At 33.9% G+C, this 70,268-nt stretch overlaps 8 protein-coding genes across 11 annotated transcripts; 4 read left to right on the forward strand and 4 right to left on the reverse strand.

The window, feature by feature from the left end:
• Positions 1–20,053: 20,053 nt before the first annotated feature.
• LOC125867936 (alcohol dehydrogenase-like 1) lies at positions 20,054–23,900 on the forward strand. Its single transcript, XM_049548527.1, has 10 exons — positions 20,054–20,151; positions 20,247–20,386; positions 20,477–20,523; positions 21,246–21,571; positions 22,117–22,199; positions 22,322–22,397; positions 22,527–22,591; positions 22,683–22,778; positions 23,240–23,404; positions 23,678–23,900. The coding sequence occupies exons 1-10, from the start codon at positions 20,100–20,102 to the stop codon at positions 23,792–23,794; spliced, it is 1,167 nt and encodes a 388-aa protein (XP_049404484.1). The 5' UTR covers positions 20,054–20,099; the 3' UTR covers positions 23,795–23,900.
• Positions 23,901–24,576: 676 nt separating this feature from the next.
• Positions 24,577–28,914, forward strand: LOC125868024 (cytochrome c oxidase subunit 6b-1-like). Its single transcript, XM_049548616.1, has 5 exons — positions 24,577–24,794; positions 25,993–26,289; positions 26,387–26,469; positions 26,579–26,660; positions 28,589–28,914. The coding sequence occupies exons 1-5, from the start codon at positions 24,753–24,755 to the stop codon at positions 28,640–28,642; spliced, it is 558 nt and encodes a 185-aa protein (XP_049404573.1). The 5' UTR covers positions 24,577–24,752; the 3' UTR covers positions 28,643–28,914.
• A 2,490-nt stretch (positions 28,915–31,404) lies between these two features.
• On the reverse strand, positions 31,405–32,825 carry LOC125867925 (GLABROUS1 enhancer-binding protein-like). The gene has a single exon (XM_049548515.1). The coding sequence runs from the start codon at positions 32,757–32,759 to the stop codon at positions 31,569–31,571; it is 1,191 nt and encodes a 396-aa protein (XP_049404472.1). The 5' UTR covers positions 32,760–32,825; the 3' UTR covers positions 31,405–31,568.
• A 4,137-nt stretch (positions 32,826–36,962) lies between these two features.
• Positions 36,963–38,013, reverse strand: LOC125868038 (histone H3.3). The gene is made up of 2 exons (XM_049548636.1): positions 37,882–38,013; positions 36,963–37,537 (listed from the first exon to the last, which is right to left on the reverse strand). Exon 2 carries the CDS (start codon positions 37,527–37,529, stop codon positions 37,119–37,121), a length of 411 nt encoding a protein of 136 aa, XP_049404593.1. The 5' UTR covers positions 37,530–37,537; positions 37,882–38,013; the 3' UTR covers positions 36,963–37,118.
• Positions 38,014–42,319: 4,306 nt separating this feature from the next.
• Positions 42,320–44,014, forward strand: LOC125867975 (alternaria stem canker resistance protein 1). 2 transcript variants are annotated; one of them, XM_049548579.1, is made up of 6 exons: positions 42,320–42,518; positions 42,673–42,899; positions 42,988–43,143; positions 43,228–43,413; positions 43,504–43,688; positions 43,777–44,014. In XM_049548579.1, the coding sequence occupies exons 1-6, from the start codon at positions 42,387–42,389 to the stop codon at positions 43,806–43,808; spliced, it is 918 nt and encodes a 305-aa protein (XP_049404536.1). In that variant the 5' UTR covers positions 42,320–42,386; the 3' UTR covers positions 43,809–44,014. The 2 variants fall into 2 exon arrangements, with proteins under 2 accessions (XP_049404536.1, XP_049404528.1); XM_049548571.1 differs by having other exon boundaries at positions 42,374–42,518; positions 43,504–44,014.
• Positions 44,015–44,119: 105 nt separating this feature from the next.
• Positions 44,120–47,680, reverse strand: LOC125867966 (uncharacterized). Its single transcript, XM_049548559.1, has 6 exons — positions 47,287–47,680; positions 46,481–46,623; positions 45,661–45,804; positions 45,354–45,539; positions 45,102–45,226; positions 44,120–44,571 (listed from the first exon to the last, which is right to left on the reverse strand). The coding sequence occupies exons 1-6, from the start codon at positions 47,489–47,491 to the stop codon at positions 44,346–44,348; spliced, it is 1,029 nt and encodes a 342-aa protein (XP_049404516.1). The 5' UTR covers positions 47,492–47,680; the 3' UTR covers positions 44,120–44,345.
• A 4,035-nt stretch (positions 47,681–51,715) lies between these two features.
• On the forward strand, positions 51,716–62,455 carry LOC125867879 (inorganic pyrophosphatase TTM1-like). 3 transcript variants are annotated; one of them, XM_049548481.1, is made up of 12 exons: positions 51,716–51,954; positions 53,811–54,158; positions 55,594–55,708; positions 56,503–56,698; positions 56,795–56,908; positions 57,005–57,178; positions 57,853–58,047; positions 58,771–58,893; positions 58,962–59,074; positions 59,224–59,347; positions 61,115–61,387; positions 62,005–62,455. In XM_049548481.1, the coding sequence occupies exons 2-12, from the start codon at positions 53,819–53,821 to the stop codon at positions 62,215–62,217; spliced, it is 1,980 nt and encodes a 659-aa protein (XP_049404438.1). In that variant the 5' UTR covers positions 51,716–51,954; positions 53,811–53,818; the 3' UTR covers positions 62,218–62,455. The 3 variants fall into 3 exon arrangements, with proteins under 3 accessions (XP_049404438.1, XP_049404431.1, XP_049404445.1); XM_049548474.1 differs by having other exon boundaries at positions 51,942–51,971; positions 53,801–54,158; XM_049548488.1 differs by lacking the exons at positions 61,115–61,387; positions 62,005–62,455 and having other exon boundaries at positions 51,942–51,971; positions 53,801–54,158; positions 59,178–59,307.
• Positions 62,456–62,603: 148 nt separating this feature from the next.
• LOC125868030 (H/ACA ribonucleoprotein complex subunit 2-like protein) lies at positions 62,604–64,657 on the reverse strand. Its single transcript, XM_049548629.1, has 4 exons — positions 64,444–64,657; positions 64,293–64,362; positions 62,996–63,101; positions 62,604–62,888 (listed from the first exon to the last, which is right to left on the reverse strand). The coding sequence occupies exons 1-4, from the start codon at positions 64,580–64,582 to the stop codon at positions 62,727–62,729; spliced, it is 477 nt and encodes a 158-aa protein (XP_049404586.1). The 5' UTR covers positions 64,583–64,657; the 3' UTR covers positions 62,604–62,726.
• Positions 64,658–70,268: the final 5,611 nt, after the last annotated feature.

Here is a 70,268-nt window from a genome sequence, read left to right on the forward strand (position 1 = left end):
GGTTTGGTCTCGGGTTGATTTTTTTTTATTTAAAACCAAACCAACCCAAATATAGTCGGGCTTTTTTTCCAATACCAAAGTCAAACCAAATCACTAGTCAGGTTTTTTTTCCGATTTGACTCGATTTGCAATTTGGTTCGATTTTCAGTTCGATTTTATACACCCCTACTCATGAGGTTGAGTTTCCATAATAGTAATACAAACGCAGCTCTTAGTCATTTTCAATTTAGCTATTAATTTAGTATAATTAACGATCATCACATTGTATAGACGAATTCTTCTACAAAATGATTTATCACGTTTTACTACTTTTGGTCCTTTTTTTTTTCTATGTCCCCTCTTTCCAAAATACTTTTTAGAAAGACAGATATTAACGCATTATATGTTTGTATGTTTTTTTTTCAAATAAGGAATGATTTATATTATATGAGATTACTCAATAAAATAAAGTGAATGTCATGGCCGAGCCTACACCCTGGGCGGGACTGGCACTCGAAGACCATTGTTGGCCTCAAGCGAACCCTTGGCCTGGCTTACTGACTCAGCGGAAGACTCTAAACATGCTTACTATGATCAAAGTGAACTTACTCAAATAATTTTAGTGAAATAACTCAAAATGTTTAATAGTCAACATTCAACTTGGCCAAAATGGCAACTCAAGTCTCAACATATGAAACGATAATGTAAAGACATCTGACTACTAACTGTCTATGAAGCCTCTAAAACAAAGAGGGATGTCGAGACAGGACCCCCGATCATCCTAACATCTGAAAGACTAGAAAGCAAATAAAAGAGTCCTCAGAAATGCAAGGAGGCTCACCAACAGGCTCTGAATGCTCAAGCTGGATCAATGAGGCGCTGGATGCTGATCCTGGTTACCTGCCTCTGCATCATAATACGATGCAGGCCAACTGGCATCAGTACATTGAATGTACAAGTATGCGAGTTGGAATGCTAAAACAAGATATAGGCTTGAAAGGAATTATGAAAGAAACACTTACCTTGGCTCTTCTCAACTCATGAATAAACTTAACTCAAAATAAAGCAATGAACACATGCAATAAATGAAAAGCTTTATAAAACAGTAAAAACAACTTAATTCATTAAAGAAAATGCAATAACAAACTCGACTTTACTCATATACAAAGTGATATAGTTTAGGTGAGAGTTTCTCTAACCGACATCCACCACTATGAGCCTAAGTGGTGATACAACGTCTTTACCATCATGCTGCCAGACTGTCCTATACTTTGCCGTCATATAGAACTATTTAACTTAGTGGATCCACTAGCTTAACTTATGTGATCATCTAAAAAACATAACCCATTAATATTCAAGATGACTACATAGTTTATGGAGACTTGAGCTAATATGAACTCGCATCACTATATCGGTGCTCAACACTACTCCCAAAAAAAAGTACTTAGCTCATATGTTTTAAAAACAAACTTCTTTCTTTGTTTTGAGATAATTACTCAAAACTTAACTTAAAAGCTCTTTTGGAATCTATGTTCCCTTTTCTTGCTCAAATGTGAGAAACATTTATAAACTTTTTGGAAATACTTAGTTCCCTTATAGCTTTTTGAGAAATGAACTCAACTATTTACTCTTTTCTTAACTTGAAACGTAAGTCTTAAACATTTGTTAAAGACTTTGGAAAACTTTTTAGACTTTGCTTTGACTTGCTTCTTAACTTCTAGACTTGACTCTTAACTTCTCTTAACTTTGATCTTAACTTTCCTTGAATTGGATTATGGATTCAAGGTTCATAATCTCATGTTTATGGATGATTTCATGATGTTTATATGTACCTTAGAGTGTTGGAATCAACTAGAAATCATAGGTACATTGTTAAGGAACAAGTACGGAAATGTGGGGAAGAAATTGAGAGAACTGGCGTCCTTGGCGCTCTGAAAGGCGCGGGGCGCCAGCCCTCAAAGTTCAAAGAGCTTGCTATGGCGCTCTGGCTGGCACGGTGCGCCAGAGACCAAAGTTCAGAGGAACTTTTGTGGCACTCTAGGAGGAGCGGCGCCCCAGCCCCCTCCCTAGAAAACTCCAAACTTTCTTCTTCGTTTTTCAACTCTAAACCCTCTAATTTCACTTGGTTCTTTCCCCGAACACTTAGAATCATTAATACCCTCAATATACAATAGATTCAACTCAAAATTACACTTGGAAACATGAATCAAATCATCAAGAAACTTTAATAACACAATCCACAAGAATTCAATGAAACTTTCAACAATGTTCATCAAGAACTCAATTTCTAAACTTTCAAATACTTAAATTCACTGAATTGAATCATGGTTGGCGCGTGGGCGAACTAACCCAATGTTATGTGATCTCACATACCTTTTAGGGATCACCCCCCACAAAATCCACAAGCTATCCTTGACGAAATCGACGAATCTTAAACGTTCTTCTCCTTTCTCCTCTTTTCTCCTCTTCTCCAAGCCCTAGCATAAAGTTCACTTTTCTAAACTGACTAAAATCTGACTTTACCCCTATTAAACTCCTAAAAACGAATTAGAATAATTAGGTAAGGAAACAAACTACCCTTCTAAAATTCGAATTAGACTTTCCTTAATCCAACAACCTAACTTCCAAAGGGCATAGCTTACTCATACGAACTTGGAATCGTGCAAACTCGGCGGCGTTGGAAAGACCATTCTAATAGAATTCCAACCATATTTGGAAGTACACCTAACTCATCCTGAGCTACGATTTATGGCCGTTTGAAGTTGACCAAAATCAACTTTTCCTAACTTAAACGAATTTCTAGATTTCAATTCTTTCCAAAAATCACTATTTCCAATTCTTAGCTTCTTCCTAGTTATTTCGAATTGTGAGATGTTACAATATCTCCCCCTTGGGAACATTCCTCCTTGAATGAGATTACTCTTACTAGGCTAAGGGTGTAACATGTAACATTCAGCTCAAACAGCCACAAGCAAATGCAAAACAACATGCCAACTTGTAAATACATACTAAGAAAGGGTTAGTACCTTAATCTGGAATTCCTCTAGGTTCGAAGAGATGTGGATATATTTTCTTCATACTACTCCACCAATAGACTTCTCTCAAGTCACGGTACATCTTGGTGGAACCCAGATGAATGAAATATCTGGAGCTATGAGCTTCCTCCATGATCCTCTCTTGGAGTCCATCCATCATTGGTACACACAACCTACCTTTATATCTCAATACACCACCTCTCCCTTGTTCAAAAACTAATACTTTTTGCTTATGAACATTTGCCTTCAACTCAAACAAAATAGGGTCTTGGTCTTGCTTGTCTTTTACTTCTGACACTAATGATGACTCATACCCATTCATCACCACTATTCATCCTTCTTGTGCTAACTCTTTCTTACCTTCCTCAAAATGGGCGGTACTACCCATAGACGACCTGCTCAAAGCATAAAAAACAACATTAGCCTTACCTGGGTGATAAAAAATACTCATGTTATAATCCTTCAGTAATTATAACCACCTCATTTACCTGAGATTAAGTTCTTTCTGAGTGAACACATATTGAAGCTTTTGTGATCGATGAACACAGCCACATGAACACCATACAAATAACGATGTCGTATCTTCAAAGAAAAAACTACAGCAGCCAACTTTAGATCATGGGTTGGGTAATTCTTCTCATGAACTTTCAACTGTCTAGAGGCATAAGCTATAACTTTGTCATTCTGTATTAATACATAACCCAAGCCAACTCTAGATGCATCACAATACACCACAAAACCTTGAGTACCTTCTGGTAAGGTTAAAATTGGGGCAATAGTCAACCTCTTCTTTAATTCCTGAAAGTTTTTCTCACGAGCTTCGAACTATTAAAACTTCACTGTATTCTGAGTCAACTTGGTCAAGGGAGATGAAATAGATAAAAATCCCTCGACAAACGTTCTATAATATCCAGCCAACCCAAGAAACTTTTAATATCAGTTGGAGATGTGGGTCTAGGCCAACTTTGCACGGTATCTATCTTCTGAGTATCAACTCTAATTCCATCACCGGAAACTATGTGGCCCAAAAATGCCACAGGCTCAAGCAAAAGCTCACATTTCAAGAACTTAGCATACAACTCCTTATCTTTCAAGGTCTGAAGAACTTATTTTGAGATGACTATCATGATCTTCTTCATTCATTGAATAGATTAGTATGTCATCAATGAAGACAATAACAAACATATCTAAATAAGGTTTGAAATCTCTATTCATAAGGTCCATGAACGCCGCAGGTGCATTAGTTAAACCGAACGACATGACCAGAAACTCATAATGACCATAACAGGTCCTGAATGATGTCTTGGGAATATCACATTCCCTTACTATCAACTGACGGTAGCTAGATCTGAGATCTATCTTAGAAAATCAAGAAGCACCATGAAGTTGATAGAATAAATCATCAATTTCTTGAAGAGGATACTTGTTCTTGATGGTAACCTTGTTCAACTGACGGTAATCTATACACATCCTAAGGGAACCATCTTTATTTCTCACAAACAAACCGGAGCGCCCCAATGTGAGATACTTGGTCGAATAAATCCCTTAACTAAGAGATCCTTCAACTGTTCTATCAACTCTTTCAACTCTGTTAGTGTCATTCTGTATGGCGGAATAGAGATAGGACGGGTATTTGGAATGATGTCTATGCCGAAATCTTTTTCTCTCTCAAGAGGGACTCCGGGTAGATCATTAGGAAAGACTTCTGGAAACTCTTTTATTATAGGAACTGACTGAATATGAGGTATCTCAACAATAGAGTCATTAACTCGGACTAAGTGATAGACACACCCCTTGGAAACTAACTTTCTTGCCTTAAGGTATGAAATGAAACGACCCTTAGGCACTGCTGAACTACAACTCCACTCTATGACTGTCTCATTAGGAATCTGAAACTTGACAACTCAAGTTCTATAATCTATTGACGCGTAACAGGCATGAAGCTAGTCCATACCTATAATGACATCAAACTACCATCACTAACTCAATTAAAATCAGCCATGGTACTCTTGTGATTGACGGAAATAGGACAATCACGATAAACCCTTTCTACTATAATAGAATCACCAACAAGTGTATAAACACTGAATGTGTAACATCTCGCAATTTGAAATAACTAGGCAGAAGATTATAAATTGGAAATAGTCATTTTTGGAAAGAATTAAAATCTGGAAATTTGGTTAAGTTAGGAAAAGTCGAGTTTTTGGTCAAATTCAAATGACTATAACTTCTAGATCAGGATGAGTTAGGTGTAAATCCAGTTATGGTTGGAAATATCTTGGAATGATCTTTCCAACGCCGCCGAGTTTGCACAAATCTAAGTTCGTATGAGTGAGTTATCCTCTTTGGAAGTTGGGCTGTTGGAATAAGGAACATCCAATCCGAATTTTTAAAGGGTAGTTTTGTCTTTTCGTTACCCTTTTTATTTTAGTTCATTTTTTTTTGTAATTAATTAGGGGCCTAAGCTGAATTAGATTAGTTTACACTTTTGGAAAAAGGGTTAGGGTTTTGAGAGAAGAGAAAAAAAAAAGGAGAAAGAAGAAGAACGTTCAAGATTCGTCGATTTCTTGGAGTTTTGCTTGTGGATTTCGTCGGGGGACGGGGGGATCCCTACAAAGTATGTGAGTTTGTCATAGCGTTGGGTTCATTCACCCACGCTCCAAACATGTTTAGTTCAGTGAAATTCGTCCTAAAAGAGTTTGAAAGTTGATGTTCTTGACATGAATTCTTGAATTTGAATGTTGTTCTTGAATTGGGTTTAATTGAGAAGTTTCTAAGTTCGTTACGTCGCATTATAGAGTCGTTTCGAATTAGGTTCTTAAGTACTTTTGATGGGTATCTGTATTTAAAAGTAATTTGAGAAAAATAACCGAGTTTGGGTGAATTGGGGCTGGAAAACGAAGAAGAAATTTCGTCGGATGAAATCAGAGGGTGACCGCGCGTCACACGCCTAGTGCCCAGATTTGAAGTTTTAGCTTCGCGTCGCGGAGCTGACACGAGGTTTTCTGCCTCAAAAGATGTTTTCGAAACCAAAATTTAATTATGCCTCCATGTCGCGGACCCATATTTAAATCTTGATTTTCGGTCTTTTCTCATGTTTAGCTATCTAAAATCACTCCTAAACAACATGAGATCTTTCCAATCACAAATTTTAATCCTTGAATCCATAATTCAATTCAAGAATCAGTTAAGAGTCAAGTTAAGAGCAGTTAAGATCAAAGTCAAGAGAAGTCAAGAGTTAAGTCAAGATAAGTTCTTATTGTTTTTCAAAAGTCTTTCACAAATGTTTTTAACATCATTTTAAGACTGAAAGTTTCAAGTTAAGCAAAGAGTAAAGAGTTGAGTTCATTTCTCAAAAGTTATTAGGAAACTAAGTATTCCCAAAGAAGTTTTTAAATGTTTTCACATTTAAATAAGAACATAAAACTGAGATTTTCAAAGAGCCTTCGGGCTAGTTTTCAGAAAAGAGAAATACCTTTCTAAATGAAGCAAGCAGGGAAACTGAGATTTCCAAGATAACATTTGAGCTAAGTTTTTTAGCACTAATCTCAAATCACAGAAGAAGTGTATTTTTAAACATAAGAGCTAATATTATATTTTTGGGAGTAGTATTGAGCACCGATATGGTGATGCGAGTTCACATTAACTCAATTCTCCATAAACCATATAGTCATCATAGGTAGAAAAGGGTCATACTTTTTAGATGAATCATTTTTGCATAAACTAGTGGATCCACTTAGTGAGTTAGCTTCCTATATCACGGCAAGGTAAAAGATAGGCCTCGGTAGAGAGGTGCGGGGCGTCTGCCCTCAAAGTTCAAAGAGCTTGCTATGGCGCTTTGGCTGGCACGGCGCACCAGAGACCAAAGTTCAGAGGAACTTTTGTGGCGCCTGGGAGGCGCGGCGCGGCGCCCCAGCTCCCTCCCCAGAAACTCCGAACTTTCTTCTTCGTTTTTCAACTGTAAACCCTCTAATTTCACTTGGTTCTTTCCCCGAACACTTAGAATCATTAATACCCTCAATATATAATAGATTCAACTCAAAATTACACCCGGAAACATGAATCAAATCATCAAAAAACTTCAACAACACAATCCACAAGAATTCAATGAAACTTTCAACAATGTTCATCAAGAACTCAATTTCTAAACTTTCAACAATGTTCATCAAGAACTCAATCTTAAACTTTCAAAGACTTAAATTCGCTTAATTGAATCATGGTTGGCGCGTGGGAGAACTAACGAAACGCTATGTGATCTCATATACCTTTTAGAGATCACCCCCGACGAAATCCACAAGCTATCCTTGACGAAATCGACGAATCTTGAACGTTCTTCTCCTTTCTCCTCTTCTCCAAGTGCCCTAGCGTAAAGATCACTTTTCTAAACTGACTAAAATCTGACTTTACCCCAATTAAACTCCTAAAATGAATTAGAATAATTAGGTAAGGAAAAGACTAAATTACCCTTATAAAATCTGAATTAGACTTTCTTTAATCCAACAACCCAACTTCCAAATGGCATAGCTTACTCATACGAACTCGGAATCACGCAAACTCGGCAGTATTGGAAAGATCATTCCAAGAGGATTCCAATTATATCTGGAAGTACACACAACTCATCTTGATCTAGGAATTATGGCCATTTGAGGTTGACCAAAACTCATTTTTTCCTAACTTAAACAAATTTCTATATTTCAATTCTTTCCAACAATCACTATTTCCAATTCTTAGCTTCTTCCTAGCTATTTCGAATTGCGAGTTGTTACAGTGAATCCTCTCCTTTTCAAATTTGAGGTCCCACCTAGATGATTTGAGTCAAGAAGGAATCAAACTGGGTCCATAAGGATAGAATCTTGTAAATTAGGTTAATTAATCGACTATCATCGCATATATTAAGTGATCCAATAAAATGACTTTATTTGTTCGATTTGATTTATATCCACTAAAAGAAATAAAAATGTAATAGCAATATTAGGCCCCCGAATAAACATGTAGCCTATGAAAGTTGTAATTTGATCACCTTACTATAACATTTTGAAGTTAATAAATTATTCTTGTACGTAATAAACAATTTAACAGGTCGAGATGAATATTTTTTTATTTATTAAAGATCCAATGGATCATTATATTGAAAATAAAGAGACAGATATATGCAAATTTCTACTAGTCATATTTTTTTCAGTAAGATTATTTCAAATTTCAAAGCTATACACATATAAATAAAATATTTTGTGGATTGTTTTGTGGGATACCACCAGATTCTAATGGATGAAGAAGATGCAGAAAAAACAGCATTCATCACACCTTGGGGAGTCTACAATTATCGAGTGATGCCGTTCGGCCTCAAGAATGCTGGAGCCACTTACATGAGAGCTATGACCACCATTTTCCATGATATGATCCACAAAGAAATTGAGGTATATGTGGACGATGTCATCATAAAATCCTGCGAGAGTTCGAATCACCTGACACACTTGGAAAAGTTCTTTAACAGGTTACGTAGGTATGATTTGAAGTTGAACCCAGCCAAATGTGCATTTGGAGTACCTGCAGGGAAGTTACTTGGATTCATAATTAGCAGAAGAGGTATCGAGCTTGATCCTTCCAAAATCAAGGCAATTCAAGACTTACCTCCTCCAAAGACTAAGAAGAAGTAATGAGTTTTCTGGGGAGACTAAATTACATTAGTCGATTCATAGCTCAATCAACGGTGATATGTGAGCCCATATTCAAGTTACTACGAAAAGATGCGCCAACCAAATGGACCGAAGAATGCCAGAAGGCTTTTGACACCATCAAGAGTTACCTTTCGAATCCACCAGTGTTGATGCCACCACGTGCAGACAGTCCTTTGCTATTGTATTTATCCGTCTCTGACAATGCATTCGGGAGTATGTTGGGATAGCATGATGAGACCGGAAGAAAGGAGAGAGCTATATACTATTTGAGCAAGAAGTTCACATCTTATGAGGCTCGTTACACCCTCTTAGAGAGAACTTGTTGTGCTTTGACTTGGGTTGCTCAGAAATTGAGACATTATCTGTCGGCTTATACAACACATCTCATTTCGAGGATGGACCCGCTTAAGTACATATTTAAGAAAGCAATGCCCACAGAAAAGCTAGCAAAGTGGCAAATGTTGTTGAGTGAGTTCGATAGTGTGTACATGACTCAGAAAGCAATCAAGGGGCAAGCCTTGGCCGATCACCTTGTTGAAAACCCAGTAGATGAAGGATATGAACCACTTAGAACATATTTCCCTGATGAAGAAGTATTGTTTGTAGGGGAAGACATATCAGAATCATATCCTGGGTGGAGAATGTTCTTTGATGGAGCAGTAAACTCTATAGGATCAGGAATTGGAGCAGTGTTGATATCTGAATCGGGGCAACATTATCCAGCAACAGCAAAGCTTAGATTTCGATGCATTAATAACATGGCTGAGTACGAAGCATGTATTCTTGGCATTAGAATGGCTCTTGACATGAATGTTCAAGAATTACTGATAATTGGTGATTCAGACTTGTTGATTCATCAAGTTCAAGGAGAATGGGCGGTGAAGAATCCTAAAATCTTACCATACGTACAATTGGTACAGAGATTATGCAAAAGATTTAGGAAGACCGAGTTCAGACACACACCGAGAATACAGAACGAGCTTGCTGACGCCCTTGCAACCATATCGTCCATGATACAACATCCAGAAAAGAGTTATATCGATCCAATTGAGATAGTTTTAAAAGAACAACCAGCACATTGTTCACATGTGGAAGCAGAATGGGATGGGAATCCATGGTATATCGATGTAAAAAAGTACTTAGAGGCTGGCGAATATCCGGAAAAGGCAACAAGTATTCAGAAGAAAACAATCCGAAGAATGGCAAACAACTTCTTCTTGAATGGAGAAGTTCTTTATAAGAGGACACCCGATCTGGGATTACTGAGATGTGTGGATGCTGCAGAAGCCACAAAATTGCTTGAAGAAGTGCACGCTGGAGTGTGTGGGACACACATGAATGGGCTTACATTAGCAAAGAAAATCTTAAGGGCGGGATACTTCTGGATGACTATGGAAAATGATTGTGGCCGGTTTGTCCAAAAATGTCATAAATGCCAGGTACACGGAGATCTGATCAAAGTACCACCCCACGAGCTCAATGCGATGAGTTCCCCTTGGCCATTTGCAGCCTGGGACATGGATGTTATTGGACCTATTGAGCCTGCCGCCTCCAATGGTCATAGGTTCATTTTGGTCGCCATTGATTACTTCACAAAGTGGGTTGAAGCTGCTTCCTACAAAGCTGTGACAAAGAAAGTTGTGGCCGATTTTGTTCGCAACAATTTGATATGTCGTTTTGGAGTTCCAGAGTCTATCATCACAGACAATGGAGCAAATCTGAATAGTCACTTGATGAAAGAGATATGTGAACAATTCAAAATTACCCATCGCAATTCAACTGCATATCGCCCTCAGATGAATGGAGCTGTGGAAGCTGCTAATAAGAACATCAAGAGAATACTGAGAAAGATGATTGACAACTACAAATGTTGGCATGAAAATTTGCCTTATGCTTTGCTAGGCTACCGCACCACAATCCGAACCTCAACTGGAGCAACTCCTTACCTATTGGTATACGGAACAGAAGCAGTGATACCAGCTGAAGTTGAGATACCATCTTTAAGGATTATTCAGGAAGCTGGATTGAGCGATGCCGAATGGATTCGTGACCGATATGAGCAATTGACATTGATTGATGAAAAAAGAATGAGTGCCGTTTGTCATGGCCAGCTGTATCAACAGAGAATGACTCGTGCTTTTAATAAGAAAGTAAGAGTTCGAACATTTGAAGTAGGCCAATTGGTTTTGAAACGCATTTTCCCTCATCAAGAGGAATATAAAGGGAAATTTGCACCTAACTGGAAAGGACCGTATGTCGTCCACAAAGTACTATCAAGAGGAGCTTTGGTTCTAGCAGAGATGGACGGTCAGGTGTGGCGCAAAGCTATCAATTCAGATGCCGTTAAGAGATACTATATTTGAAGGATAATACTTCTTTCCTTTATTTCCTTGTAATTGCAGTTTGCTTGTAATCATTGTCGTTTTATGTTTTGAAACATTCCCTTGTACTTGAACTACGTTCGACCTGAATTCTCAAGAATGAGATACGTAGGAGGTCTATGTCGGCCTCGGTCGTTTCCTTATCAATTTTCTATTTTTGTCACTTCTCGAGATGGGAACTACGTTTGACCTGATTCCTGCCTCAACGGGATACGTAGGCGCCACAAGGGTTCGGTCATATTCCCAATAAGATTTCCATTTCTCCTCATAATGGAAACTGGGACAGAATTTTTGAGAGGACCTCAAAAATTCTACAAAAAGTGTCATTTCCTACTAACAAGAGTCAAATATCATATTGAAATATGCAACTAGGGATAATTTTGAGGAGATCTCAAATGCAAGACTCCCGTGATCATCATCAGATTTGTTTTTGAAACATCTAACTGGACAAAATTTTTGAGAAGGACCTCAAAAATTCCATCAAGGATACTCGGACCTTCGAAGTCAACTTCAATTGCCTCAAATTGACGTGTTCTTAAAGGGTTTTAAGTTGCCAGAAAGCTACCTATCATATCAAAATCTGAGACAAAGGGTTTTGTTCGTGTCGTGCATGTCGTGACAGTTAATCGGCAAATATTTTCTTTAAAACTATTTTTCCAAAACTTCATACCTAGCAAATGTTTTAATCCAAATATAATCTTGTCTTTTGTCTACTGCGATTCATTGGACCTACCAGACAAAGTTCCAGAGATAACGAGACCAGGAGCAAGGCGACTTCAACACAGATCGGTGTTCCAAAACTAACATGTTTTTGTGGATGTAGGGTATAATAAGATCAGCAAATGAGCTATATTTATCAACCAACTAGTTCAGGAGAATATATCCAACGAATATCTATTAGTGAGTGTAACATCTTCACTTTATCAAAGAGGTATTTGACAGATTAAAGAAGAGTATCTACCACTTAAGGTTGCGAGATACCGATGAAAATGATGTTATGATAAAAAAAGTACCTATCGTCATATCAAATATTGATGAAAGACGACGTTCATAGTCATTACATATTTAAACCGCCAAGAGGGCCATTCATATTCAAATTGCCGAGAGGGCCATTTATATTCATATTGCCGAGAGGGCCATTCATATTCATATTGCCAAGAGGGCCATCCTATATAAAGGCCAAGAGGGCTATCGCATATTAAATTGCCAAAAGGGCCATCATATTCAAATTGCCAAGAAGGTCATTCATATTCAAATTGCCAAGAAGGCCATTGCATATTCAAATGCCGAGAGGGCCATCACATATTAAATTGCCGAGAGGGCCATTTATATTCATATTGCCGAGAGGGCCATCCAATATAAAGGCCAAGAGGGTCATTCATATTCAAATTGCCGAGAAGGCCATTCATATTCAAATTGCCAAGGGGGCCATTGCATATTCAAATGCCAAGAGGGCTATCGCATATTAAATTGCCAAGAGGGCCATCCTATATAAAGGCCAAGAGGGCTATCGCATATTAAATTGCCAAAAGGGCCATTCATATTCAAATTGCCAAGAAGGCCATTCATATTCAAATTGCCAAGAAGGCCATTCATATTCAAATTGCCAAGAGGGTCATTGCATATTCAAATGCCGAGAGGGCCATCACATATTAAATTGCCGAGAGGGCCATTTATATTCATATTGCCGAGAGGGCCATCCAATATAAAGGCCAAGAGGGCCATTCATATTCAAATTGCCGAGAAGGCCATTCATATTCAAATTGCCAGGAGGGCCATTGCAGATCAAAACGCCGAGAAGGCCGTTACATATCAAACCGCCGAGAGGGCCATTGCATATTCAGACCATCAAGAGAACAATCAACATATTACATCAGTCTATCTTACTGCTCTGATATCAAAAGAAGAGTACATTGAAAAATTATATTGAAAATATGAGATACGAGCTTTATTTACTTTACGTCAAACTGAAACAAGCTGTCGTTAAATATTCAAGGAGAGCAATTAAGGGTGAAAATGGTGAAAAGGCACTCTCTCTTCATTTGAATTATATTTTACACTAATGAGTTTTATCTCAGTTTTTGTCGAGAGCATCCGAGAGGATGAATACTCAAATCAAACCACAGGTGCGGACGACATAAAAAAGGATGCAGCACAACGTGGAACATTTTTTAGCAGCGAACTGGGACATAGTCTAAAGAGGAATACCAAACTCTTAAGACGCGAACTGAGGAGCGACTTCCACCACAATCAAACCACACCCCTATCAAAAGGCGCGTGGGCATTTCCTTGGGTTTATCAGTTCCAATTTTGCATCCGGAAAACTTTTTACTCTCACCGGAGGCGGCTTTCCAATCTAAGTGACAATGCACCAAGAGCTTTGGAAATTGTATCCGTATAAGTTCTTAATTATGAGTGTGAAGCGCGCCACATTCATGGCTAAGAGGTTGCAAGCCTCCTTTCCATACTTGACTTACTTGTCACTCTTCCAAAAACAAAGGTTATCTAACATAATAGATTTCCTTTTCAATCGATCGAGTCGAACTACAAACAGCCTGATTCCTAAGGTTTAAGGATATGTAGGCGGGCTCAATGTTGAAAACTAGGCTGTATTCCGACATCCTCTCTCAAATCTTATTCTCAAGCATTCCGGTCTCTTCATAATTCGATATCAAGATAGCTTTTGAATTCTTTCATAATCGTGCGTCAAATCAAGCGTATCGAACTACAAGTGGCCTGAATTCTCATATAGCCTGAGATATGTAGGAAACCTGATATCGAGGTTCGGCCATAATTCCTAAAGTCCGTACGAAAATCCCTTTTCTAAAGAAGAAGATGTGGTCGGTCAAAATTGAATTCGTCAATTTCATTTGCCTCGAATTTCTTTCATCAATCCAAGTCAAACGAGGGACAGCTGTTGACACCCAATTTTGGCCCTCCAATATATAAATTAATCATTGAGCTTCTTCAATTTCAAACGATTTTAAAATAACTAGTTTTATAAAAACTTCAAAAAATGTATAGTTTACAAGTTATTTTAAATAGTTTTGTCACTTTTATAATTTTTAAATAATATATATGTTTTATATAATTATGTATATGATAATGTATTTCATGAGTATTTAAAAATCATCTCAAAAAGACTTTATATTTTAAATACTTTATTAGTGATGGTTATAAATTTTGAATTAATGAGTTTTATGAAATTATTCAAAATACTTTCAAGTTATTTATAAAGAAATTTCGTCCAATAATGTTAAATAATAAATATGTATATTTTTACAATCACATTATTTTATAAATATCGAAAATTATCTCAAAAGATTTACATTTTAGTTAAGTATTTTATTAATTTACTTTAGTTTAAGTTACAGTTTCTAGCTAATTAGTTTGTAATTAAATTAATTGTTTTATAATCGATTAAATTAGGAAGCTCATTAATTAATTATGTTAATTTGTCATAAGTCGAATTTGCTAATTAAATTCAATTTGACTAAGTTCTTAATTTTAATTGGCTACAATTTGATCAAATTCTTAATTCAAAACTAGCTCCTTTTACCTCCCTTTAAAATCAATTGCAATACCATTTTGGGCCTTTTTCCTTAAACCATTTCAGCCCACTCCATTCTCTGTTCATTTTCCAGCAGCCCACTAACTCTTACAACAATAACCCAGGCCCAACACTCTTATTACAAGAAACCCAATTCAATTACAATACAATAACATCAGCAATACCAAAAGAACCAGACGACCCCTGTATCTTCTTCACGCGAGAAACGATACAACAACAACGCATACAAGACTCGACCACACCCCATACTTGCTTTCGTCTTCTTCACGCCTAAAATCACCGGAAATCGCGGAGAACCCAGAGATGTGATCATCTGCGAAAACCCATACCTTAGCAACCTAATCCATCACCATCGTTGTCCCATTTTTTCCCCATTTTTTAGGGATTCTCAAATCCTTCCACTGATTTCGAATTCAAATTTCAAATTTTTTCTATTAGTTTTCCCTCCCAAACTCCCTGATTTCCCCTATAAAAAGCCCCCTACGCTCAGCGATTCTAGGGGGTGGAGATTTTCTTAAACGATAAATTTTACACTTGGGAAATTTCAGACGTCTAAAGTTCCAAGAAGGTCTTTTGTTCGAAGTTGGTCTGAATTTCTTGGTTGGCTGCCCTAGACTAAAATCGTGTGAGAAGTCGTACTCTTCTAAGCTCATTCGTCTCAGCTCGCTGCTCCAAGAAAGGACCATAAAGGTCCAAGATTCTTTTATCGAGTCAGCCAACTTTGATAAATCGAAGAACGAATCTTTGGAGTTGATGTACAAGTCTCAGGAAGCTGAAAACAGGCTGATATGCAGCCTGTATACATTGATATACATCGGCATACACTCATATACAGGCCGAAAAGTGTGAAAATACGGAGATGAGGTGAAACACAGGTGTTTGGAAGCAAGATATACACGAAAAACACCTATGCACACGCTGATATACACTGATATACATTAGCCGTATACCAAAAAGGGGAATTGGGTTAAGCCCCAAAATTCCAACAAATTTGGCCCAAAAGGAGGCCCAAATTCAATTTCTCTCTTACTCTTTAATTATTTAATTGTGATTATTTATTGTTTGTTATTTAACTCTAACTTTATAATTTTTAACTAACTTAATTAGATTCCCCAAAAGATAAGTTATTTCCTTTGTGTTGGTTAACTTTTAATATTTATTTTATCTATTTTATTAATTAAATATGTTGGCCAAATTATACAGTTTTAAGTTAAATCTTTTGTTCTAAAAAATAAAAAATGAAAAAATAAAATAACAACATATTCTTTAATGTCTCCCACTCAATCACTTTTTACTCGTTTAAAATTGGTTTAAAGGGTCAAAGTATTTATTCCTCAAGTAAACTAAAAAAAAAAAAAAAAAAATATATATATATATATATATATTCTTTGCTTGGTCATTTTCTCAAAAAAGGGATTAGTCAAAACTTTGCTTTCATTCTTCAATTAATGATTTTCATGCTTAATTTTATTGGCTTAAATTATTTATTTTGAAAATGAGTCAAATAAATTCTAATTAACCTAGTTTTATTAAAATTCTAATCACTTGTATTTTGAGTCAAATGTATCATTTTGGATCCCTTCCTCTAAAAATAAAACGAAATAAAATGTGTCACTTATTTAATTATTTTCTCAAAGTTAATCAAATATTGTAAGTTATTATTTTTTTATGTTAAATCATTATTTTCCTTAAAATAGTCAAATATATTTTGTCAAGTCACAGGTCAACCGCATGTTAGCGGGCACTTCGAATGCTTAACCCCTTCTCGAAGTGTAAATTGAACCCCGAACCCTCTTTGGCATTTTCAAATGATTTTTTCTGTTTAAGTCTTTGAAAATTATAAGTTTTCTTAATTTCTTTAAAAAATTAAGTGGCGACTCTTTTCTAAGTATTTTTCTGAAATTGTTTTATACTTGGAACATTTCAAAAGTGATTTTTCTAAAGNTTATTTATTAAAGATCCAATGGATCATTATATTGAAAATAAAGAGACAGATATATGCAAATTTCTACTAGTCATATTTTTTTCAGTAAGATTATTTCAAATTTCAATGCTATACACGTATAAATAAAATATTTTGAACATGAACTTTTATACTCTCCGTCTCAAAATAAGTGTCACTTAGACAAACAAAAAATTATCTCAAAATAAGTGTCACTTTATGAATTCAAGACAAAAATTAGTTTGTTTTTTCAATTAAACCTTCTACTAATTTGTCATCTTAATAGTATGCATCGCAAGAGATATATATTATAGTTTAATAAACTACAATTAAATGTGATTTTTATTAAGATCACACTTATTTTGAGACGGAAGATCGAACTATATATATGTCCAAAACATGCATGTTGATATATAATGGTAGGGTACGGGAAAGACTGTAATACTTGGAATAGAGATGCATGGCACACCGTTAAGCATTAATCCTTATGAGTTGGAGTAACGACCTGATTCCATCGTTAGGAAAAAGCCAATGGAGAAAGAATTGGAGTCGGAAAATTTTTGGTAGTAACTTGGAATTTTCTAACCTAGTCCAGATTTAAACGAAATTGGAGTCAGTAAAGTCTAGAGAAATCTGGTAATAACTGGGCGATTTAATTATGATTTGGATTACATGAATAGATAGCTAAAACGTTAAGGAACCTGTACAACTTTACGAAATTGAATTCGGGCGAGTAGAACGCCCAAAAATGATCTTAGCGTGAACGGGCGGTTTTTGAATGTCAAGGGTTGAAAGTGTGTTGTGAAATAGGGGATTGGAATTCAAATTCCAGCATTCTGTCTCTGTGCATGCCACCGTAGCGAGATGGTTACCGTTGTACCAGGGTTGCTGTATGGGTCCCGCTGTAGCAGGACATACGCGACTTAAGTCAGAAATAAAACCCCAAAAATATTTTATTTTGCACTTTTCGACTTTGAGAGCTAAGAAACGATCCCAAGGATTTTCTTGACAGTTTTTCACCATTCTTGAGACCAAAGGTAAGGATTTCACTCCCCGAATCCATTTTTCGATCCGTAGAATATAAATTCGTAGGTAATTATTGTGGGGGAAGGGCTTTGATCTGAAACTAATGATGGAAAAAGCCTTAAATTGGATATTAAGATCTTGGGTTTAGTCTAGGGTTATTGGGTTTGTTATAATCCGGATAATTAGACCTTTGATTGTTAATTCTTGCGTTAATTGTATATTTTTAGACCACAAACAAGTGAGAAGAATCCGAAAATGATAATTCAAGTGCCTTAGGGGATTCAAGCTTGGATTCGAGGTAGGTGATGGTTGTGATTTCATGATTGTGTGATATATGTTTGTTCTTGCTTCATTATAATACGTGTATGTATGTAAATGTTGCACTATTGATCACACTACTTGTGGATGAGGATAGATGAATGATGAATGTCATGAATCATGACTTGATTGTATGATTTTGAGAATATACTTGTAATTGTGATTGTGGCTTGTTGAATGGATCGGGTGTTGCGGTCTGACACACTAACTTGGATCGATTGCCACGTTTCAACATAAATATTGGATCGGTTGCCACGTTCCGGCATAAACATGGGATTAGTTATAACGTTCCGGCATAAAAATTGGATCGGGTACCATGTTCTAGTATACTAACAATTTGGGTGTAGGTTCCATGAGAGGACCATTGATTTAACATAATTGTATATCTTGATAAATGTGAAACTATTCGTTGTTCGTAAATGATATCAATATTGTGTATATTCGGTGTATGCATGTTATTATATTGTTGTAATGACTTATGTATGTTGCACTTAATGGGTAACCGTGTGATCCTATTAGTACACTGTGGTTGTGTACTAATACTGCAGTTGCTCTTTCTTTGTTGAGTACAAGGTATCTTCAGGTGGCTATTGATAGACCTCAGCTAGGTGACTATTTAGCGTGACCGGATTCAAAGGTGAGCCAGTTCTTTCAGGCTGCCATGGACTTTCTTGTTTAAGTCCACTCTTTTCGGACTCCGATTTTTGTTTAAGGTGTTGTTTAGTTTTGGGGTTGTACCCCTTGTTCTTAGACCTGTCATTAGTAGAGTTTTGGTACAATGACTCTCAGGTTCTAGGGATTGTTCTTCCGCATTAGTTTGGTTAGTTGTTTATTAAAACCTTGCAGTTTATGGAGACTCAATTTTTATAGTCATTAAATCTGCTTCCGTATCTTTAAATGCATTAGTTTTCATAAAATTTATTTGTTCGGGTTGTAGTAATGGTTCTCCCACCAAAGGGTTTGTGTGGGTTCCAATCATGATGGTCTAGGTCGTGACAGTTGGCGGCCGGAAAAACTATTACAGGATCCATGTTTGGTGGTGTCAAAGCTAAAGTTGACATTCCCATATTTGCTAATCAATATTTGAATAATGTAAGTTTCCTTGTGCTTCTTGTTATTTTATTACACCTTTTCAATTCAATGATTCTAAATTTAGTTAATCATTGTGAATATTATATACTAAAAAGGTCTAACGAACCTAGCTATCACATATATAATTCCAAAAGGTTCATGGAACTTTTGGTCTCTCAATTATTGATAAACTCTGATTTAATCCTTGTCATTACATTTAATCGATTAAGAATATCTAACCTTTATGAATTAATTGAATGTGCATTTTATCTGCTTGCCGTTTGTGAATATTCACATAAGTTTATTTTAATTACCAATTGTTTCATCAATTAAGTTTCAATGTGTTATATATGTTACGATGGTATTGTAGTCGTCATGTATATAAGGATTAAATTTAGAATTTACTAACGAGGGGCCAAAAGTATTATTAATCCTATGCCAAATTAATTTATAAGTAGTTGATGCTTTGTTTTTTGGAATATTGGGCAGGATTTGAACTTGGAGGGATTCATAACACATGAAGTTAACTTTGAAGATATTAACAAAGCATTTGACTTACTTGAAGCTGGCAAAACGCATTAGTCTCGAATTATTTATTTCACTATTTATATCATAATATATAATGAGATAAATTATCTTATATATGATGAGGCATCGTAACTTATTAAATACCTTCATTTATTTCATAATCATACCAAACAACTTCCTAATTCGTATTTTATAAAGCTTTTCACTTTTTCTTTCTTTTAAAAATATGAAATTCACTTAACATATTAGGTGCATTTTATTTTATTATGGCCAGTCACATGAACGTCCCCTACGCCTCACACGCAGCTGTTGAATTTTCTACAAAGATTCTAAATCTTTTATAAAATATAAAATTCCCACGATCAAACCTCATACTTATTTCTTTTAGTTGCCTATAGTACTTTTGAATATGTAAATTTAAATTATAAAATATTGTGTTGAACTTATTCGATTGAACTTTAAAATTAGTTAAATGACTTCCGAGAAACGAAGTAACAATTGACTTAAAATATTTTATCAAATTGTCTTATTTATTGAAGAAGTTGGATTAGAGAAGATCACAAACAAGTCATGGGCTCAAATTTTGCATCACAAACAGCAGGAAAACCCATAAGATGCAAAGGTTTTCTCTTTCTCAACATTAATTACATCCAATTTGGTACCTAATTAATCTGTAATTAATATATTGTCTAATTGTATGTTTCTTTAATTAAACAGCTGCAGTATGCAGAAAAGCAGGGGAACCTCTGATCATTGAAGAAATTGAGGTTGCTCCTCCCAGTTCTTGGGAGGTTAGGATTAAGATTCTTTGCACATCCCTCTGTCAGTCTGATCTTAGTTTCTGGAAATTATCAACTGTAAGTCCACTTTGAAAAAAACAAATTATTTTTAATTAGACTAATTAATCTCTATGTTCTTCATAATTTATTGTTAATTAACTTCCTCAGGGGCCAGCTTCTGCTTTCCCTAGAATTCTTGGTCATGAAGCAGCTGGGTAATTTACTTTCTCTATCAACAAATGACTCCAAGCTTCCAATTATAGTCAAACTTGTCAATCACATCGTCGTTCGTTTGGATATTTTTTGTTTCCTATAATGAAATATTATTGTAAAGAATATATGATATAATCAACCTAAATCTACTTAAACAATCTAAAGGTTTGGCTGGTCTGAAAGTAATCCGGTAGAAAAGCAAATAGAAAAGATAGCCTATAAAAACTAATTAACCCCATATTGGATGAGTGTCAGTTGACTTTGATTAGACCAAACCGTCCCAAGAGAGGAACGTGTCTTGTGTTAAAGAATGACAAAAAGTCTCACATTGATGGTTAATGAGATGAGTGAACTTCTTATAAGGCTTGGACAATCTTCATTCCTTTGAGCTAGCTTTTAAGGTGTGAGTTAGACCCAAAATTTAATTTAACATGGTATCAGAGCAGGGCACATCTCACCTATGTTGGGGCCCCCAAAATCAAAATTGCCCACGCACCAGATGCTAAGCACTGGGTGTGAGGTGGGGTGTTAAAAAATGACAAAAAGTCTCATATTGATAGTTAATGAGATTGGTGGACTCCTTATAAGGCTTAGACAACCCTCCTCCCTTTGAGCTAGGTTTTGGGTGAGTTAGGCTCAAAACCTAATTTAGCACCTTGTTTAACGATTTTCTGATAGTTGATGCATATGAGATTAATTTATTTATTTATTTTCTATGGTTCAGTGTGGTGGAAAGTGTAGGGGAAAATGTAGAGGAAGTGAAAACAGGGGACATAGTGGTGCCAGTATTTAAAAGGAACTGTGGAGAATGCAGAGATTGCAAGTCTCAAAAAGGGAATGGTTGTTCTGAATTTTCAGTTGAATATCACTGTGGGATGCCAAGGGATGGAAGCAGCAGATTCAAAGATAAAAATGGAGAAAATTTGCATCATACACTCAGGGTATCCAGCTTCTCTGAGTATACTGTTGTGGATGTCACACATGTAGTGAAGATGAGCCCTGATCTTCCCATTGATAAAGCTTCTTTACTTTCTTGTGGAGTTTCTACAGGTTCGTTTTATTGTTTAGATATCTTAAAAATGTTTGACGTGTGTGTCGAATCCTTCTAAAATAGGTAACTTTGGAAGATTTGATACAAATACAATAACATTTTTAAAGAATCCAAATAACATAAGGTTCATTAAGGGGAAAACTCCTACTACTAGTAACATTTTTTTTAAAGTGCTCAAATCCAAGATTTTCATACATTTTGTCATATCCATGAGTTATTTTTTCTCAGTTGTATCTATATGTTATTGGTTTTTATCCAAAGATTCTGAGAAATCAACTTTCTACATGTCATGTTTAAAATCATAAGATAAAAGGATATTTCGGTACATTCTACACATCTTTAGGGTAAGATCACATGATTCAGAAGTCTTCTTTACTTTCTTAAACTGTGTGTCAAGTCAAAAAATAAACAAATTGAAACGATAGAGTACCTCTATTCACTAACGTGCTTAGGAGTTTCAAATGTATTATGTCGTCATAATTTTAAATTGAAAAAACCGCGATTTCATAAATAAAAATCATCCTTCATAATTTGTTATTAGCAGGACTGGGAGCGGCATGCAAGGTTGCAGAAGTTGAAGAAGGTTCAACTGTGGCAATATTTGGTCTTGGAGCTGTGGGACTAGCGGTAACTATATTGGAATAGTTTAATAGACATCTCTACTTGTGCGATTTCACACATCTCGAGCCATACAAAGTTTCAACCAGACACTTCATCTCAATTAATACACATGTTATAATGTGTAACAGGTTGCGGAAGGAGCAAGGTTACGTGGAGCTTCAAAAATTATAGGTGTTGATTTAAATCCAGAAAAATTTGAAATTGGTACATATTATATTACTTGCTTAATCATATATACTTCATATATCCCACATATAAAACTAAAATAAGAAAATAAAAGAAGAGATTATTAATTGTTATTGAAAGGGATTTCAAATGTTTTATAATGATCAGGGAAGAGGTTTGGAGTAACAGATTTTATTAACCCTACAAGTTGTGGTGAGAAATCCACTAGCCAGGTTTGTTTAATTATATATTTATATATTCAATAAGTAATTGATTTACGAATTAATTTGTATTATTCAATAATTAATTGATTAATTGTGACAGGTAATAAAAGAGATGACTGATGATGGAGCTGACTATTGCTTTGAGTGTATTGGATTGACCTCCTTAATGCAAGATGCTTTTACTAGTTCTCGCAAGGTTTAATTTTCTTCAAAACTTTTCGGCTTCACAAAAATTATTTGTCACTTCAAATTATCTCTAGTGTTTTCTAAAATAGTTATCTAAAACTATTTATCATTTTAAAAGTTTGAACAAAAGTCATCATTGATCTTTTTCTCATTTTACCCTTAGTAATAGTTTTTGAAGACTACAAACACATCAATTAAGAGAAGATGACACAGCTAGTGTAAACATTAAATGAAGAGAAATTGTATCTCAAGACATAAATAAGGATAATAAAGTCGAAACCCTTCTTAATTACGTAATATTTTATGTGATTTACTTACCTACATATAAATTGATACTTGAGAACACACGCAAAAGTTTTTTTCAAAATTTGAGCGAAAAGTGTTTAATAAGAAGACTTTGTCATGTATTCAGGTGAGAATATACCGTATTTCAAGCATTTAAATGAAATATGTACGTCTACAATATTGTAGGATACTGGAAAAACTATATTACTTGGAATTGAGATGCATGGTACACCATTAAGCATTAGCCCTCTTGAGCTGGTGGCGGCTGGAAAAACTATCACAGGATCCATGTTTGGTGGTGTTAAAGCTAAAGTTGACATTCCCATCTTTGCTAATCAATATTTGAATAATGTAAGTTTCCTTAATTATGATTGGGCTGGGAGGCCCAAAGTAGACAATCAACATTGGATGTCACTTATGGAACTTGTTTTTTATACTTTACCATGGAAGTTATTTTCTTGATTTTTAAGAAACTTATTTTCTTAGAAAAGATATTTTCTAAAATATTCTAACTAATAAAATTAACATGGAAAATTGAAAAATATTAGTATAAGGTAATATTTTATTCCATACTAGATACACCCTATGATATGTGATGCTTTTGTTTTTTGGTATATTGGGCAGGAATTGAACTTGGATGGATTCATAACGCATGAAGTAAGCTTTGAGGATATTAACAAAGCATTTGACTTACTTGAAGCAAGGAAATCACTGCGTTGTATAATTTGGATGGACAAATGATACATGTCATCCTCTATTTTATATATATATATATATAAACTCTTTATATACTGCAAGGGAAAATTAATAATGTATTCATGGGATATTTTACTGTCCAATTACTGAATATTTGAACAAAAACTCATTTTCTGATTTATGAAGATTCATTACTTATACACTAGTCATACATTCCTTAACAAATGTTACAAATCCTCGGACTAATTAGAAGTTTTTATTTTTCAACATTATAGAGAATTAAACTCTATAGGAATTGAGCTTCAATTAAATTGTTGATATGATTAAAGATTTGTCCCATGGAGTAAGCGATAGTCAAAGTTCAATGGGTAAATTTCCTAATTTCTTGAACGAGGGAACAATAGACCCAGATTTAAATAGAGTCGGATTGAATGATTTACAACAATGTCTCATGTTTAAGTCACCATTTGAATTGTATTTTTTTTATTTTAAAAAGTTGTGTAAATATAGTGTTTGAAAAATAATCTTTTTAGACAACATTAGACTAGAATATTCTATAATATTTGCTCATATATTATTCAGTTTTACAGTAACAATATCAAGAGACTATTGGTCAATGTTTGCAATAATTTACTTTTTACATAATTGTTTTTAATTTTCAAATAAATTCATCAAATCGTGATTTAAAAAATTCATAAGTTACTAGTGCGCGAGAGAAAAGGTCATTTACTAAACAGATTTCAGACGAGACAAATTAGGCTCATTTGCTGTGCCCACTCATTGGGTCATACAGCCCAATAACGACAGAGACTTCAAGGCCCATGGGCTTCACCTCGAGATGTGAGCCTTTTCAAACGGCAGATCAGAGGCTTCCCCATTTTCTCTCGCCATCGCTCCCACAGACTCAATACTGACGAACTGAACATTCTACCAGAAAACCTACCTTAGCTATTGTCTTGGTCTAAGTTTAGCCCATCGGCCGCCGTCGCAGCTGAGTTCAGCCATGGCCGCAGTCGAAACCTCAAATGTTGCATCCTTATCTGAGGTAAATAGCAACTACTACTCCAATTTTCATCTTTCGATTTGGTTTGCGTTTTCTTATTGTAATTGATTATCTTTGTTCGTAATTTGTTTTTTGAAATACTTGTGATGTATTTGCATTCATTATGATGTTTTGAATCTGGCAAAAAAGAGGATCGCACGAGCTCGATCTTCAATTTGGCTTTAGTTTTGTGAATGAGAATTTATTTATTTATTATTGAATAAAGGCGTCAGTTTTGGAGAAACAAAATAGGAGAAATATAAGGAAGATGTTATTCTCCAGTATTGTGATTTTACTAGGAGTAGTTCTGATTTATAAGAATTTCATTATGTTGAGAATTGCTTGAGTCGTTTCTTATCTGTTAATGAGATTTTGATTTACACGAGCAGTTGATGGAACTTGAAAGGTGTAAGGAGTTAGAGATCTGTGTGTAACCAATTTGTTTGAGCATATTGTAAGTTAAATTTCCATAATAAAGTTGTGTTTACTTTTGCTTTGAATTTCTTCACCAAAGGATAATTTTGATCAGAAGTGATTGAATTACTATTGAAGTCAAATCCTGAAGTAAAGCATTAGTGAATACATAGGATTGTGCTTAAACTAAGTAATGAACAACCTTATCAGCTCCTGCTTCCTGCTGCGGGGCGTCTAGCTTGCTCTGGTTGGGTTAAGAGGTACACATTGCTTGGTAATATGTATCCTCTACTGCCAGGATGTTGGACCTTAAAAAGGACAACAAGGAGAACTGAAGCATACTAGAGAAGAGTCCTACTAACAAAAAGCAAAAGGACCCATCTTTATCCACATGTTTTCTCTCTTTTCCATCTTTTAATTTAGATTCGTAAAATGTGATCCTTCTCGCATGGTTCCCTTAATGGCTCACCCTACAAAGTGCACACCTTTTTGAAATTGCTTGCTCCTCGCGTCATTGTTTTGTTGGAGCGGCTCTTTGCATTGATCATCAGGTAGAGAAATGTGTTCTAACATCTTTTTTTCACCTAGTTGGGAGCTTGTATTTCTTTAACTCTTCCATATTGACATGAGGATTTAATGCTATAATCACGTCATTGACTTTCTTATCTAAAAATTTCAGGGTGTTATACTAGTCTTTGTATTACTATTTTGCATTGAGTTTTTCTTTGCCTTTGATAGAGTTTTTTTCCTACAAATGACAAATGTTGCCCTATTCATGGATTTGCAGCAATACTTACTGAAAGACCACGAAGAGAAATCCCCCATGACTGCAAAACCGGTGGAAGAAACTGAGGTTAAGACCCCTTCAGCTGCTCCAGCTGAAGAAGTTATTTCCAAAACTGAGGAGACTCCAGTGGTTGAGAGCATCAAAATTGCCCCTGCACCTGAGGAAAGCAGTGAAGCTGTAACTGAATCAGCTGAAGCCTCTCCTCCTGTGGAGGCTTCCAGTGAGGAAAGCAGCGAAAGTACTGAAGATGAGACCTCAGGAGATCAGGAGTCTGCTGTTGAAACCCCTGAGATTAAGGTTAGATTAAGTTAACCATCAATCTGGACTCCATCTTACTAGCCAGTAGCATATGCATTGACTGTCTTCTGTTGTTTATATTATGATTGGCAATCAGCTTGAGACAGCACCTGCTGACTTCCGCTTTCCTACTACAAATCAGACGAGGCACTGCTTTACAAGATATGTTGAGTATCATCGGTCAGTATTCACAGCCATTTACAATCTATTCCTCTTTTCTGTTTCTTTCTGTGTATTATTTTAATCAAATAAGAAAATCTCACTTACGTATCACTGGTTTGTCTTTCAGGTGCACAGCTGCAAAGGGTGAAGGTGCACCTGAGTGTGACAAGTTTGCCAAGTACTACCGATCCCTTTGCCCTGGTGAATGGGTATGTTTGTTTTAAAGTTTTAGACCATATTTATATGCTTTTGCTAGTATGCTAAGTAATCTTGATTTCCATGTTTTACTAAGCTATTGGCAAACGTGGGATATATTACATTGTGGACATCCACTAATGAGACGGAATTCATGTTTAGTATTGGATGGATAGATTCAAGAATAATATGGGTTTGAGCCTATGAATTTGAAATTGATAGAAATTATTATCACTGGGGTCGTTTGGCTAATGAACAAGTAATATTGGAATTGTAATGCAGAGGATCATATGATTTTTTAGTGCAAAATACATTACTTTTAAATGCTCGCTTCATCGTATTAAAATTAGATAATATATGGTGTATAAGTAGAAAGTGTGTTTAGTTTTAAACTGAATAAAATTGTTTACAGTCATATCCTTGGCCTTCTTAATAGTTTGTGTAGCAAATGGATAATGTTACAAGATCCAGTCAGATATACTTACCTAACATGAGTACAAATTTAAATTTCAAAATTAAAGAGAAAATATTGAAAAGGATAACGTTTACAGAAGATTGAGCAGCAAACAACTACACTCTATCTCTCGTTGATGCAATAAATTTTAGGAAAAGGATTAACATCAGTGTAAGCTGAAGTTCTGTAAATTAACGGCAGAGCCACTACAAACATGCGAAAGCGAAGTAATACTCCTAGTTAATAGAAGGAGGGCATGGCAAAGTTGATTGATGCTAGGTTGGTAGCGAGGGAGGGAGTTGACAAAATAAGGAAAAACACGAGAGACAATTGACTTATGCTAAAATTGAGCAAAAGAGATGTCTATCGTGAATTAGAGACAACAAAACAAGTGAATCTGGGGAATAAAGGAGAGCATGATTGACAATTGTTACAGACTGTTGGCAAAATCCAAATTGGGAGGGGGTCGAGTGGAAGGAGGAAGCAGTTATAGACCTGTTCATATTATCTCTGTATAGAGGAAGATGGATACTCTTCTATCTTTGATATCAAAGGGAGCCAAGCAGTGTCAATAGCTGGGTGCATGATTGGAGATGACACTCTTGGAGATAATTTCATATAGCATGAAATGGGAACCTACATCCATTGGCATTTGAGTTTACTCTTACAATCTTTTTGTTTAAACTGTAGGAAAAGACTAGGACTTGTGGATTTGAAATCCCTATGGCCATCCAAAGAGGCCCAATATGTCATCTAGTTAAAAATGTTAGGAGGCAGTCAGGTAATATGCCAGCAAAATGACATCCTAACCACAGCCACACAATATTACTTGAAGAAGATGCTTTTGTCTCGATCAAATATACATTCTGGAAGCTAGTGGTGTGTTAGCAGTGGTTTCTGGTGTTTATTATGGCTGGGGCATTGTTGTCAGCAATTGATAGTCAAGAAATTACTAGTAGAACTTGATCTGTCTTGGTTGATAGTTCGTTTAATGGTTCAACTGCTCAGGGGTAGCAGAGTAGTGAAACAGTATATGATTGTTCCGATCTAGACACGCAATGAAGCAGTATTTGGTTGGTTGTTTCCACAACTTTTTCACAAAGGAATCATATAACTACATAATGATAATCCCCTCTTCTGTATACCATCTTGTGGTAAACAAGCACCTTTAGTTGCCACTTGTAAGTGAAGTTAGCAATTTGTGTATCCTCCGGGGTAGTGATTGTGGTGGGCATGGCTGAAATGTGCAGTATTGAAAAGCTTACAGCTACGATCTAAAGTACAAATCCAATCAGAGCCAGGATCAAATGTTTGAGTGTGGACTAGTAAGGACTAGCCAAAAGAAAAACCGTCAGTTCTTTATAGACTGTTTTAATGGTTAACATGTGATATCTTCGTAACTCATTAACTTTCTGGTGGTGATTCCTTTTTTATTACATGCCGTTAACACTTTCATGTGTTCTTCGTTGCTTTTGATTATGACTGCAGGTTGACAGATGGAATGAGCAGAGAGAGAATGGAACCTTCCCTGGACCATTATAAATTGCAGTACCCAAATTGTTCTCGTCCTTGCTGCACCTGAATTCTCAAATGAATGGGGGCTCCATTTTTGTTATTAATAAAATTTGGCGTGCTTATTGGATCTAGCTCAAGCCTTCAATGAGTTTGCCGTTACAACAAAGTTATTTTGGATCATCACTTGAGTTATCCTCCTCCTAAATACAATTTTATGCATTAAATCGTGTAGTTTATCAGTGATGAATCATCTAGTGGGGAACCTGTTGACATTTTTATAAATGATGTGAACTGATCATTACACAAATAATGCTTATTTTCCTCTATTTAGCTCCGTCCACGGGGCATCTGCAGCCACCTAGCTCATACCAAATATTTGCTCATCGGGTTTATAGTCATTGTCTTCCTGGTTATACGAATAAGTTTATTGTTTCAATGTTTAACCAACGAATGAAACCTGCATTTCTGAACGTGAAGTATGCTCGAATCAGTGTTGAGCATTTTTACAATTACTGCAGTTATCACCATTAGCACATGCACTCAGTGCTGCTCCCTCGTGATTTTAGAGAACTCATGAGAATCATTGCGTAAGTACCCTCGACATGATTAGACTTCGTGTATTTCCTTGACGTTTGAGTAGGAGTAGAGAGGATAACAGTACCTCACCAAACGATGTAAACTTACAATAGTTAATTGATTATTGGGTGAGAATGCATGTTAATGAGTCATGTTAAGTATTAAAAGTTTGTGCAAATACATATCATGCATATATCAACTTGGTATAAACACTGGGTATGAGTAAGTTTTACTTGGGATAATTCCCTTGGCAAATTACTGATTGCCCCTGAGCTTTGCCTCTATGGGCAGCAATCTTGGTTTATGCAGCACATTAGTCCGCCAAGTCTTCAAACATTTGGGAATTAGCAAGAACCAGAAAATTCTTAGTGGGTATCCAAAATGATCAAGAATTACCAGGATAGTATCACCAGAGGAACACGTAACTAGCAGAAAAACATGATGAAATTGGGGATACGGTGTGATGATACAGGTTTAAAGTAAATGTCATAATTAGACTGAACACACACAGAATAGACAACCAAATTGGAGTGCAAACAGAAGGAACTCAAGATACCAGAACAGCAGGACTTAATGAAGGCATTCCATTTCTGAATTCAAAACTAATTAGAATCAGGGACAGCAATTGAAGCAAGAAGGTGCAGGTAGAAGTTTCTCACAAAGATAGTTGCCACTCATTATTTTCAAATTTACTGACGAAGAGGGAGAGAGACGACCATCATCTCTATCCAGGTATGATCATAGCTTCATTCATTCGTTGAACCTTGAGAATCACCATTAGCATTGAGGTCTATGAATACAAGCTCAATGTCATTTGCAAACAGAGTTAAACCCTGCCACATCCTTAATTTTACATCAATCTTCCTAAAGGGCACCAAGTATTCTTGAATGGAGCCCTGAAGTGCTCTGTGAGTTCAATCTGTTGAACGTGGACCCTCCGTTATAGAACAGAAAGAGAGTGGTATAGAGATCCACTAAGTATGCTCATACTAGAGGACATTGTGGGTTAAATCTATAAAATCCAAGAGATCTTCTAAAAGCCAACTCAAACATAGTCTCCCATAACAGCCTGAATAAGATCTTGCTAAGTTCCACTCCAGAGGTAATTCCTTACCTCTGAGTCGAAGCTACTCAGAACTATTTTTTGCAGATAACATCAAATAACATAGTTAACTCAGGAGGAGCGGTTTGCGCGTCCGACCTAGTTGAAGAAGAGCTACTAAAGGAAAGGAAAATAATCAAGGAACCATAAACTATCTCACCCCTAAACTCAATTCCACCAAATCCTTCCTTTTAAGCTACAAGTCTCAGCAACAGTCCAATGAACTCATAGTAACATGACAGAGGAAGCAGTAAATGCTAGCCAATCTTATGGAGCAAGATATTGAAATAAAAAATCCAAAGATGATGATACAAAATAAATTTCCAGTACCTAACATTCATCAAGATCTACTTACCTATATCCTCGTCTCGGAAACAACCAAGATGAAAGAACTTCCTAGTTGCAGTTGCAGAATTCTTTCCATCAAGACTACAGAGTGACAAAGCAGGAACAACCCTATCCCCTCAACTAGCCAAATGTACATTGGAGTTGTGCTCGCAGAGCTAGAATCCTTGAAATTCTTAAAAACAAACCAGTAAAATACAGTAGCATTTATCAAAAATTGTTGTATGCATTACAATGGCATTTTAGACAACCTCCATTGCTCCAACACTTATTATTACTGTTAAGTGTCTTCACGAAAGTATTTTTTTCCGATTTCCTCCCTCAAGTAAAGAACACTATCTTCTAAGAAACTCTACTGTTCTAGAAGCAGATTAAAAATCTTCAAAGTCTAAGAAACTGATGTGAGGAGGAAAGAACTACATCCAACTAAAGTATTAGTTGAGAGGCTGAGAAAATAGCTACATCCAACTGCTACGGTGTTCTTTTCTGACATCCCTAGTCATACAAGGAAACCAATATGTTTGTGGCCATATTGCACAGAAAGATGCATGGAATTCAACCTTGATAAAACTTCTATACATAAGCTGATCCAAGAAGGAAGTTCACTCAAAGCTAATTCATATATCCTCACATACCAACATAAATGACAGCATCAAACTAGAAGCCCTTGAGTAACACCAACTATGATTCTGTTAACCCAAGAATCAGCAAACTTAACAGGCAAACATTCAAATGCTAAATAAGCAGCTGTAATTACTAGAGAGTGAGACAAATATGGTTTATATCCAAATAGCAAATCACACATAACAAGCTCCAAAATATGCTACTTGTAAAGACAATGAGCTGAAACTACACAAAATGAGAAATTAACAGAACTACAAGCAGAAACAAACCTAAAAAGGAAGTTTGCCTTAAAATAGTTTACTCTTTCTAGATATCAATCCCAGAAGCATTCATAGCTTTGCGCATCAGCTCCCCCTGCTCAGCAATTAGATTCACCCTCCTCAAGCACAAGCCAGCCTCAGCTACCTGCAAGGATGTCGACTTTTTCTTAATCTCATCCAACTTCTCAATGCTAAGCAACCCAGAATACTCTTCAAGCCACTTCTCCAGAGCAGCAACACTTCCCCCACACGATGTCAAATTCAAATTAGGTGTAACCTCCACAGTCTTCTCCACCTCCGCACTCAGTTTCTCCTCCTTCACTACATCCAAAACCCCATTATCTTCACCTCCACTGTTGCTTCGTCCCTTACTTGCAGTTACATTCTCCACTTTAACAACTTCAACTGGAACTTTGTCAGTTTTCTCTTTACCCCAAACCTTTTGAGACAATTCATAGGCTTTTTGCTCGTGGGGCTTGGAGAAAGTCCTTTCCTTTCCCTTCTTCTCTTTCCCAGCATTGTTTTCATACTTCTTCTTCAATCTCCTAATCTTGTCTTGCAACTGGGCCTTAGACACATCTACGTGCAAAGACTTTTTGATGAATTCATGAAATGCACTCAAATCCGCAACTGGGTCGGCTTTTTTCTTCGACCTGTAATCAGTCATGCCCTTCAGGATAGCAATTTCGTCATCTTCACTCCACAATCTCTGAAACAGCTGCCTTTTCACGTCATCAGTGGGTGTTTTCGACACTGGAGTTTCAATCTGTTTCTCTGGTTTCTTCTTAGACCTCTTCGATTCCTTAGCTTCACCGTCATCCACCGGGCGTTTAGCTCCAACGGCAGTGGACTTCTTCGGAGAAGTGAGTTTTGCAGTAGCATCTGCTTTGGATTTAGGTTTCTTCTCAACGATAGGCGCAGCTTTTTTCGGCTCATCCATGGGTTTGGAAGTTATGGGTTTAACAACCGGGTTTGGTTTCTGTGTTTCGGGATCCGGTTCGGACTCGGAATCAGATTCCTCTTCAGTAGAAGAAGAAGAATCATCCTGAGGTTGTGGCTTCTTTGGAGCGGCAACTGGTGGTTTTTTCGGGGGTTGCTCTTGTTCAGGTTCCGATTCCGATTCTGATTCTGATCCCGATCCCGATCCCGATTCAGTATCCGCGTTTCCCGGCGAAGAAACTTCCATCTCCTCGCCGGATTCTTCTTCTTCTTCTTTCTCGGGACGATTCTTAGCCATTGGAGAGTGTAAGCGATTAGGGCAAAAGAGTGTAACTGCCTCCCTCTTTTCTATTTTTTCTTTTAAATCAAGTTCAAGTATAAAGATGGTGATAAATTAAAAGTTAAATAATTAATAAGTGGGGAGACCATTGAGAATTAAACACTTAGGGCCTGTTTGGAAGGACACCAAGTAATTGGATTTAGTGTAATTACACTGTCTTGTCATGTTTGGAAGGATAGGTAATTACTTGGTAATTGATGTAATTGGCAGGTGTAATTACCACCTGATTACTTTTTTATTCTTTTTAATTTCTATTTTTATTTTTTTTACTTCTATTATTTTAAATTCTTTTTATTTTTATTATTCTAAAAATTTGTAAAAGTCTATTTTTTTTATTTTGTATTATTATATTTCATTTTATTCTTGTTCTCAACCTTACTTTACGTGATTCAATGTAATTTTTTCGTATTATCTATTTCTTTATGCCATTTTATTTTTTCATTAGCATAATTTTATTAGTATTCTAATTTTTAAATTAAAATATAATTTATTGTTAAGTAAGGTTATAGACTTACGTTTTCTTTATTATGAAGAAATAAAAATAAATCATATTTATTGTTATGTTGAAATTTGTTATAAGAGTATTATGTTAAGTTTTTTGTTTTAAATTTATTACTTATGTTATATTTTCAGTTTCATTTGTTTTAGTAATATTGAATTTACACTGCACGTCATTTTTTAATTAGACTTGATAGATTATATTTTTGTCAAATATTTAATAGTTTATGATATTTTATTTATATATTACTATTCTTTTTATCAAATGTGCATGTCACAATGTTCATAGAAACTTCATACTTTTAGTTGTTACGATCAATTCAATTGAAATATATTAATTTGAAAAAATATAAATCAATTATTTTTTCATAATATTAGTTACAGTAAATATGTTTATTGTAATTAATATATTTTCAAAAAAGAATATGTATCTTAAATATTTAATTTAATGTCATTTATAAAATTTCTTATTTGTCTAGTATAAATTTTAAATGACTAATTTTTATTTTTAAAATTTATTATAATTTTATGATTGCAATTGTGTATCCAAACAGAACATGTGTAATTACACTGTGACATCCAAACAGGACATATGTAATTACAATGTATTTACACTGTGGCAACCAAACAGGTCAGTGTAATTACTAGACTGTGTAATTACTAGGCTGGTAACTACTACCCTAGTAATTACACCAATTTCAATTACCTGGTGGCTTTCCAGACCCTTATATTTTCAAGGTTAGTCAAATTAAAATTAGTTCAAAATTTTAAAAAAATACTATTCCCTCCATCCAAACCTTTTTTTTATAAGAGATGTGTCCATTCCGTTCATTTTATTTGTCATATGTTTTCACAATCCTTGAAGATAGGGGAAACTAAGTCAATACCTCATAAAAGTAAAATAATTACAAACATATACTTATTTATATTCATATCCCACTAAATAATTATACTATATACCCCCTAACTGATTTCGCTTAACTGATACTGAATCAGTATCATATATTGTATTGGTATCATTAGGACTGATAATTTTGTTTAACTGGTACTAAATCAATATCATATAATGTATTGATATTATTAAGGATAATAATTTCACTTAATTGATACTAAAGCAGTATATATATATACTGTATTGAAATCATTAAGGGTTTTTTGTTCAGAAATTTCTCATTTATAGTATCATTGACTAATGAGCAATTTCTGAACAAGAAACCTTAATGATACCTAAAATGTATGTATATTCTTATAGTATCATTGATAAATGAGTAATTTATGAAGAAAAAACTTTAATGATACCACAACAATATATATATATATACATATAGTATATGCTATTGAGTATCAGTCAAGCGAAAATTATCAGTTTTAATGAATGAGGGGTATGGGTTGTAGTTATTTATGAGATAATAGGTATTTCATAAATTACTTTGGGTTTGGGTATGAACTTGTAACTATTTTAGACTTTATGACTCATTTATGTAGTTTTTCCTTGAAAATATGCTTCCTCTTTTTCATATTAGTTGATTATTATATTAACCATAAATATCTCATAATAAGTTGACCACCTTACTAAATCAAAGAATCGTTAGTTATTTTTTTGCCTATATTATCCTTATAATTAATTCTTTTTAAAGTGCATTTGTAAAATTTTCAAAAAGTTTTTTATTATTTGTGATTTCTTAAGTACCATGTCAAATGGAAAATGATCAACTAATATGGGACCAGAGGAAGTAGTTTCTTTTATTCAAATTTTATGTCATGTTTTCTTTTACATGTTTATCAAAAAAAATTAGCTATGAGATTATTTTATCGTTAATTATATTTAAAATATATTTTTTTTATCATTGAATACTTGTTTTATTTGAATAAGAGGTGTTTGTAGTACAAAAATAATTACTCCAGAGGATAAAATAAAAATAATAATTAACTTTATCTTAAATTTTGTAAGTGACAAATAATTTGAGATAATTATTACTTAAAGATCACAATAGACAATTTGAGCGAAAATAAAATTACTTAAAGGAATAATTTGACTAAATTATCCTTTGATCTCAAATTAATATTATTGCTATCTTTTCCACACTTATCGATTAAAAAGATAGGAAAAATAGTAATGTTGGTCCTCAAACAATTATCTTATTGTGATTTTGATCCTTCTATTATACAACTTAACAAATTTGACCTCCAACTAATAATTGCTAAAGTTTATAGATTTGATGATAACTGTCTAAAGCAACATATATATATGTTCATTCTCACCTATCCTTTTACTTCTACCACTACTCAATTGTTGTCTTTAAGGACTGAATATTTAATTTACTTTTACAATTGTTTTATTGATGATTGGCAATGTCGTAATGTACCTATTTTTACATCTTCTTTGTACACGTCTATTTAACTCTTCGTTTATGAATCTGTTAAATACTTTGTATTCCTGATCAAAAATTTTAACATTCATTAGCTTTAAAGACCAATTAACATATTTTAATTAATTAAAAGCTAAATGCGCTAAGTCATGTAATAAGAAGATTCAAATCACAATAATAAGCCAATATTTAAGGACTAAAATTGTTATTCCCCCCCAAGTATAATACTTAGGGCTCGTTTGGTGTGAGGTATAATAACAAATAGTCCCGGGATTAAATTATAGTACCGCTTATTTTGTTGTTTGGTTGGCAAGTTCGGGATAACTTATCCCGGGATTAATAATTAGTACCGGGATAAGTTATCCCTCTCCTTGGGTGGTATAGTAATCCCGGGATAACTTATCCCGGGATAAAATTGGTAAATGACAAAAATGTCTCTTTCAACCCTTTTGTTATATCACTTTTTACATTAATGAAGGGCATTTTTGTAAACAAATAAATTGTTCTTAAAATTTATTATTTTGAATACAACAAACCAAACACTCAATAAAAAATAATCCCAACACAACTTATCCCATCATAACTAATCCCAACATAACTCATTTTCAAACCAAACGACCCCTTAGTGAATACAAATAGTAATTATATTTAATTTTCCAAAATGACTATTTTAGACCACGTATCTTCAATAGGGCAGTTCTGTTGACTAGTTGAATTACTCCTATTTATTTAGGATTGATGGACGAACTAAAATAATTAACGACTGTACGAATCATAAAATTTCAAATAAGCTATCATTCAATTAAAGAACATGATTAAATTACATGTCTTTAGTATGACTAGCATAACTTTTTTGTTATTTATTCCAACCACAAAACAATTCAAATCCGTTTGGGTTTTCCCAAGAGTACAAATTTTTTATTTTTCAGACTCGTTAATCGATTAACGTTTGAACATTTCAAATTTTAACAAGTCTCGATTAGCTTTAGAAGTGCTCATCTCGCAACAACTTTTGGCTTTGTCAATTAAAAAAAAGTTATAATTAATAAAACAGTCAATTTAAGAAGCGTTCGATTGAACAGCGCTTGGAAAAAAAGTTATGGAGAAAATCAAGCACAATAAGCAAACCCTAGAGCATCAACCAAGCGGCGTAATTGAAAGGTTCTAATGACATCAAATTGATATCCCAAAACAGAAATCCACCGAGCATTGCTATTATAGCCGGTAGGGTTTCAAGCAACTTGCTGAAACCATAATCAGGAGGAACATTGAATGTATATTTTGACAAGAGAAATACGAATAAAAAGGACCATATATTGTCAAATAGCCAGTAATCCACAACCATCCATATCTATTAACCTATCAAATACGAATATCCTAAAGAACAAAGAAAAAAAACAGAATTGCAAAAGAGGCTTTAGCAATCTAAGCAACGACAAAGCAGGGCATTCTAAGCCCTTTCTCCCCTAATCCTTCTGGCAAGCTGGATGTCCTTGGGCATGATTGTAACACGCTTGGCGTGAATAGCACACAGATTTGTATCTTCAAAGAGCCCAACAAGGTAAGCCTCAGCTGCCTCTTGCAAGGCCAACACAGCATGGCTCTGGAAACGCAAATCGGTCTTGAAGTCTTGAGCAATTTCACGAACAAGCCTCTGGAATGGCAATTTCCTGATCAAAAGCTCAGTACTCTTCTGGTACTTGCGGATTTCACGAAGAGCAACGGTTCCAGGCCTGTATCTGTGAGGCTTCTTGACTCCTCCAGTGGTTGGGGCAGATTTCCTAGCGGCCTTGGTGGCAAGTTGCTTCCTTGGAGCCTTTCCTCCGGTAGATTTACGGGCAGTTTGCTTAGTACGAGCCATCTGACTTTCTGCAAATAATAATTATCTTCGGTTAATCCCAAGAAATTCATGAATTTGAGCATATGAAATTGAATCTCGAAACCTAGGGTTCCTGTACTCTAGATTTGGATCGACATACAAATTCAACACACAAAAAGAGAACAATTCATCGTAATTTCAGATCTTATAAGAACAAGAAAAAAGAAACCCAGTTATGCGAAGCTAATCCTAAGAAAATCCCCAAATCAAAACCCTAAGATTTCAAACTTGAAAAATAAAAAGATTTTCACAATCGAAATTTAGAAATCATGATTGAAATTAAAAATTAAACGAACTTTGATGAATAATAAAGAAGAGAAACAAGAACTCGAACCTTAAATTTGCTTGAAGTTGAAGGCTTCTAAAAAAGCTTGAAAATTCTGAAAGATGAAGAAGTACTTTTCGGTTTTGAGTAAACGTGGATTGAGAGAATTGTGTTGATGCTATTTATAGAACGTGTGAAAGCCGGGGTTGGTTAGGATTTCTTTTACCGTGTGTGTTTTTTAGAAGTACGGTTCAACGGTTGATAGTAGCTCTTTTTGTGTTTTCTGAGTATCAAATGAACGGTTGCGATCTGGAGTTACTTTTCTGACACGATCCGCGAGGACTTGTACTCGCTCTCTGATTGGTTCTTAATGTGTCACGAGGATTGAAGGTTCATTAAGTCGGTAAATTTCCTCATTGCGTTTTACAAACATCCGGATCCGGACCTTTTGGAGTATCGGGTCTACAGCATTATTTTTAGTAAAATTATGCAAACCATATAGTGTAAAACAGAAATTACCTCCTATTTCTATTCTTTCACAAATTATAAGAATCTCATCTTTTTAATAAGTATCGGATACATCATTACGCCGTGTGATACATTATATTTGATGTATGATTATCAGTTTGTTGCGTGAGGTAAGGGATTAGAAACTGAAAATTTAATTACATCCCCCCAAATACACTATCGTTATTAAGTCCCTCAAAATATGGTTAAATTTATTTGTTTCAAACATTCAGTTTCAGTCTATATGAAACACTAAAATAATTAGAAAATACAAGTTTTGAATTGTTTATCTCTGTTCGTCCAAAAAAAGCTTCAGAAACGTGGTGCATAATTTTTCAGTCACAAAATTTCATTAATGTAATTATTATCATACTTATCAGATAAAAAATGTCATTATCATCACACGTATCAGATACATAATTTCTGAAGTCCTAACTGAACTAAACATAAAATTAAAAGCGAAAATAAACATTTTTAAACCTCAAAACTCTTCCAAAATCAAAACTATATTATTATAAGGGCAATAAATACTCCAAAACACTAATTAATATATCTTAAAAAACAAAAAGCATTGCATATGTTTGTGAACAGTAGCATAGAAAACTAACTAGCCTACATTAACAAGTTCATTTTCTACTACTGGGTTTAAGACACTCTTCAGCCTTGGAGGGTCATCATTGTCGCTAACATATCCAACATTGGCCTTGTCGAGACCATACTTCATAACAACGTTGCATATTTTTTGCGAAGATAATCACTTCGAAAGCTATCATATGACATGTTGATTTCGTCACTCAAGAATTTAGCAAATGCAGCTACGAACATTCTGCAATCACTAAAAAAAGAAGATACATAATGATGTTGATACTTAATAGAAACAAGGGCGCCCTAGAAATAATAAGCTTACAGATGATACATAAGAATGTAAAAGTGTACTTGATACATAATTCTAACTACAGATTATAAATATGATGTTGATACTTAATAGAAACAATACGTTTTCAGATAATACATAAGAATGTAAAATTGTACTTGATACATAATACTAATTACAGATTATGAATTAGTCAACTTGATACTTAATAGAAGCAATAAGCTTTCAGATGATACATAAGAATGTAAAATTGTACTTGATACATAATACTAACTACAAATTATGAATTAGTCAACTTGATACTTAATAGAAACAATAAGCTTTCAGATAATACATAAAAATGTAAAATTATACTTGATACATAATACTAACTACAGATTATGAATTAGTTAACTTGATACTTAATAGAAACAATAAGCCAAATTATGAAACATTATGTTGTTCTGCAACATACATGTAATCCTCTAATTTGAACTTTAAACTTTCATACACTTTTGAAAACAAAAAAATGACCAATAATGCCTTTTCTGGTAAAATGAATAAATGACACACAAAATAACCATTTGATAAATTAATAATAACTATCAACAATTCTATCTCATTATTTGAATTTTAACTTTTTGATACATTAGTCGTAATAAATAAACAAATATATCAAAAATTAGGATTTTGTGTAACAAATGAAGAATTTAATCAATATACATAATAATTTTTAATTAACAATAATGTATCTACTATTACACAAAACTCATTACATGTTAATACAGAAAATTACAAAAAAAAAGAAAAAAAATTAAAATACGTACCGTTGGTAGTGCAGATCTGGATATGGCAGGGGCAACCTTTCTACCCCTTTTCTCGGGCGTTTTTGCATGTCCATCCTTTTTAGTTTTTGACTACTTGGGTAATCTCCAAACTAAAAGACGGATGATCCATGAATTATTAGAAAATTAAAAAAACAAAACGAAAGGAAAGAAAAAAGTTGAAGATGAAGAGACTACCTATTTCAAATTTTGAAATTAGTTGAATGGAGTGCGAAATAGTTTGAAATTCAAACTTGGAATATGAATCTGTTGAGAAGATGGAGGAGAGTTTTTTGGAAGGGAAGTAAAGTGGGAGAAATTAGAGGAGAGTAAATTTAGGGGTGGTAACTAATGGTTTGAAATTTTTAATAATAATGTATCTACTGTAGTTTAGTTTTTGAGAAAATAGGGATTTTTAAAATTTTTTAAAATAATAGGGAGTTATTGTGAATACATTAACTAAGGTTGTGTATTCTAGTTATTTTTCCTTTTTTTTGTTACACACTATTGGCATTAGATCATTAGTGATAAGCCTCATTTGGCCTTTTTTGGTTAGGATAGTCAAATATCACTAGTCTCAACTTAATGATCATGTAATATATTGGGATGCCAAAATTAAATTATAACTTTAAAAGTTAGAATTAATGAACTACAAACTGAATTTCTACATGCCTTGAAAATGCAGGCAAGTGTACTAGTTAATTTCTACTCATGAGTAAATTCTTTTTTTCTTTAGTTTTTTTTTCATTGGGAGTTCGTGATTTGGTGTCTGTATTGGAGTTCAACTTCGAACTTCGTAGGACCTCATAAAATAAAAAGTAGTTTAATTATGGGAGAAGTCTTTATTTAAACTTAAATATGAATTATTTAGATAAGTCAAGTTGAAATATTTTGAATTATTATTACGTAGATTTTCTACCGATTGTATTATCAAATTGACTAATCTAAAACCCTTTATGCTTCAACTTCAAGTAATTTAGTTGGCTTAGTTGGTTTAGATTACGTGTCCAGATAAGATATTATTTGGTAGACAGAACTAACATAATTTTAAAGCCAAGTCCACTCATGTCAAGTTCAATGCTCAGAGGTAAATTTGCAATTAAGTTGAAGAAGCAAGAAGCTATGAACAAAATGAAAATGAATTAATTAAGGTTAGTTAGCTAGTTTTGTAGAAATAATTAACAAAACTAATAGGAATCCCAAATTATTATTATGGATAAATAAAATTGAGTTGTAGTTCAATTTAACCAACTCAAGTCTACTTTTCTTCCCTCTGGTTCTATTTTTTATTTACAATATTGAGAAATATATAAAATACTTTCAACTACCCTTAAATATTGAATCGCAAATTAACTTTGTTAAAATTGTTCTTTTTTTAACCTATTTAGCTCAAAAAAAAAAATAATTGACAACTCAATCTAGGGTCAAATTCATTTTGGTTACTCATCTAATATGTCAATTTTTTTTAATTTTTTTTTATAAAAGCACTAACAGGAAATACACAAGAAACCCATGTTGAAAACGACACTCACACCTAAACTTTCAACAAATGAAAATATTTATTTTAGTAAAGTCGAGTCAATTTAATTTGACATGTCGAGATGATTGAGGTAAAATTGTTGTACAACCCACGCTTAAGATTTAAGAATCTTTACGTAAATACTCAATCAAATATCATTTATTCTATATTATGACAGTATTATCATGAAATTCAAAAGAATTTTAATAATTCAATTAAATTGATTACTTGTTCACTGAGAGTTTGATTTTTACTTTGTATTTAAAGAAAATTTCGATAAAAGAAAAACTTAATTATTATCTTTTTCATAGAAACTAACTATTTTATATTATTGATTAAGGAACTATATAATTCAAATGGTACCCTTAACATCATGTACAATTGAGTTCGAGAAAGCCTCATCCGAGAGATCTTATTCAACCAAAAAAAAGAAAATCTAGTTAATCTGAAAGTTATTTCGTTTAAACATGTAGAAATATATATAAAATCAACATGATCAAACATATTCGAGGGCATGTATTATTAGGTCTTGCTTAGAAAGAAATGTTTGACAGTTGGGATGTTAAAGGAGTCTTTTCCTATCAATGATGTCGTGATTCTTGTCCTTTCCACCCAATTACGACTAAAAGTTAATAGTACTACTTAATTTTTTATTCAAAAGAGTCGACCCGCCAAATTTGATTTTTCTACTAAAAAAAATTATTCAATCGAAACTTCCAGGACATATCTTCAGAGAGAATCATGGCTTTTGCTACAAAATCATCACCTCGCTCTTTACAACCTAACAATTCGAACATTTGTTCTGTAATTCATTCAAACTACAACAACGGAAGAAGAAGAAGAAAAAGTTAATCTCAAAAAGAAGCCAGAGATGAAAAACCTGTATCACGCCGTTGATTGGGAGAAAGAGTCTTTCCCTGAGTACCAGGATTTGAAATTTCTCATATTTTTCGCTCTCTTCTTCCCCGTACTTCGATTTATACTCGACAGATTTGTTTTCGAGGTAAACAAATTATAGAGTTTTTCTTAGTAGTTCAGTTGATTGGCTAACTGATTTGGATTAATTTTTTCCCAGTTTTCTTCCCCCTCTGGTTTTTTTCTGTTTGAAATTTGAGATTGATTTGGATGCGGGCTTATATTGTTTACTCTGATGATAGGCATTGGCTAAGCGCATGATTTTTGGAAAGAACGCAGTTGTAAATATCAACGGTCGTGAAGAGAGGAAGAAGATCAACAAATTCAAAGAGTCAGCATGGAAATTTGTATATTTTCTATCTGCTGAGCTACTTGCACTTTCTGTGACTTGTAATGAGCCTTGGTTCACAGATAGTCGGTATTTCTGGGCAGGACCTGGAGATCTGGTTTGGCCTAATCTGAAAATGAAGTAAGGTTCTTCTCATTTTTGAAGATTTTGTATTGATATCTAAATTAGGAACAGAGTGTTTATAACCTGGTTAATTCGAATTTGGCAGATTGAAGCTGAAATTGTTGTACATGTATGCTGGAGGATTCTACTTGTACTCCATATTCGCAACGCTTTATTGGGAAACAAGACGCTCAGATTTTGCTGCTCAAATAATTCATCATTTAGCAACAGTATCACTCATTGTGTTGTCTTATGTATACGGGTACAGCCATTTTCTCAGCTGTTATTTTGCAGAAAAATGTTTGTGTGAGTGAGTTTTGAAGAATCTGAACATTCTGTTCTGCAGGTTTGCGCGTATTGGATCAGTGGTTCTAGCACTTCATGACGGAAGTGATGTATTCATGGAAATTGCAAAGATGTCGAAATACAGTGGCTTTGATTTGATTGCTGATATTTTCTTCTCTCTTTTCGCATTGGCTTTTACATCACTTCGTATAATCTGCTATCCCTTCTGGATAATCCGAAGCACATTGTGAGTTCACTACCAACTACAATCACAGTAAGCTTGTTTTCTGTTAGTTCATTGTTTCTAAGATTCGTTATTTCTTTCAACTTTGTGCAGCTACGAACTTCCTTTTGTACTGGATATGGAGAAGGAACGGACTACTGGGATCATACTTTACTTTGTTTTCAATGCATTGCTGATGTGCTTGCTGGTTCTTCACCTCTTTTGGTTCAAAATCATACTGCGGATGGTTAAGAACCAAATCCTATCAAGAGACCACATTACTGATGATGTTCGAGAAGGTAAAAGAATCATCTGTTTCATTGATCATATATACTTCCAGCATGATAGCTTGTGATCTTACACTGCATTTTTGTTTATGATCTGCAGATTCTGAATCTGATGATGAGCACGAAGACTGATCCTTCAGTAGCTAAGATCAAAAGTACGATTTATGGTTCAGGCTGATGTTTGAAGCATTCAAATATTTTATATTTCTTGTAAAGGCAGCATTAATTGATGTTGATGAACAAATTAAACATAGGAAATTATAGCGAAATTCTTTATTCTGGGTTCCATTCATGAGTATTTGCCTGTATGTATAAGAAAAAATTTACACTGTTGGAAATATGTATATCTTGAAATGCTCTTTGGATGAACTGTCAATTTAATTCGTTTCAATCGCTTCACCTCTTAAGTCTAAATTAAGTCTAAACAGCTAAATATTTCACCATTGACCAACTATAAACAATAATTTTAAAGAAAGAACATATGATTGGCAAAGCCTCTTGCCACAAATATAACCTAAACAAGAGCAAAATATTGCTGTTTCTCTTACATTTCAACAGGGAAAAGTCAAGAATGAATAGTAACTTTGCAGTAAATTATGAAATATAAGCTAAATGATGATATAAGATGATTCATCTGTAAACTAACCCCACAAATCTTGTCCTATCTTTTCAATGGGAGAATTTTGAGATCAATTTGTCAACATGAATTATGATATCATCTATGCGAGGTCGAACTGTCCCCTGAGGCTGAAGCATCCATGTCACGAATTGGTGAAGGGCTTCTGGATATGGAGGTTTAGGCCCGGCTGGCCACTTTATCTGTGCATTTACAATAGCCAACTGTAGACTTCCACCAGATTCCCCAAGCGCGTATTCAAAGGGAGATACTCCATACCTGCAACAGAGACGATATAAATATTCGGTTACTTCTTCTTGATATACACCACATGGAAACCACTTTCATGGTCAAGAGATGTCACCACCTTTGAAATGCCAATGGTAGGAGACAACTTAATTAATTTGTCTCAGAAAGAAAATAAGACCTGAAAATTGATGAAAATTAAACTTGGTCTCTATTAAGATAAAAAGTACTGCCATGATTAGTAGTCTCAGTGGAAATTGGAAAAAGTAGGGAGCTCTATTTGTAGTGTAAGACCAACCCCTTTTAAGTTATACTTAACAAAACTTGTTATCTACTACCTGATTTGCTCATCTATTTATACTTCGGAATCAGCTCTGAGTACTACAGCATAGTACAAGCACCAAAATACTAGTGCTACGTACATGCGCAACAGGTGCAAGAAATAGGATAGTCGAATCAACTTTGGAGAATCTTGACGCAACTATCAGCTATGTACTGGACAAAGGATTTTCTTTCGCTTCTACAGAGAGCTAGCTTCAAATAAGAGTTGAGAGGATTCTTACATTATTGCATATAATGTACAACCTAATGACCAGATATCAGTTCTTTCATCAATATCACATTGGCTTGGGCAATCCCATAATTCAGGTGCTCGGAAGGGAGCGGAAACATGCTCAGCTGCCCATTCCTGTAAAAACAATAGCATAGGCGAAAACATTCAGCACAGACATGTTCAAAAGAAGGAACTTGATTGAAGTTTACAGGCATATGAATTAGCAGAAAGTATGAATACAATTAAAAAAGAAATCAAGTACCTGCAGCTGCAATGCCTCTTGACGAGAGCGGATTTGCTTTCTTGCAGGACGTGTACTTCCAAAGTCCATTAATACTGCAAGAGGTGGCTGTTCTTTGCTATGAGTTAGCAGGACATTACCAGGTTTGACATCATTATGTGCATAAGGAGGATCAAAGCTATGCATATGCTTGAGTCCTGCACAAAGCTGCATAACATTGTTTCTTAAAATACATTTCTAGGCTCCAGAATTGATTTTGTCCTCCCCTTGTATTTTCTCAAAAATCCATGAAAATGCAGTTTTGCAAAAATACTGGTCCTTAATTCACCTGACGAAATATTTGAAGAACGTCCGAAGTGGAAAAGAATTCCTTCTTAGCTTTCATGGCTGTGGCATTATCTAGTAATGTCCCATCCAAATGTACTGGAAACAACAAGTAAGCTTCATGCTTCCAGGACTGATCTGGCCCGGCCTATCCAACAGAGTAAGATATTTAGATAGAATGTAGTGGAAATCGAACATGTGGTAGAGGAAAGGGTACAAGGAAGATGCAAATCAACAGGGATATAGTATGCAGTACAGCTATAAAAGCCCATAACATGATTATAAATAGCCTTTTCATAAATGACAACTGAGAGTCGCTCAAACTCAATGTTCAATAAGCAGAGAGTGTTGGAAGAGCAATACCTCATCACTTCCTGTGATTATTTGCCATTCTCCTCCACCACACTCCTCCCCCAAAAAAACCACAAAAGAAGAAAAGGAAAAAGAAGAAGAGTTGTGTTTCTCAAGAAGAAAAGTATTACAGAGATAACTTTGTTTGACACTCCACGTGATCGTTCAAGCTTTGGTATTTTTAGAATTCTCACATCACTTTAAGACTGAACAGTGTGCAATATCTTTTAAGAGAGGATTCAGATCCTCAAAGTACACCTAAGAGCTCCTGGAATGGTAATGGATAAGATAAACCTATCATGGATGATACCACAGTCCCAATTTAATTTTTCACCACCTAATTGTGCAAAACACTCTTGTTTACACTTCACACAGAGCCTAGACATGGACATCACTCATCAGTGTATTACTAAAGAGATCAAAACACAGAGCTTATGGGGGAGGGGGGGAGGCAAGGTGATTGCAGCAACTACCTTGACTGCAATGATAGCATGATCAAGCAGAGGAAGCAGATTGGGATGAGTAAATAAAGATGAAACACGGATCTCCTCTTTAACCAACTCCAACTGTTCGTTGTTCTGAATAAGAACTTTCTTCATGGCATAAGTTCCATCATCTGGACATACAGAGAGTTTTCAATAATTTTTTTTACATAATAAAAGAAATGACTAACAATGATTGTACACCAAGTTCAAAGACAACTTATTCTTTGCACTTCTCCAAAGAGAAAGATTTCGTTAATCAGATTAGAGTGGGCTAATAAACCACCAAAGTCTATTCCAGTAGAAATGTAAGTAGAAATGGTAAGGAAACCAAGCAGAGAAAGAAAAAAAAGAAATAAGAAACCCAAGAGCTCCTAAGTTTAGGCAAGGTCACTGAAGCAAACTATACAATTGCACGGGAAAGAAGCACATTCTAGAGTACAATACCTCCAAACTCCAGTAAATAGAAACTTGAGCAATCTTTGCCAATTCTAACATCATAGAATTATCAAAATCCAAAATTTGAAGATGATTAACCTTACATATACAATAATACAAATAATATTCCGATCCAATAAAACAAAAATATAAAAGCATTGGATGGTGGGAAGGCACGACAATCAAGAGCAAACATCCCAATCCCAGCAACTCCTCACAATTGAAAGATCATATAAGCAATTAAGATTGACTCTAATTATTAGTAACAAAAATCAAAACAAATGCATACAATTGGAGAAAAGGAACAAAATGGCTGAACCAACTGTCAGTCATGATTAGAAGGGAGAGAAAAAAATTACCAGATATATGAGAAGAATCCTTAAATTTCTTGGAAACGCCAGGATTAGAAGGGTCAGATATCACCTCCTTGACAAGGAAAACGTAAGCGAAACCACCCTCGCCAAGCTGCCTGACAATTCTGAATCGATTCTCATTGATCCAAACATCGCCACCACCATTTACGGCGTCGTATAGAGCATTCAAACCGGAAAACGAGCAGCCCATCTTCTGATCAAATGGTCAGCTCCCTCTTTACTCTTCAGTCTTAGATCTTACACTCTCTCTCTCTCTCTCTCTCTCTCTTTGATATATTTCCGTTTTCTTCTTTCTCACTCTCGCATCCGTCTCATGTGTGCGTATGGATTGAGTTCAAATTACTTTACTTTACTTATCCAACCCCGGGTTGACTTGCGAAAGGTGAAATGTGAATCCCCTTTTACGTTATACTACGGACTAATAAATTCACTTGTCTGTTTTCACCTTGCAACATGTAATGTCGGTGGGCTTTGGGCGAGGGTTAAAGATGTCAAGTCTAGGTGAACTTTCGTGCTCAACCCGTACCCGCTATGCAAGGCTTAAGTGACATATGCGCAACTCTTTCAATATTAATCATAAATAATCAATCTATATACTGCAAAATCCATTAATCTTCATCTCTGGATGATTTCATTTCATCCTATATACAAGAATCAAAAAAAAATATTAACAAGTTGTTAGTTCTAAAATGAATCTCCATCTTTATGGTTACAAAGATAATCATAAAGATGACAAACAAAAATAATTTATCTAGAAGAAACAAAAATATGCTTTGACATATTAGCCTTACTTGCTAATTAAAAATAATATATGAAATTATATTTGGAAAGATTGCACCTCAAAACATATCTGCCACTAATTTTCTAATCCAAGATGACTGTAAAATAACACACAATTTTAGTGTGATTTTATAGTGTTAATATAATCTTCTACATTAAATAATTAAAGGTTATGAATGTGAAAGGCTTGAGAGGTTATGCATATGAAAGGTTGGAGGTTATGAATATTATTAATATTAATTTAAGAATATAATTTATATAATTGAAGAGTTATACAGTTAAGAAGATGATTTTGCAAGAAAAAAATAATTGAAAGAAATAAGAAAAAATGTCAAGAAAAAGAGAAAAATAAATAATTATGAATGAATGTCATAAAAAGGTGTCACATCACCTTCTATATGTTCCTTCTTTATATATATATATATATATATATTGAACATACGTTTACATGATTAAATGCTAATTATGAATATCTCTTTTAAAAAGTTATTCAACTTTGATTCTTAGACTCAATTTTTTTTTTATCCAACCCAACTGAACAAAGATAAAATATTGCATACCCATATAGTTTTCGACTCCATGAAATTTTCCAACTCCCATAAACAAAAACTAAAAAATCTTGAACCAAAAGTGGAGTTAATTTTTTACTCAACTAAGGTTAGTTCACTCACAAAAAAATATTCTTCATTTATAAGTAACTCAAAAATTATTCAACTATTGACATTTCATCTATAAAATTGCTAAATCATTTAATGTGATTTTTCCATTGAATTTTGGTGATATGAAAATTTTATTTAAGCCAATTTTTTAAAGAAATAAGAAACTTAAGAAGGTGTTNTCTCCTTGCAACATGTAATGTCGGTGGGCTTTGAGCGAGGGTAAAGATGTCAAGTCTAGGTGAACTTTCGTATCAACCCGTACCCGCTATGCAAAGCTCAAGTGACATGCGCAACTCTTTCAATCTTAATCATAAATAATCAATCTATATACTGCAAAATCCATTAATCTCCATCTCTGGATAATTTCATTTCATCCTATATATAAGAGTCAAGATAAATATTAACAAATTGTTAGTTCTAAAATGAATCTTCATCTTTATGGTTACAAAGAGAATCATAAAGATGACAAACAAAAATAATTTATCTAAAAGAAACAAAAATATGCTTTGACATATTAGCCTTACTTGCTAATTAAAAATAATATATGAAATTATATTTGGAAAGATTGCACCTCAAAACATATCTGCCACTAATTTTCTAATCCAAGATGACTATAAAATAACACACAATTTTAGTGTGATTTTATAGTGTTAATATAATCTTCTACATTAAATAATTAAAGGTTATGAATATGAAAGGCTCGAGAGGTTATGCATATGAAAGGTTTGGAAGTTATGAATATTATTAATACTAATTTAAGAATATAATTTATATAATTGAAGAGTTATACAGTTAAGAAGATGATTTTGCAAGAAAAAAATAATTGAAAGAAATAAGAAAAAATGTCAAGAAAAAGAGAAAAAGAAATAAATATGAATGAATGTCATAGAAAGGTGTCACGTCACCTTCTATATGTTCCTCCTTTATATATATATATATATATATTGAACAGACGTTTACATGATTAAATGCTAATTGTGAATATCTCTTTTAAAAAGTTATTCAACTTTGATTCTTGACTCAATTTTTTTTTTTTATCCAACCCAACTGAACAAAGATAAAATATTGCATACCCATATAGTTTTCGACTCCATGAAATTTTCCAACTCCCATAAACAAAAACTAAAAAATCTTGAACTAAAAGTGGAGTTAATTTCTTACTCAACTAAGGTTAGTTCACTCACAAAAAAATATTCTTCATTTATAAGTAACTCAAAAATTATTCAACTATTGACATTTCATCTATAAAATTGCTAAATCATTTAATGTGATTTTTCCATTGAATTTTGGTGATATGAAAATTTTATTTAAGCCAATTTTTTAAAGAAATAAGAAACTTAAGAAGGTGTTTGACCATTTTTTTTTTCTTTTTTGGGGACTAAACTTTGAAAAATGTGTTTAGACATAAAAGTTCGTAATCCAATAAGAATTTTTATGAATTTGAAAAATTTTTAAAAATATATTTTTCACTCCAAAGTATTGATAGATAGTAAAATGCAACTCTAATTTGTATTTATGACAAAACAAAACTGGCCCAACTTTCAAATGATTTATTTTTCACTTGTTAACCAAAATTATTCTTTCAAATTTCACGATAAAATATGGATAAACATCTGATAAGTCATTTTTCAACCTTTCAAATGGTGGATCATCGCCTTTCCCTGTAAAAACACATTTTGAAATGCGTCTCTTTCATTATTTTTTTAAAACTTTTTGAGTTTACATGAAGCAAGAAAAAGAAAAGACAAAAAAAAAAAATTACTGAAGAGTTTGTTCAATAAATTTTTAAAAACTATAAGTTGGTTATGTTTGTGTATAATAAAGTGAAAGCATTTTCAACTGTACGAATTTTTTTTTTATGTCGAAGCATAATTAGTTCAAATAATAATTTGTGAAATTGAAAATTTAAAATATTTAAACTTTAAATATATTGTTCTTCAAAATAAACTAAAATGATACTTATCTATGGCACAACTAATATACTCGTTTGGATAAATTTTACATCAAAATTAATATTTTAATTTGAAATAATTATGTAATTATGTCATTTGAACTTTAAAGTCCAAATTCCAAGCTCGGTACTTCGCAAACGAATTTCCATATCCAAGCTAAAAATATTAAGAATCAATTAATGCACGTATTAATTACACAAAAATTATAATGCATAAATTGTTTATACATTGAATAATAATGTGAGTACAACTATGGAATGCATAATAATGTATGAACCACTTGTTTTAAGTGGAATTATTTTTTATTTTATAACTTGTTTAATCAAAGTTTTAAAATCAATTTATTTTTAAAAGTATTTTTTAATGAAAATCAATTTGTGTTTGATCAATAAATTTTAAAAATATATATTTTAAAAAAACAATAACCAGTGTTTGGACAAATATTTTTAAAGTACTTCTAAATGCATTTTTGTCAAATGTGCTTTTCAAAAGCTAGCTACCTTTTTTAGTTTTTTGTTTAATTCTTTAGAAATACTTCTAGCAGTTTTGACCTCCCAAACTATTAGTCAATCTGACTATATTAGTTATCCTTATCCATGACTATTAAATAAAATGTATTTTTCTTTACTTACCCTTATCCATGATTATTAAATAAGGTATTTTATTTGGTTACCTTTATCATAATTACTATGAATGTATTTTTATTTTATGACCATAAGCATTTGCATTCGAGTCAGGTTTTTTACAATCAATTTTTCTATTTTTATGAGATAATGATAAAATTTGTGTACATTATATTCTTAAATTTCATTTGTGTGGATAAGTATATTATTTTGTAGTAATTTTACAAAATTAAAATACTTATTTATTAATTGAATCTAATTTAAAATATCTATTTATGTATTATGTGAATTCATATATAGGTAGCAAATAAACCAAAGAAGCCCTAATACGATTCTACATAACGCTACAGGGTTCTTTCCTTTTATTTCCCTCCTTTTTCTTCTTGAGTCCACATGTTTCTTTCCCCTTGTCATACAGCGACGGGGGAAAACAAAATATCTAACAAACTCAGTAACTTCTCTGAATTAAATTCCAACACCAGTCCACCCAATTTGTCTTCTCCTCTTTGCTATAAATATATATTCTTCTTCTTCTTCCCGTTCGGCTCACTTAGACGACGAGATCAAAAATCAAGTTTCTTGCAATTTTCTCACCCCTTTTTTTCTTGCTCAAATACTTGCCACTTCACTTGATTACAGGTATGATGATTTGCCGAGTATGTTGAACCCTCAATGTTTTTAATTTCACGTTTTTTCGTATCAATTTTTTGTTTTTGCATGTAAGTACTTTCAATTATTTGGGGTTTGATTGAATTTGTGATTCAGCAAACTTGTGTACTTTGTTGTTGATCTTTAAAATTAGTGGTTCACTTTATCTATTGACATCAGGAATGAGGAATTTGATCGTACGGATTATTTCAAGTTGCCCTATTGAATGTTGAGATTTGCCGGCGGTTAGACTAAATTTTTTATGGTGATTAGTGGATTAATTTTTTTAGTTTAGTTTCATTTTCCTTTTCAAGAATTCTTCATTTGTGTTCTTGGTAGGTCACTTAAAACTCTTCAAGAATTCTTCAATTGTGTTCTTGGTAACTCGCTTAAACTCTTCAAGAATTCTTCTATTGTGTTCTTGGTAGGTCGCTTAAACTCTTCAAGAATTCTTCTATTGTGTTCTTGGTAACTCGCTTAAACTCTTCAAGAATTCTTCAATTGTGTTCTTGGTAACTCGCTTAAACTCCACAAGAATTCTTCAATTGTGTTCTTGGTAGTTCGCTTAAAATCTTCAAGAATTCTTCAATGTGTTCTTGGTAACTCTCTTAAACTCTTCAAGAATTCTTCAATTGTGTTCTTGGTAGCTCGCTCAAACTCTTCAAGAATTCTTCAATTGTGTTCTTGTTAGTTCGCTTAAACTCTTCTAGAATTCTTCAATTGTATTCTTGGTAATTCGCTTAAACTCTTCAAGAATTCTTCAATTGTGTTCTTGGTAGCTCGCTTAAAATCTTTCTTAAAATCTATTAGGGGAAAATTGTTGTTTCTATCATTCAGAGTTCCTTGGGATATGGCGAGTTTTATCTCTCTGATTCAATTTGTCTCTCAATTTCACTTCTTACTTTAATTTGACCAATTTTGAGTGCTATCTTTTTTTCTTTTTTTTTTTTATATAAATCATTTGAAAATTAATTGTAGATATTTGTAGACTATAAAAAGTATTCTAGATTGGGATTTTTGTCATATCAAAAAAGGATTAGAATATTAATGAATCCATTAGTTCCATGTCGATCCCCAAATTAGTGAGGTTGACTTGTATCCATTTTCAAAGATTCATCATGTAAAACTATTTTTACACCGCTAACCTACTACAACTTTCCTTTAACTAGTTCCAGACCTGCTATGCTTTGTGACATAGTGAATTTAAAATGACAAATTATAGTTTTAAAATACTAACTCAAGGATCATTTTGTCTTACTATTGGGAAGCAAAATGTGGTGACTAGTTTTGGACAGAAGTGTTGGACAGAGTAAGTAGCCAATTGGTGTTGTCGTATGTGCTTCTGGAGTAACCTAGTTAGTGTTGTCCTGTATGCGCTTCTGGAGAACCCAGTTAGTGTTGTTGAATGCACTTTTGGAGTATCCCAGCTAGTTTGTATGTGCTTCTGGAGTACCTCCAATTTTCTGAACGCAAGCTGAATAGTGAGATGTAAAGTGCGTTGTTGCTATATCTTGTAAAAAGCAATACTCTTCCTACATGCGCATGCACACAAATATTCGTTTTCTCGTTTGCTTTGATTTCACCAAAAGCTGCTTTGAGACCTCATTTTCTCATGTTCAGTATCTTTTCAAGGAATGGTACTTTTATCTGATATCTGCAGAAATTAATTTTTTGTTTAGATCTATCCAAACAAATACAAAAATTGGAACTTTTTCTTTGTGAATGAAATTCTCTTGCAGGTGATGCGTAGTCCCCCTAAAAGATGTTCTGGGGGCCATAGATTACTGTAATACTTGGATTGCAGTTTTAAATTCCTTATTTGCATCTTAATTTGCAGAATTTTCCAGGTATTTTGATGGCCCAGGATACTCTTTCCAATGTCGATTCACCGCGAAGAAGGTCTGGTCTATTAAGAGATCAAGTTCAACTGGTAAAAAGAAATACTTCTGCTCGTTATGAGATAGCCCCAATTCAAGATCAGCTATCATTTGAGAAGGGTTTCTTTATAGTACTCCGTGCATGCCAGTTGTTGGTTCAGAAGAATGAAGGAATTGTACTGGTGGGAGTCGCTGGTCCTTCAGGGGCCGGAAAGTCCGTGTTCACAGAGAAGATCCTGAATGTTATGCCTAGTATTGCTATCATAAACATGGACAACTACAATGAGCCCAGTCGTATCGTTGATGGAAATTTCGACGGTAATCTTTCTTAATTCTAATTGGTTATTACATACATAATTTTGTTGATGTCTGAGTTATTCTTGTAGTGACCTTATGTAGCACTTCTTTTATTACATGAGATATCTTTTATTATTCTTGTAGTTGCCCCAAGGCTTTGGTCCAGTGGTGAGAATGCAACACGTGATGTGTGGGTTAGACGCATATCACGGGTTCAAATCCTGCCACATGCGGTATTTAAGTGAAGAAGATAGAGTGGTGGACCTATTATGTACCGCGTTCCAAACCATGCACTACTGACCCTGTGGAGATTTCTCGGGTTATCAAAAATAAATAAATTCAGAACTAGTAGTTTAAACACTTCACAAACTTCATCCTTAATCTAAATATATATGTATATGCATATGAAATACGAAGACATCATTGGACCAACACTTCATACGATTCCCTGCAGTACTTATTTATTTGTTTTTGGTCTGCAGCGTTGTGGGTGATATCTCCTGACTCTAGATCGGAACTTTTATTTATGAATCTTTTAAAAGTCAAATCATAAGAATATACAGGTTGTATTTTGGCCATGTTGCTAATCAGCGATAAACTAAAGGAATAGTATTTTGTGTCTGTTACCTGTAGTTGGTTAATGTGATAATGAATGATAAGAGTGAAATACTAACAAGGACTACTACTTTCACAGCTAAAGCATGACCACTGTTAGTATATGACAAAAAAACCAAAAATGCAATAGTATCTCATTGCTTATTTCTTGAATTAATGAATAAATATTGGGTGCAGATCCCATTGCTCCTTTCTTTCAGGGATTCTGATAGATTTGTACAGCTGTCACCTCTCCTTAGTTTTTTTTCCCAGATAATACTCTTTTAGGTGATGACTGTTCAAGAGTCTAAATCTCTCCGGACTCTATGAATACTGAATTTGGGAACCAATAATCAAATATATTTTGCAAAAGTTTTAGAATTTGTCCAATAAGTGAAATTGTGTCAGTGTATGCAACTTCAATGCTTTTGAAGTAAAATAAACAGATGAGTTTCTTGGTTTAACTGTTTCAGCTGATGAAAGGTTAAGCAATAGACTTTTGAAATCCTTGATTATAAACAACTTTTGAAAAAATCTCGATGTATAGCTGTCTCTATATCAGGCTCACTGAAGGCCCTGTGCATAGGGTGTTACTGTAGAATGCCACAAAGTATCAATAAGAAAACAATGAACTTCTGATTTTGATTGAATATTCTTATATTTTGGGATGTAAATCTCAGTTTATGATCTTGTGGAAATGGTTAGGCCATATTTAATTGTTTTGGATCACGTCAGCATAGTCAGATTTTTTCTGCTTTAGTTTCTAATTGTGTTTTTTTGACCCACTTTATGCTATGCTGTGACTAATGCAATTAAGATGAAGATTTACAGTAACTTCCATGTCCTGGTATTTTTGAAACAGATCCGCGCTTGACGGATTATGAGACTCTGCTCGAGAATATACATGGGCTGAAAGCGGGGAAGCCTGTTCAAGTTCCTATATACGATTTTAAATCTAGCTCTCGTGTGGGTTATAGGTCAGTTTTCATTCTTTTTTTTTGAGAAAGTTAATTGGTATTATAAACAGAGAAGTACACCAATAGTGAACTCCTGTAGTAATTACATCAAAAGTATAGAGGGTTTGTCAAAAAGAATCTAAACACCTATCTCCTTCATAAACTATTTAAGAATAGGGTGATGTCCCCCGGATCCTTCTTCTTATCTTTATTTCTGTTATCTCCTTGTTTACTTTTCCTGAGAACACTCTGCCTTCTTTTTTCCATGTGCTAGGATTGTTTCTTCTTTTTTCTTATATGTTCCTTGGAGTTCACGGAAGAAAAAATATTTGTTGTGCAGGGGGAGGGGGGGTTTCTCTGTGGTGGGTTCTTGTACTGCTCATTAACTACTTTTGATATTCAAAAGCCACTAAGACCTCAGTTTTCTTTCAACGGTATGTGTGTAACATTTGATCTAAGCCCAAGAATGATGTTGCATATTATTCTTAATCTGACCGATATGCAATATGTTCTTATGCGAAGTTCTACGAAGCATTTGTGGGATTTATTTTAGTGGAGACTGGAGAGGACAGAGAATTGTGATAACCCGACATCCCACACCCACTGGCGCCCCGGCCCATTTGGTGCTTAATCACATTCATGACCTGATTCATACAGAGTTGATGTATAGGCTTTACCTAGTAGACAGAAAAAAATCTGAAATTTATTATCAAGAACTGGTTCCTATAAAATATTTTGTTCCCTTACTTGCCAATGTAAAATGCACGTCTACTTCTATCCGATCCCATAACACTTTTGGACCATCGATTTCACAGGACCCTTGAAGCTCCAAGCTCTCGAATTGTTATAATTGAAGGGATATATGCTTTGAGTGAAAAATTGAGGCCATTGCTAGATCTCCGTGTGTCTGTCACTGGTGGAGTGCACTTTGACTTAGTGAAACGGGTTCTTAGGGATATCCACCGTGCTGGACAAGAGCCCGAGGAGATAATCCAACAAATCTCAGAAACGGTTCCGTCTCTGTTATTTTCAAATATATCTAATTCAAATTTTTTTGTACATTTTCGACAGCCAAGTACAATGATCTTTATGGCATTCTTCTAACAGGTGTATCCTATGTACAAAGCCTTTATCGAGCCTGATCTAAAGACGGCTCATATCAAAATTATCAACAAGTTTAACCCATTCGCTGGATTTCAGAACCCCACATATGTTCTAAAGGTCTTAACATTTTTGACCTTTCTGTCTACATTCCATTTATATTGTGACTATGCAAGCACAAGTTTTGGGACTGATGAGTCTAAATATATTTTACAGTCAACAAAAGTTGTGGATGTAGACCAGATCAAGGCTGTGTTTCCAAACGAATACAAGGAAATTACAGAGGAAACTTATGATATTTATCTCCTACCTCCTAGTGAAGATCCTGAAGCTTGCCAATCATATTTGAGGATGAGGAACAAGGATGGAAAATACACTCTTATGTTTGAGGTGACCAATAAGTTCCTTTTCTACATGCTGAGCATATCAGTCAGTAATAATCAGGCTACTTGTAACCTAGTTTTATCATTTTCAGATGGTAAATTTGCTTGATATTGGTTTAGCTACTTAGATCCTTCATAACTTCTATTTGATTGTGATGCATCTATACCGTTAATGAGTACCAAGAATGCTGCCAGAATGTACTGCCGGTCACTGTCTGTAGGCTGAATGAACTAACTTCTAAAATTCTAGGATCTACTGGGTAAAGAGCTTGCTGGAACGGCTTTAAGAAATATAGCCTTGAGGTGTCCCATATGATACAACAGAAGATATGTAGCAATCAATAGAATACAGATTTAACTCTTTTTTTAATAGAACCCTGCTGTTCTGTCATAGATATCTGGACACTAAACCATAAAACATTCTATCGTGTGACTAACTTCATTTTTGAACACTTTCTAATATGACTGATCATAATAACATTTCTCTCCATCTTGATCTATTTGCATTCTGGTCTTCCCCTGGAAGAGCATTCCAGCATCTTGTCTCTCTTTCCTAGTTTGGGTACAATTTTGGTATCAATTGAATTTCTGAAAGCTTTATTGTGAGAAATGTCAAGAAATAGTAATCTTGACACTGATAATCTTGTATCTTCTTATGTTTTTTTCATGTATTTCTTTCAGGAATGGGTTACAGATAGTCCCTTCATTATATCACCAAGAATCACCTTTGAGGTCAGTGTACGGCTTCTTGGTGGGTTGATGGCATTAGGATATTCAATTGCAACCATTTTGAAAAGGAGCAGCCACATCTTCTCTAATGACAAGGTTTGTGTGAAAACAGATTGGTTGGAGCAACTTAATCGCCGGTATGTTCAGGTATGACAATCACTAATTACTAAATCGCTCTCATCTCATCTTACTATAATTTACTTTAAATGTTTGAATCATGTGATTTGCGAAGCAGAATTTCTTTTGTCTTTTTATCTGTCTCTTGTTTTGAGAATTTGGGTTAATTTTATTTCATCTGGAATTCAGGTAAAGATATGTGTCATAACCTCCTAACGAATCTCTTTAAGGCTGTACCTAGCCAAGTCTTAGACTTAGAATGTGGCTAAGGCTGTGGGTAATTGAATGTTTGTGAGGCACATGCATGGCACAATCGGCGAAGTTGCCATTTTATTAATCTACTGGAAGCGACTTTGATTTTTTGGGTTGAGACAAATGTAAGGATTGTATTTTGGAGAAATATCCAGTTTGGATACAATGCTTGCTCATCATTATCATTGAAGTGTTTACCTTAAATTCTTCTTTGACTTAAAAAATTATAAACGTGACATGAAGCATGATGAAAAATGAAGTAAAGGGCCCTTTAAAAGGGGAAAGAAAGAGTTCCCTAAAACCTCAGTTAAAGAAGTTTAACAAATATCAATGAAGAAATTTTCTGATGAATGTGTGAGTTCATTTTTAAATTTTCCTTTTGCTGAAGACCTAAGGAACAAAGAGAAGTCTGTGAGAATGAGTTTCCTCTTTCTCAATTCTGGCATTGTATAGCCTGGGGAGCTAATTACTATTATTATTTACGATTTTTCCCTTATGAAGGTGCAAGGAAGAGATCGCTTACATGTAAAATATGTTGCCGACTCTCTGGGTTTGGATGGTTCATATATTCCTCGCACTTACATCGAACAAATTCAGCTGGAGAAGCTTTTAAACGATGTTATGGTGCGTTAAATTTTAGTTAAATACAAATTTCCCATTGTTCCTGGTTCTCAGTATTACAGTCCATGCAGGCATTGCCAGATGATCTGAAGACAAAGCTGAGCATAGATGATGATTTGGTCTCAAGCCCTAGAGAAGCTTTATCCCGAGCCTCGGCAGATAGGAGAACAAAGTTTCTTAATCGGTAGGTCATAGGCTAAATTGTTATCTGCTTCTCAAAGTATTCTATATGTATTGTTCGGATGTTTTTACTTTTTACAATCATCACCTACTTATTTCTGCAAAAGTCATGCGACGGAAAAGCATCATCTGTTCGCCTGTAACTATTGGCAGTGGTATCCCACATTCATACTCAACACAACGAGAAAAACACCTGTCCAAGCTGACAAAACTTGCGGTTAATACTACAAGATATGATGGGAGAACCCCTGATTCTCCAGCGCCAGTGGCTAATCAGGTAATTATTCGGAGCAATAGGTTCATTTTTTGGCACAATCTAATGTCTCCATAATTTTGGCTACATATTAACGTTATATTTGGTGCGTGAACTGGCTTCCAAATTTTTTTCTCTGTTTGGTGTTCTCTGAAATTGCTCTTAGAAAATGTATACCCTACTTGGGGGCATTTGTTTGACATAGTTGCACAACTTTAGCTCTAATATAATAATTTACTCCAGGAAAAGGCTAAGAGTTTCATCCACCGTCTTAGATCATTTTCTGAACATCATTTTTTTTAATCAAGTAAAAGGTTTCATTTATAGTAACAAGGCCAACTTTTTTGATAAGGATAGTAACAAGGTCAACTTGGCTGTATACAAGTGATATACCAATTCTGAACACCATTAATTGATTCTTATTGATACTCAAGAATGATATCACCCTTTCCTGCTCATCCTCTCCACTACCATCATGAACTCATAACCACGCCCTTGACCACAGCTACATGCTATCAAGTCTTTTGGTAATTTAAATATTCCCTTAATCAGAATGGTGTAAATCGTAACTCAAACCAACTAACCTGTGGAAAGATTTACATTTGCTTGTATGTTTGGAAATAGAATCCTGCTGAAAGTTTGTTCAGCAGAATGAAATGAGTCCTTCATGTAGGAGTTAAGAGAACGCACACTAGGATCTCGTCATCTGCAGAATCAGCAAAGTAAGTTGACTTTGTAACTTTGGAAAGGAAGTAAAATGATGATAAGCTGGCAACCCTGGTGATCGGTGACTGGAAATTCCTGCTAAAAGCTGATGGATCCCTTTTTAATCATGCAAAACAGCAAGTATTTTTTTTAATAATTTACAGTAGTTCATATAGATGTACAGAAAGCATATTTGCTTGTTTAATTAATAAAATATTGAGAAGAGACTTTAATTCAAGTCCTATAAATCTTTTAAGTGTTCATACACCCTTGAACGAGTGTGTAACAGCTCACTAATCGAGTGCTCTTGCACCAAAAATGAACAGGGCTAAGCGATCTGCTGAAGCTGTGGGGTGTCAAAATACATCAGCAGGGATATTTGAATTCCTTGTCCCACTCTTTCCAGTAATCTGTAAAACAGCAATTAGGAATAGGGAATATATATCAATGAAATGTCTTAACTGTTGGAATCATTTTTTTCATGGAGATTGAATCCGCATCATCCTAGTCGAGAAACACACGCTGCTTCATCCCTCAAATCACAGAGATAAATCAAGAGAGAATAATAATCAAGGGAACAAACTGAATTGTAGCCATATTGTTTTATCAATAAAATTATGTTAATCATTATTTTTTGTAAAAAAAAGAATCCATTCATGTTCGCAAAAATAAAAATAAAAATTACTTTGTTTCGTCGATATGGAGAACTTGGTACTGGAAACTTTACCTGCTAAGAGAGTGGAAAATATTGTTAATGTGCACGGGGATACTCAAAGTACAATGAGTTACATTTTTGGAGCCAAATATTCTTCTTTTTGTATGTTGTATGTTAGCTTCCAATTTAAGCAAGAATAAAAAACGTAAATGTTGTTCCATTTATTCCTACATATCTGTCTAGCAGAATATGTGTGCTGTTTTTCCTTCTGTTTTCCTGCTTAATTCCATCATTTCTTATACATCAGAAGAGAAGTCAATTTACTACCAGTACGTCCCACTTATGCGGAACTGTTTATAATATGCTCAATCTTACATTTACCTTTTTTGTTACTTTTTTCCCTCAATCACTCAAGAATTGCCTTTTTTCAGGGAGTTGTTTCTCAACTTACAGAGCAAATTTCCACATTGAGTGAGCGAATGGATGAGTTCACATCTCGGATTGAAGAGCTAAACTCAAAAATATCTGCCAATAAAGTTTCTGCTAGCCAACAAAATTTGGCAGTGCATGCTGAGTCTTGCAATGGGTCTGGACCCACTTCTCTTTTTGTGGCTGGGTTAGGCAATGGCTCGTTGGCTGGTTCTCTTTTACCTCATTCATCATCGTCTTCCCAACTGGCAAGAGAGTCTTCACTAATGGAAGAGGTATTCTACTATCATCCCGTGCTCATCTTTTGCATTAAGTACTGACAAAAGGAGGCATGGCGGGTGGTTTGATATACTCTCCCAATAGCTGTCCAATTTCTGCCTTCTGACTCAATATGACCAATTTTTAGAGTGAATTTGGTTATTGCATAATTCATCCACTTGAAAATAATTCTTTTATCTCACAAAGAACACTAATGAGTGCACGAGGGTTTTCTTTGATCCATCACTTTCACACTGTTCACCAGTTCAATAAAAGATTTCTATTGATTTACCAATCTAGGCATCAGAACTTTCAATTGCATCGTTAATATTTACTGTGATGATTTTTACCTTATCATTACTTGAGTCGAGGGTCTGAGAAACATCCACTCTATCATCACAAGGTAGGGGTAAGGTTGCATACACACTACCCCCTCCCCATACCCCATTTGTGGGATTACATTGGTATGCTATTGTTGTACTTGAGACTGCATTGGGTGTTAATAACTTCTGTTTCCACGAACTAAAAATTTCTCTGAAAACAACCATAGTCCAAGTTCCAACACATTTGTCTGAAGAAGATTGAGAATTTGATTAGACAATTATGCCTCTGATGCAAACATAATTGGGAGCAGGTACTTCTCATTGGGAGATCACAGCGTCAGATCATGCACCAGATGGACAATCTGAGCAATATCCTCCGTGAGCTCAATGGATCTCGCCTAGGGAGAGCGGATAGGACCGAGGGAATGGCTGAAGTTGTTGAATCGATTGGTGTTCCTCTGCTTCTTACCCTTGCTGTTGGCGGTGTAGGTATCTTCTTGTTCAGGACCTTATCTCAGAAATAACTGATTCAGCTATGGCTACTGAAACAGTTAACCACGTAGAAGATGTACATATACTAAGAGAAATCTTTTAACAGTGTAGATGTATGTTTCTGGCCTTAGTATCTTCGATGAACCAATATATACATGAAGAAGATGAAGTAATTGTCTCTAACAGATGGAGCGAATATTTCTTCGTTCGGTCTTTTGTTTTGATATCCTGGTTTATGTTTAAATAAAAAAAGCATGAGAAAACTCCTCACATTTCATCCTTGTTTTCCAACAAAAGGAAACGAAGTCCTTCAAATTTTCTTTTTGTTGTTTCGTGAATTTCTCTGATCAAGTTGGGGTAAAAATTGAGTGATCTTTCATTCCTTATGCCTTGTTACTTATCAGCTTTCAGCTTCTTTATGCACGTGTATATAGTTAGATGATTGGATGGTGACGTAGATAAATAGCAGTTACATAAACATGTTCCAAAACTAAGTAGAGGGCAATTAAGTGAAACCATCAATAGATCATAATTCTGTTTATCAAAACAAGGAGGAAGTAGTTTCGTGAATTTCTGATACAACTTGATCATACTCTTCCTTCAGTTTCTCTTGATCTTCTTGCCCAAGTTCCCCCTTAGTAGGCTTTGTCAATACCAAAACGCAGCAAGTTGGCCTATTAGTGGCTCCAGCACTTGCAAGATCCTGAAAACACAGTTTTTATCATGATCACGAAAGTAACTCGTAAGATAACATAACAACACAAGAATGTAATAATATTAAGTGTGTATGAGATAAAAACTTCAGCTTACTTCTTTTGAAGGAACATAAATGTATGGTATATCAGCTTCCTCACATAGGAGTGGAACGTGAGTAATGACATCGATAGGAGAAATGTTTCCAGCTACAACACACAATCTGCAATTCCCAAAAGACATATGATGTTCATAAGCTTGTTAATTCACAAATATGGCATGTAGACAAGTTCATGTCACAAATATTTCAGGGTAGAAAAATTTACCATTGAGCAAAATTAGCAAGCTATGGAATTGCTTGTACAAGTGCTTATGGGCGGCTATGCTACAGAGCAGCTAATAAGGTACTGACTGATGTGGAAGAAGGCTTACCAAGGAAAGCATCAATTTTGACTCTTTACCGACAATTAGGTATATTGATTTAATTGCTTCCATTAAGACGAGTCTGGAGTAACTAAAAAGCCTAAAATCTACACATGAGCTATTCTTACTGTGTAAGTCGTAATTATACAGCCAGCTCTTTGTGTAAGTTATTTCAATATCATTTCACCAGGGGTGTCCACAGTTTGGTGAAAAACCAAACCAAATCAATACTTATTTTGTTTGGTTTGAAATTTTAAAAAATCAACAATATTTGGTTTGGGTTTAGTTCTACTAAAAAAGAAACCGAAAAAATAACAAATAAATTTTATAATTTATTTGAATATATAGGAGTTTTTCATAAAGATTTTATACTTTTATATCATTAATTTGATTTCAGTCTACTTATTTCATATGCACTAAAACACTTTTAAATTCCTTCTTAAAAGAATATTCTCCAAGTCTAATATGTTGTCTATAGGAGTCTCTACAATTATATAAATTAAACACACTAAAGCTTCGAAATAGTGTTGAAAAATAATAGAAGATTCAGATACAATCATCTTGTTATAGTAGAGAGAAATTTGTTGATTCCTACTGTTCATTTAAAATAGTTATCGCATGTCTATTTTATTTTTACTATTATCAACTTATCTTTAAGTAGTAATGAACCGAATGGTTTTTATTATACTTAATTTGGTTTCAGAAATGTAAAAATCAACTAAATTAATTTAGTTTTTTTATTTTAATAAAAAAACTTATCCAAATAGAACCGGGAACCCCTACCTTCCAGGGGCATTATGGCACGGAACTCAGGTGCGGCCTAGGGCTAGAAGTACTTGTCCATCCATTTAAAAGTCTATTCTAAAGCATGAGGCTTGATCTAACACTAGGGGTCGTTTGGTGTAATGGATAAGGAAAGTTAATCCCGAGATAAATTTTAAGTACCCTTTATAGGTAATTGGGTATACCGATATAAATTTTAAGGCTTGACCCTTTATGACCGCGACGAATACTTTTCACTACCTCTTTAACTCCTCTCTTCAAGCATTTATGTTCCGTAGCTGAAAACAGAACAATGGTGTGATTAAACAAATGTTAAAAAAAATATCACAAATACTTAGTCCCCAGAAGTTTATGGATACCTCGCCTAACGAGTTTGAAGGTTCGTTTGCTGAGTTTTTTTCCAGCGAGTGGTTTAGCAATAGGGGCTATTGCCAATAGCTTCTTTCTCTCCTTCTCTTTTTGTGCCGTTTTCTCTACTTCGCTATCACTACCACCCATCTCTCTCTTGAACGTAAAAGCAAAAGCAGGGCGTCGGTGTAGGGTTTAACGAAATGGGGAGAAGTTGGAACTCGATATCACTAGGGTTTAAGGACCAAGGAAATTGTTTTAAGTTGGGCCTTTATGGGACATAAGGAGTGTTTTTATCTTTTGGCTAGGGTTCTGCAAAAATCGAACTGACCGATAAATCGAATCGAAAAAAGTGTTATTGATTTATTGTTATTGAGTTATTGGATTAACGAGTTTTTAATGGTTTTATAAAAAAAAAATATCGGTTTGGTATTGATTTTGAATATTGGGTTATTGGCTAAAACGATAACTGATTAAGACTAGTAATTTACTACATTTACTTGTACATAAATATTATATATTAATCGGAAAAGGGTCAAAATTGCCCCTGAACTATGCGAAATAGACCACTGATACCCTCCATTACATTTTTGGATAAAAAATACCCCCGCAATTATCCCAGGAGACCACAAATACCCTCAAGTAGGGGTGTGCACTATTCGGATTAAACCGAATAACCAAACCAAACCAAACCGAAGTTTTATTTGGATTGGTTTTTTGGTTTTTCGGATTGGTTTTGGATTAATAAATTACTTTGTTTGGTTTTTTGGTTTGGTTTTGGATTTTAAAAGATAAAAACCGAAAAACCGAAAAAAACAGAATTTTATATATATATATATATATATATATATACACATATATACTGCGTGGAGTCGCGTGGTGTGCCACATATGTCAAAAGGTGTACAAAATTACAAAAAAAATGAGTTCAAGGGGGTAATAGGACCTTAATTTAGCTAAGGTGTGTCTCTGGGATTTCGGTCATAGTCTAGGGGGTACTTGTGTCTTCTCCCTTTTATGTTTGAATTACATCTACAATAGGTATACTTATAAGTATTGTGTTTTAAGTTTTACTTATGATTTATATTAGAAAGTATATTTAAGGGATTAAATTATTACTTTGGTTATATATGTTATTAATTATTGACATAACCGAATAACCAAACCGAAAAAAGCCAAACCGAATAGAGAAAAACCAAACCAAATCAAATTTATTTTGGATTGGATTGGGTTACACTTTTATAAAAACAAAAACCGAAAATCCAAACCGAATAGTGTAAAACCAAACCAAAAAACCGAATGCACACCCCTACCCTCAAGAGTTAACACCCCAATTTTTTAGTGATGTGGCAAGTCACATGGGACTAATCCCTCCACCTAAGCATTGCCAACTAAGATTCACTACAAAAGAACTTGACTTTTTTTTGTCGCCACAAAATCCCAAAATATTGCCACTAAAGGTTATGAGTGATTTTTAGTGGCGACTAAGGCTCCAACAACCATTCGCTAGTAAAACCTATTTTTTCAACAAAAAAATATGATAATTAATTTTCGATTGCGACCCAATTTTCTAAAATAAATAACTTGCAATATCCATATTAAAAACATCCAATATTATTACGAAAAAAATCAAAATTACTTCTCGATTCATCTCCTACTATATATATATATATAATGCATCATTGTACATTTTATACATTTACATATGACATAAAAAAAAAACATATAGTGTCTTCAAACTCCTACTTAATCGATATCATATTTGGTTTTTTAAAAACAATGAAGAAAAAAACACAAAATTAGAATTTAATGTTAAAAACTTTTAGTGACGATTTTCTGGGCTTTTGTGGCGACTGTTGTTGCCGCTAAATGTCTAGTTCTTTTGTAGTGAATCCTAGTTGGCATCGCTTACGTGGAAGGATTAGTCCCATGTGGCTTGCCACGTCAACAAAAATTTGGGGTGTCAACTCTTGAGGGTATTTGTGGTCTCTTAGGATAACAGTAGGGGCATTTTTTATCCCAAAATGTAACGAAGGGTATAAATGGTCTATTTCATATAGTTCGGGGGCAATTTTGACCCTTTTCCGTATATTAATTCACACTTTAAAGTTACTGTCTTTTATCCTTTAGCTTTCAATTCACACTTCAAAGTGACTTTTAGTTCACAACTTCACATTATGCAAAACGTCAAAATCTAAAATAAGAACTTTATTCCTCTTATGGGCAGGGGGGACCCACATGCACCCGGTAACTTTTAAAAAAAATCCGTATATATATATAGAGAGAGAGAGAGAGAGAGTTGATAAAGCGAATATATATTTAATTATGCACCCTAACAACTAAAAGTTGTTGCGGGTGCACTGGTCGAAGTCATGCGATCGAATCCCAACGAAGGTAACCTTTTTTTTTTTTACTTAAAATTCAGTTTTTCTCTTTTTAAAAAAAAAAACTTTTGTCCCATTATCGATTCCTGCCGAAGGTAACTTTTTTTTTTTTACTTTAAATTCAGCTTTTACTCTTAAAAAAACCTTTTGTCCCATTCCTGTCTTAATTAAATTTAAAAACAAATAAAAGCCCTAGCATAATTCTAAACAAAATATAAGACTAACTTTTTCTAGAACAATTCTAAACAAAATATAAGACTTCTAGAAAATCTACCGCTTACAGGTATTCTTCATTGCATAATTAAAGTCCTACTCCAATTATCTCGCATAAATTGGTAAGTTCTTCTTTATAAAGGTATTTTTTTTTGTAAGAATTTGTTGTTGATTCTTATGATTTGAAATGGATAGATTTTTGACAAAACATAATTCTTCTCTACCAAGTTCTAGTTTTAGAGACAATTCTTCGCGTTTTATAACTCAAACCGGATCCTGGAGAAAGAATAGTCATTGATAAATATAGCCCTAGAATATGAGATGAAGTGAGAAGACACTATATTCAACAAGGTCCTTGTCAACCGGATATTAATGATAATGAATAACCTCAAACTAGATTCGGAACAAAAATGCGTCGATTTTGTAAGGCATGGTTTAGGGGTTCATATTCTAGATGGTTGGAGTATAGTATGAAGAAAGATGTTGTATTTTGCTTATGTTGCTATTTATTTAAAAATGACTATGTAAAGGGAAATGCATGTGATTTTTTCACGAAAACTGGTTTTAATTTTTTATTTTTTTAATTATAATGTTCAATATTGATTAAAGTGAAATAAAATAATAAAATTCACTATTAAAATTTATTGGGACCTCAAAATTTTTGGAGACCTAAGCAGGATGCTCCGCTAACCTTACCCTTGAGTCACTCCTAGCCTTACCCTTGAGCCACTCTTAGTGGTGCCCCCATCTTCAAATCCTCGGTTCGTCTCTGCTTATGGGTAAGGAGTGTTTTTGAATATTTGACTCAGTTTAACAAATTCTAAAAAAGATGTTGCCTATCGGACATAAATTTTAGTTGTAATGTTATGTAAGTTCAAGACGTTTTAAAAAGTTATAGATAGTGTGATGTGTTACATATGTGTTGCCTATCAGATGTAAGTTTTAATTGTAATGTTGCGTAAGTTAGTTAAGAGTTCATCAGAAAGTTAAAGATAGTGTGATGCATAACACTCAGAAGTTTCAGCTATATTGGCTTGTGAAGAACTGAAGAACATATGCAAAAATTGATTCGGTTTATTGTATTAAAATATCCCGAATTCTTGCATTATGAATAAAATTAATTTATGCCCACAACTTATATTTAATGAGCGACAAAAATCATTTCTTAATTTTTTTGCTAAAGCAGGATCAAAAATTTAAAATCACCATTATGAAGGTCATTCTTTGCAGATCACCCCATGTTTGGGTCTACCCTTCATGAAAAACACAAATGAAACCCACTGTCTTTTTTGCCAATAAATCTTTACGGATTTTATTTTTTTAGCAATTGGCTAAAAAAAAGTCACCAATCTAACCAGAATACTTTGTAATCATTGTCAAAGTAATTATCTCTTTCATTATAATTTGTTTGTCTAGTTTTGATTTGAGATATAATTTAGAAAGTAAAAAAAACTGAATTATGATCTTAAATTAAAGGATACGTAAAATGTATCATAATATCCTTTAATTTTATGATCTTAAACATGTTATGTAAAAGATTGAAATTAAAGAATTATCATATAAAGGAAAGGATATATTTTTTTTAAATAAATCAAAAATAAATAAATAAATAAGACGAACAAATTAATATGTATTTCTTCCGGTTCCGATGGAACCACACTAATGCCTTGAAAACTACGGTAGTTAAGATTATGAAATGGTTCCTCATGGAAATATATGATTGTTTACTTAATTAAGGTAAGTTTCATCATTTACTAGATGATGTGGTTGTAGCTATAGATCTTACGGCTTCCATTTAATTTCTAGAGTTCCATAGCAGAAGAATTTCGAATTATATTTCACTCGTATCCGTTTAATTTTTTTAGAGTTAATTTAATTATTTTTTGAAACTAAATTAATTTGATATTTTAAAATTAAAATGTCAATATTAAAAATTATATGAAAAGTATTATAAATTACAATTTTCTTCCTATCATTATAATGAAAAGATATATTTAAAAATATTGGTCATATTCATTGATTTGAGTCTCAAAAAATTAAACATAATAAGTATTTTGAGACGGATAAAGTAATAGTTTAAGTTTGGTTGTACTTATGTTCTCCACGTATATAACCTACATAAACTAGGGGTGTATGTAGATCAAATTGATTCGGATTTTTTCAATATTAAGCCAAATTAATTGTGTAAGATCTTTTTTAAATGTATAAATCAAATCAAACTAATAAAAATCAAATTCTTCATCCTTGGATTTTTTTTAATTGTGTAAGATCTTTTTTAAATCTATAAATCAAATCAAACTAATAAAAATCAAATTCTTCATCCTTGGATTTTTTTCTAGTTTCCCCCATATAAAGTCTTCATACAAAATATATAACTTGTACTTAAAATATTTAGTCATGATGTATTTCACTATCTAAGTCGATGCAAATCTAAAGAATTAATATCTAACATTATTGTCATTCCTAGCGTTGAATTGAATTTCTTTTATTAGCGTTAATATTGATTTGATCTTTATAGAAATTGAATCATTCAAATTTCTAAGTTCAAGATTAAAATAATATATTAAAACACAAAATTATGAAAAACTTAAAGAAATATTTATAAATGAATTATAATATTTTAAAAAGTTGTATACATATTGTACCGGGTTAATTTGATTCAATTTGATATAGTTAAAATCAAACTAAATCAATTATTATCAATTTTTTCCACATCAAATCAAGTTATACCAAATTGCTAATCAATTTTTTTTTTCAATTTAACTCGAATTATCTATGTGATGTGATTTGTCAATTTTCCTTGTAGACCCCTAACACAAACCTACAATAAACTAGCAGTTATGACAGCCACCTTCGGACGTTTCCTATTAAGGACATATCATTTTTAAACATATTGTATCAAATTAATTTATCATGATTTGGTACTTTTAAGTATGATTTTTGTATTTTGCAGTATTATAGTCGATATTAATAATTTATTTGATTTAAATATACTTATATATATAAAAAATTATGATTTAGACTTTTCAAGAAGCACTACAATTATATTATACATACTAGCACGTTATACATATGGAACTATTCAAATGAAAGTACAAGAAATCTCCTTTGTTAATCAATTACACAAAAAAAGACATCTCAATCTTAATAGTGTAGTCAAAATTTAAACGTCTAAACAATTATTTTTATACTAACAGATTTATATATTTGTTATATTCTAATAATATATATCAACTATAT

This window comes from Solanum stenotomum, chromosome 1, assembly GCF_019186545.1.
Source record: "Solanum stenotomum isolate F172 chromosome 1, ASM1918654v1, whole genome shotgun sequence".
NCBI lineage: Eukaryota > Viridiplantae > Streptophyta > Magnoliopsida > Solanales > Solanaceae > Solanum > Solanum stenotomum.

What these genes read in the sequence shown, in the direction of transcription:
- LOC125868030 (XM_049548629.1), bottom strand. Translation starts at nt 64,582, where the DNA reads ATGGGTGGTAGTGATAGCGAAGTAGAGAAAACGGCACAAAAAGAGAAG. An exon ending in CTTCAAACTCGTTAGGCGAG is followed by an intron (nt 64,363 to 64,443) that starts GTATCCATAAAC and finishes TTCTGTTTTCAG; the next exon opens with CTACGGAACATAAATGCTTG. An exon ending in TTTATGTTCCTTCAAAAGAA is followed by an intron (nt 62,889 to 62,995) that starts GTAAGCTGAAGT and finishes CTGTGTTTTCAG; the next exon opens with GATCTTGCAAGTGCTGGAGC.
- LOC125867966 (XM_049548559.1), bottom strand. Translation starts at nt 47,491, where the DNA reads ATGGGCTGCTCGTTTTCCGGTTTGAATGCTCTATACGACGCCGTAAAT. An exon ending in ATGCTATCATTGCAGTCAAG is followed by an intron (nt 45,805 to 46,480) that starts GTAGTTGCTGCA and finishes TCTGTTGGATAG; the next exon opens with GCCGGGCCAGATCAGTCCTG. An exon ending in TGTACATTATATGCAATAAT is followed by an intron (nt 44,572 to 45,101) that starts GTAAGAATCCTC and finishes TCTCTGTTGCAG; the next exon opens with GTATGGAGTATCTCCCTTTG.
- LOC125867879 (XM_049548474.1), top strand. An exon ending in AATACACTCTTATGTTTGAG is followed by an intron (nt 57,179 to 57,852) that starts GTGACCAATAAG and finishes TATTTCTTTCAG; the next exon opens with GAATGGGTTACAGATAGTCC. An exon ending in AGAACAAAGTTTCTTAATCG is followed by an intron (nt 59,075 to 59,223) that starts GTAGGTCATAGG and finishes AACTATTGGCAG; the next exon opens with TGGTATCCCACATTCATACT.
- LOC125867975 (XM_049548571.1), top strand. Translation starts at nt 42,387, where the DNA reads ATGAAAAACCTGTATCACGCCGTTGATTGGGAGAAAGAGTCTTTCCCT. An exon ending in TCGACAGATTTGTTTTCGAG is followed by an intron (nt 42,519 to 42,672) that starts GTAAACAAATTA and finishes CTCTGATGATAG; the next exon opens with GCATTGGCTAAGCGCATGAT. An exon ending in TGGATAATCCGAAGCACATT is followed by an intron (nt 43,414 to 43,503) that starts GTGAGTTCACTA and finishes AACTTTGTGCAG; the next exon opens with CTACGAACTTCCTTTTGTAC.
- LOC125868024 (XM_049548616.1), top strand. Translation starts at nt 24,753, where the DNA reads ATGGCCGCAGTCGAAACCTCAAATGTTGCATCCTTATCTGAG. An exon ending in ATGTTGCATCCTTATCTGAG is followed by an intron (nt 24,795 to 25,992) that starts GTAAATAGCAAC and finishes ATGGATTTGCAG; the next exon opens with CAATACTTACTGAAAGACCA. An exon ending in AGATATGTTGAGTATCATCG is followed by an intron (nt 26,470 to 26,578) that starts GTCAGTATTCAC and finishes TTTGTCTTTCAG; the next exon opens with GTGCACAGCTGCAAAGGGTG.
- LOC125867936 (XM_049548527.1), top strand. Translation starts at nt 20,100, where the DNA reads ATGGGCTCAAATTTTGCATCACAAACAGCAGGAAAACCCATAAGATGC. An exon ending in AAAACCCATAAGATGCAAAG is followed by an intron (nt 20,152 to 20,246) that starts GTTTTCTCTTTC and finishes TTAATTAAACAG; the next exon opens with CTGCAGTATGCAGAAAAGCA. An exon ending in GTGAGAAATCCACTAGCCAG is followed by an intron (nt 22,592 to 22,682) that starts GTTTGTTTAATT and finishes TAATTGTGACAG; the next exon opens with GTAATAAAAGAGATGACTGA.
- LOC125867925 (XM_049548515.1), bottom strand. Translation starts at nt 32,759, where the DNA reads ATGGCTAAGAATCGTCCCGAGAAAGAAGAAGAAGAAGAATCCGGCGAG.
- LOC125868038 (XM_049548636.1), bottom strand. Translation starts at nt 37,529, where the DNA reads ATGGCTCGTACTAAGCAAACTGCCCGTAAATCTACCGGAGGAAAGGCT.